We start from the raw sequence: 72,089 nt of genomic DNA on the forward strand, positions 1-72,089 counted from the left end.
GGCTTTGTTAAATGCTTTTTCATTTCTCTTTGCTTCCTGCTCATGTAATTCTTGACCCTTCGTTGTTAAACTACGCTCACGGGAGCTAGACCTGACCTGTGGTGTTTCTGGAGGGTTGTCTGTTTCTTCAGCAGGTGATGACATCTTGTTGGTCTAGTGGATCTGTTTGTACTGTAAGGCCTTAGAGTGTTTTACATCTAGTCTCGAATTTGGATGAGTGGTTGCTTTAACTTATCTTTAAAATGATATATTACCACGCACATCAGACATTTACACTTTGTGGGCACACCCAGGAGAGTAAACAGAAACAATACCAAATGTCATAAACGAGAATACTGCTGATAATCTACAGTCAGACAATTTCACCCTTCAGATATTGTTAGGTTCAGGAATTAAGATCTTGTGAGATGACATTGACCTTAGCCACACTCTTAGACCTTGTACTTGTCAACCATACAGATCTAGCATTTGCAGTATTTTGTATTACACATTCAAAACCCTCCTTAGAATTCTTAAGGATATGGCAATTCTTGATTTCTCTAGATGCCCAATGTCCAATGTGATGAATTAGCTGAGCACATAGTCCTTTTACCACATTGACTTCAATGTAGTGCTCCTGTATGTATCTGTGATTTGTTTTACCCACTTAGTCAGCAAAAGTCTCTCACTGCAGCTGTGGCATCCATTTATTGACGTGCAGAACATCAGATGATTTTGTGTCCACTGGCTGATGAAGACGTCGACGTTGGTGGATGACTCAGCGGCGAGTTTTCACTGTAGCAGCCCTTGGCTTCTTAATAATGGCAGAGAGTCTCGAACGGGTGCAATTGTTTTTTATTCATCTGGTTTCAGCATAAGCACCGTGAAAACTATGAGTAAACACACAAATAGCTGGTTAATAACCCTTTGGCATTACATAAATTTACAGATAAATCTTCACCCACATTTGCAGTGCATAATCATGCATTTGTACATATGTAATCTACATTAAATGCCCTTTTAAAGCTATTTGAAAACAGTAATTTACTCAGATATCACATATGCAACTCTAAACTTACAAGATCCACAACAAAAACAAATTCAATAAAGTCAATGTAGACATTTTACACCTTTTAGACTCTTATATATGGAGTCAAATAATACACACCTCGCTCCGCTCACCAAGGGTGCAAACTTACTGGCTGCTTTCCTGAGTTAGCCGCTAACTTGATGATCTCTGAACTAAAACAGCACACAAAATGTGTGGACATGAGACAAAATACCTTCACAGAAACAATGAGAAAAGGAAATACAACTACTTAATGCTACAGAGTGAACAGCACCAGAGTAAACTTACATTTCACTGAGGTTGAGAAGATAAAATCTGGCATGGGAAATGATGAGTGAAAACTGTTGATTCGCTATACAGGTTCCAGGGCTCACAGACTCAAACCCAGTCACATGAATGACCAGTGTTGCCACAGTTACTTTGAAAAAGTAACTTAGTTACTTTACAGATTACTTGATTTTAAAAGTAACTAAGTTACTTTACAGATTACTTGATTTTAAAAGTAACTAAGTTACTTTACAGATTACTTGATTTTAAAAGTAACTAAGTTAGATTACAAGTTACTTTATTAGTTACATTCATCAGTTGCCGACAACACCTCTGCAGCCTCAACATAGAAATGACAACCGTTTTTGCCAACACTTTATTGGAAAGTGCATTTTTAATAGTAACGTCAACAATGTATCTCCTGAAATTGTATCTCCAAAAAAAATATTTTGACTAATTTTATAAAATCTAAACATGTTAATGAAAAGGTACAAATTACTTTGTGTTCTTATTAAATACATTTATGAAAAACAATTTAAATTTATTTTTTTAATTTATATTTATATATGAATATAAATAATTATATGGGCCTACACAAATAATATAAAATTACAAGATTTATAGTTTATTGTAAACCTGATGTGCAGCTCTGTAAAGGGACAACAATTATATGATCGATACGTGAGAACAATATATTTTTTAATAATCAATTAAGTGCTCAAAACTATGAAAATATATGAAACGCTTCAAAACAGAGCGGCAACAAAGCGCTTATGCGCATCCCGTGTGCAGAATGATGCGCTTAAAGCAACATGGAATCAGAGTGTGCAGTGCAGCGCGAGTGCACATTGAAGAGTTCACGGCATAAAGAGAAGATGAGCGTCGAGCCCACAAATCCTAGTCTACTATGTAGCCTATATCGGTCCAAACATTCACTGATTATTTGTTTCTTCACAGTTTTAAATTCCGGTTATTGTGCGTGTGATGCTAATTAATAGTCCTTGTGTTGTCACCTGGGTAGCTCGAGCACAACATCTTTCAGAAACCGCTAGATAAACTCCAGCAAGATAAATTATTTTATCAACATATCAAGTATTATAACGGGAATATTTCATATGGAGTGAGCTTTACCGAGCAGCTGCTGACTGGAACCGAACGCGACGCGCAGTTTTGCTGAACGGAGAATGATTGACAGCTACAGCGGAGGAAAGACATACATTCAGCTATGGAATGGCTTTAGATGACTTTGTAGGCTGCTAGCAAATAATAATATGTGAATAATGATTGCTGAAGGATAATGTGACAATATATATTTCTGATGATTATTTATGATCACGACATGCCTAATCTGAGCAAGTGACTGCCTGTCTTGAGACGGAGTGGCTGCCTCGTAATTCTCCTCTATGCAGGAAAACCCCTGCTGAGACTCAACAAGAAAGCAAATATATATATTTTTAGTAAGGAAAATGACAAAAATAGTAACGCACAGTGACTTGGATAAGTTACTTTAATCTGATTACTGGTTTGGAAATAGTAACGCGTTAGATTACTTGTTACTGGAAAAAGTGGTCAGATTAGGGTAACGCGTTACTGGCATCACTGTGAATGACCTGACTGTAGCTGTGTCTCATTTCGAAAGGCTGCATCCTCCGGAGGTCGCATTTGAAGGCTGCGTCTGAAGGCTGTCTCATTTCAAAAAAGTAAGTAGGATACTCCGAATGCGACCTTCAAATGCGCCCTTCTTTTCAGGAATTCGGAGTGTGCATGAGATGTATCCTTCGTTGCTGCAGATAACCCACAATTATTTGCGTCGCCATTAACAACCGTCATGTTTTTTAAATTTTATTTGAAAAAATGGCGCCGCCGGCTGATATACATGCAAGCGAAGATGTGGTGTTTAAACTTAAGTAGTTTAAAGCTTGTTTTTGTTTTTAAGCTGTGTATATACCTCAAATAGATAGTTGTGGTAAACAGGATTACAAGTGTTGTGATTTTTTTTTTAAACGTTTAGAACAGTACTTTGCTGTCAAGGCAAAACATTTCATAGTCATTTTCAAGTTATAAATAATTTTCATTCATATAACTGGTGTGAGAGCGCAACTCCACGGTGAACGTGTTGGCATAGCAACGTGATACTTCCTGCCTGTGTGTCCTACGGAGGACGTCTCGTTTAATTCTGATTAAGGACTCTCCGTATACCGCATCCTTCATAGGATGTGTCCTCCAGAGGATGCAGCCTTCAAAATTAAACGAAATGAGACACAGCTGTGAATGAATTACTTCTAGCGGCCCCTAGTGGCCACTTACAATATCAGTGACAGTGGGAAAAGTTTTGTGCTGCCGTGATTTGACATGTCGGAAGCCACAGGAAAAAAAAAAAAAAAAAAAAAAATTTGTTTTGCTTAACCTATTAATGCACCTATTTTGCACTGTTCAAATGTTTTGGGTCAGTACGAATTTGTTTTAAAGAAATTAATAGTTTTATTCAGCAAGAATGCGTTAATTTTGTCAAAAGTGCTTTTCAGGATCGAGTAAGCGTGGCCATCAAGGTCAGGCTGCGATGTCACTTGATTAAACTGGTCCGAATTCTCAAGAATGAGCGATGTACTTTTCGCTTTCAATGTTTTATTAATTTTGTCATTTGTTTAATTTCATTTTAAGAATATTTTTTGAAAACTATACTAAATTACAATTATGTGTTACAATTATACAATTATGTGTTAAAAGTTGTATTGTGAAAATATGATGGTACTATACTTTTTATATATTTAAAGATGATACAATTTTTTGTTAGTTGCAGTATAGGTTTGAAAAGGGAATATATGTGAAAAACACTAAAGTATACTTTTTTTCACCAAGGATCAGTGTGTTGATAGCCTCTATGAATCCTTTATCTTATCATTTTAATGTGTTTTCTGTATGTGAATTTCTATATCGTGTGAAAGGGACTTGTATTTTGGTGTGGCGATATGACGTCATAAGGGTGCGCCGCTCACCTGTATCTGTGATTCTGCTGATGAAAGGTTTGTGTTTTTAATCATTTAAATTGTTTAAATCAATACAATCCGTTCAGACATTTTTTCTTTAAACGTAGCATGGTATTGTATTTGTTCGAGTTAAGTGCATAAGCAAAGAAATGAACAGTTGTTGTGTGTAAACACTCGAGTAACAGAAAAGGTGCGTCTCATTTCACTCCTTATATTGTGAGTAAGTTCATCATAAAAATCGCAAATTGCTGTATGCTCTCTGGCAAGTAATGATAAGAGAAACGGAGCTTTTCGAAACCGATTCAACTGAATCACATGATTCAGAGGGTGCGTTCCAGTCGACCGTAAGTGGACTGCGAAGTGGACTTCAGAGGGTATTCCGCCATCTTAAGTGAGATTCCAATCCAAAGGGAGCGAACATGTTCAGTCCGAAGGGCTCTGCGAACGGCGCAGGGAAGAAGGGAACATCGATACATCACTTCACAGGAAGTAGAGAGTGAAAATCACCCAAATGTCTTTGCGCGTCGCGTGCATCACCTGTCTGAACTAATGATGGTGCAGAGCCGTTGGTTGTTTTTAAACAGCTCTGCGATTAAGGAGTTTACATATGCATTTGAATATTCATAGTTATTATACAAACTAGAGTATTTATGAATGGTTATGGCAATAACTGTTACATTTGTATATTATATTTTATGAAAATATAAACAAATTAAAAGTGTTGAGAAGCACCTGAGGGCTGTCATGTTTTATATTTTACTTTATTTACCTCAGGAATGTTTACTGTGCAGCTGCACTTGGGAAAGAAAGCGCAGGAGATGAGACCGCTACAAAGACCATTAAGAATAGCCTACATACATAGTTAACCAAATCAAAGTATTTTCATATTGAATGACAGGTGCAGCTTCAAATCTGTTCAATAGAGAATGGGAACGTGACGTCAGCAACGCAATGCATTCGTGGTCTTTAGAGAATGAGTAGTAGTGGAGGTAGACTTTAAAACTTGTATTATACAGTTAAAAACACATTTGAATGGTCACCGCTTGCTGTGTTATGAACTGCCATAGCCGCTATTTTACAACCTGCGTGGAAAACATATCTCAAATCACGCGCAATATTTCAGTTTACCAGCTTGGAATAATGACAAAATTTTTCTCCTCTTTTCCACCTCGCCAACGATAACTTCTACTTCAAATTGAGTGAAGTTACGTTTTTTTTATTTCCTCTCTGTGTTTGCCATGATTTCGCAATCGATGAATATTAACTTGTGGGCGTTTCACAGACTATTTATGGTCAACTATGGGCGTGACATGAAGCCACAAAAGCTGCGCTACATTTAGAATTGATTGTGATTTATTAAAGGAAAACTGCGTAGGATGTGCGTGCGCACGGTTTTATAAATCCGAATAGTTCTGTGCGTACGCACGTCCTATGTTTCATCCGTACGCCACTTCTGACGAAAATCCTACGCAAAGTTTTATAAATGAGGCCCCAGGTCATTAAAGTCCATGAACTCTCACTCTGACTGACACTCTTACCAGTGCGCTGACTACTGAACTAGGGAGCTGATTGAGACGCACCCAGAGATTTAGTTTGGATGTGTGTTTCTTTTTGTTCATTATCCTCATCTTAAACATGACAGAGTGTCCAAACACACAGAAAAACTCCTGGTGAAGCGACTGAGATCCATGTGACACACTATTATAAAGATGGCGTTTATTAAAGTGGAGAGTGAAGACGCGTTTATTAAAGAGGAGAGTGAAGACGTGAAGATTGAAGAGACATTCAGAGTCAAACATGAAGATACTGATGAACAAACAGGTTGGTTTCCTTCTCAAAGTCTTTCTTCAGTCATTCTGCCTCATGCTTGTCTTTATCTGTATTGATGCAACTTGTGACCAAATCAATGATGACACTCATTAAATGAGGATAAACTATAAAGAAATGGCTATTTTATTCAACCCAATATCAACTGAATTTTAACCAAATTAAAAACAATGAAAATCATTAATTTCTATTACTAAAGTATGCAACAATATCTAACAAATACAATTATTTAGCAAATCCTGAAATGTGAGTGATCAACTTTGCATTTGTTGTCTAGAATAGATTTGTTTTTGTCAAATCAGGGTTTGTAAACATTACTTTCTTTTCCAGGCATACTGATTAAAACATCTTTACTCCTCAAAATAATAACTTTTAAAAGGAAATAAGACTGAAAACACAGAACTGAACACAGTTGAGAGGACAGTATTTGTATATTATGTTATAGATGAGTGTCAGATTTGAGATGCGTCTGTGATTAACCAGTTCTCCTGGGTCAGACTGTGGGTTATAGTCTGGTTATGTGGTGTTTTCTTAATCCCACTCGTGCTGAATTTCTGACCATTGCTTGTTCCTGCAATGTGGGTCATTCCTGGTAGAGTGAGAGCATCAAAGAGTAGTTCAAGTGGTAATAACATATACAATGAGCAGGCATAACATTATGACTGGTGAAGTGAATAACACTGATTATCTCTTAATCACGGCACCTGTTAGTGGGTGGCATATTAGTCAGCAAGTGACCATTTTGTCCTCAAAGTTGATGTGTTAGAAGCAGGAATAATGGGCATGCGTAAGGATTTGAGCGAGTTTGACAAGGGCCAAATTGTGATGGCTATACAACTGAGTCAGAGCATCTCCAAAACTGTAGCTCAGGACCCCCGAAACAGATCAAGGACGTGTAAGATGTGTACAAGAGAAACAGGTCTATTTAGCTCAAAGGGAATTATTAATTAATTTACAGGGAATTTTGAAAGAGTCACTTATTTTACAGCTAGCCTGAATATTGTCCCCAAGTGGATAGAAATGTTGATCGGTGTAAACCCGAGTTCTGGCTGTCTTTCTCTGCCTTTGAGAAAATGACAGGCCAGACGAGCCAATCCTGAAGTCTCCTGGTTTGACGTCCAAGCAGGAACGGTTTCCTCCCTTTCCTCCGCCCAGAGAATCTGGCCCATGCAAACGCTCGCGAGATCATTGCTTGTGAACGAGTGAATGCTGGCAGTTTCACAGTGTTTGGATGTACAAATGAAAACAGAAGTCTTTTTTCAGTTCCTTCTGATCTGTGATCAGTGATTTCTGATGTGTAGCTAATTATTTATTATTCGTGCACACGCAGCGGCTTCTCTCTCTCCAGACAGAACGGTGTTTTCGTGTTTTCTATCTTGTGAGTCAGACGCGACGAGGACGTAAAAAACACTATCTGTTCTAAAATGTGCATACAGTCGTTTCTGCTCAACATCAGCAGAGTAACATCTTTAGAGATAAACCTCACGCACGCCGAAGCTCGGGCTGCACTGACCGGTCGGCCTTCAACATCACCGACCCCCAGTACTGCATCTGGCCCACAGCGGAGGCACCAAACGCGGCGTGAGATTAAGCAGAAGGAGGGTAAGCGTGAGGGTATCTGGGCTAGGCTAGCCAGCTATCCCCACAATAAACTGGATTACATTCGATTACTGCTGTTGTGTCTTTGTTTGGGCTGTGTACTCAATGCGCATCACTGACGCTTTTCATATGATAGGAACATATCTAAAAAATAATGCTATTATCAACACTTACTCGTAACTCGTTCATCTCGACAGCTGTAATGGTACATTGCATGTGTTACAAAGTTGGTAATAATGATGAAGACGGACTCTGTGTGACTTGGACTTGTGTTTATTCAGAACTCTCAGATACAAACACAATAAACTCGCGCTGACTGACAGCGCTCTCACAACTCAGTAGTTACTATAAATAACTTTGTTAGCAATCGCTGAGCTCCGTCTCTGGTAACGTTACATTAGTGATGTCCGGTTCGCGAACGAATCTTTCTTTTGAACCGGTTCTTTTTAGTGAACCGAATCAGTTCACCAAATCGGACTGAATCATTCTAAACGGTTCGCGTCTCCAGTCAGCGCTGATCCATAATTTACAAAAGTTACTAACTTTCTGACATGAGTGACAGTCCCTCCGACTAGAAATAGACTAATAACCTGAAGTATATGCTGTAACTACAACAGTTCACTGAACTGAGACTGACAGAACTGATGTGAAGTGAACTCGGGTCCATCCGTCTCTCTGGCAGCAGCTCGTGCCTCGTAGACCTCGTTAAACCACGCCTCCTCCGCTCATTTCAAATGCAAAGATGTCAGCCAATCACAACAGTGGGCGTTTTTACTGAAGTCTCACACCAGACACGCCTCTTGAAACAGGGCATTCAGCCACAGGGCAAACATCAGTATTGAAAAAATGCCTTTTATTTCTAAATTATGACATTTTATGATGTAAAAATCATACTAACAATATAAGTACACCTCAGGAAACATTATAAAATAATAGAAAAATGCCATGCCATGGGACCTTTAAATAAACAAGACATCACTAAAAGGCTAACTAGTATATAATTAATATATATAGGCTAATATAACGAATAGGCTAATATAGTGCATGTATTCAGTGAAAGAGTTAATCTCTCTAGTGAGCTAACAGCTGTGGACACTGAATGACTTCTGAGGTAAACGTGATTCTACATAAAATTGTTTACAAGCTGTTTTATTGTCTTTCCGCGGTTGAAACCCGGATGGAGCGATTACACAACATATGATACGTTTCAGTAAGTTGTAATGTATCCTCAACATACCTTAAGATATTAATTTATGTTTATTCTTTAGAAGAGATGATCGCGGTCACTCGCACGCTGCCGCTTGAAGCTGCGTCTATCAGTCACGTCACATTATAGAGCGTTAAAACGGCATTTATCGTTTGAATTTCGTGATAAAATGGACTGAATACTCAATATGTTCGTGTGGGAACTCGGATTGAAGTGTGTTCCGCGCTTTAAACAAGCCGACTGTTAACTGTTAAAGATTGCATTCATAACCATTCGGTACACGCGCGCACCGAACCGAAAGCCCTGTACCGAAACGGTTCAGTACGAATACGTGTAACGTTACACCCCTAAACGTTATTATTGTCACCAGTTAAATAGGCATTAAATAAATGAAAACTGTTTTTTTTTTTTTTTGGTTGAACAAATGCTTTATTATAACAAACTTGAAACCATTTGTTTCGTTTATTAAAATTTCAATAAAACATGTCTAGACATGTGCCGGTAAACGGTAATACGATATACCGCAATAATGAACATGCACAATATTGTTATCGTGGGCACTTCAAAATACCGTGAATAATTATTTATTACGAATTATTCCGATTTTTAGAATGTATTTTAAGAATACTTTACCCGTCAACCGTTTAATATGAACAACGCGTCAAAGAGGAACGCGCACTGATGTAAACAGACCGTTCATGAGCCGAGCACATGGCGGAAGGCGTGAAGACGCACTGAAGTGCACATTCACTTTCAGACAGCAGAGGGCGCTGATGGAACAGCAGAAATACAGCCGTTTCCCCAGTAATCACAATCCGGTGCTCGTCATCACATAACCTAATACTTAAAGACTTAAAGTCATTTTCAAACTTTTTTTTTTTTTTAAGTTTTAAATTACATGCCCTAGATATTGTTTGAATATGTTCTGACTGTTGTTCAATCACACACTTTACAATATGGCTCCATTATTTAACATTAGTTAATTCATTAACAAACTGACAATGAAAAATACTTCTAAAGCATGTATTAATCTTAGTTAAATGTACATTTCAGCATTTAATAACACATTATTAAAATCAAAAGTTGTAACTATTATTTAATGGACCTGAGCTTACACTAACAGTTGCTTTTTTAAACTAACATTATCAAAGAAGAATAACTTCTGTAAAAATGTAGCTATTCGCTCTTTGTTAATGTTAATGCATTAACTGGCGAGACATTATTGTAAAGTGTTACCTATTGTTCTTTATAATTCTTTAGCACTTTAATCTGTTTCAAATATTTGTTTACTTTATACATTTTTGTGTATTGCTTTATTGTATTTAAATGTTTGGTTCTTTTGTTATAATAAAGTTTTTAAACCTGTTATAGTATGACAACACTTTTTTTGCAACTTTTTTTAAATATCGTGATAATACCGTATACCGTGATAAAAGCTTCAGCAATTAATCGCAACATGAAAATTTGATACCGGCACATGCCTAAACATGTCTAATCAACCAAATTCAATAAATGGTTATGAATTAGATTAACAACTTATTTTTATCATTAACTAATTAAAATGTTTAAGAATCCTATGAATTTTTTCTTTTTATGATTTTTATACAAATATATGACCAAAACTGTGGTAATTAAATAAAATGTAACAAACCTTTATCGTTTTATTTTTTGGCAAATGCTGCAAAACAGAGATTTTCAAAAACGTTTATTTTGATGGGTTTTAGTGAAGAGCTGCTTCTGTGAAAACCTGTTTCAGAGTGTATTTGACTGGTTTTTAAAATGTTCATGTGTTCATGTCCAAATATGGTTTGTGAGACGTTAAAACCATGGTTAAAACACCACCACGCGCATTGCGTACTTGAGTAGGCTATGTAGTAGATGAAACGGCGCTGCTCATCACAGAGACAGAACAAGCAGATAATTTATTTATATAGCAGTGTTTTGCTTTAATATCTGCGTTATACTGTAAATTAATTGTCGTGACTGGATTCCGGGATTCCCCCTGCATCACAGAAATCACTCGGCCTTAAGTTAAAAACACACCTTTATCTGCACAGAGGGATTTTATCTGCACAGAGGGATGTTCCCGAACATGTTCTATCCGTTTCCTCATTTGCATCAACATTTTTTGTAACTTTGATAGCCTATCCTATATCCAGCCTTTTTTCTATATCCAAAGTATTCCCATACTAACTGGTTCACGACGGCATTTCGCTTTCAGCTGAATATTCATCTGCATAACTGACATGTCTTGTCCGTCTCCATCTTTTTGTGATTGTTGCGCGTTCTCCCGCACTTCAATTCAATGCATGTGTCGCAACACAATGTCGTTTCCGGATCGCTTTTTCCCCACTTTCGTATTATTTATTTATTTTACTCAGTAACAGATGTGGTTTAAAATGTAGCGAAGTACAATACTTAAAACAAAACATACTTAAGTAAAAGTAAAATTACAGATTTTTAAAACTACTTAAAAAAGTAGAAGTACACAGAAAAACTACTCAATTACAGTAACGCGAGTAAATGTAATTCATTACTTTCCACCTCTGCTTTTAGGTCAAAAGCGTAGGCCTATTTGTCAGCGTTCCACTCCGCCTCGGAGCGTGCGCAAAAAAACTGCCTGCCAACATGCAAGTATGAATTTGAATTTCCTTTCGTGTCACAAATCACATCACACCCATTCTCATTCGCCCTTGCTTCTTTTTCCACTCCAACATTCCAATTATTCGCGCCCACTAAAAGCTGCACATATATATTTGCTTATCCCGATAGGCCTATGTAAACGTTTTAGAAAAAGTTCCATCGATTCACTGATTCGATATTTATATAATCGCTACGAATCTACAATATGTATTGTCATATGATATCACCCATCCCTAACATGCAGTAACGCTAATGCTTCAAACACATTTGACAAGCTACTTCAATCAACCAGTAGAATTGACCATGACATCCTTATTCCAGAAAAGTTGTGCATGAATGTTGGGGGTGGGGGGAGGGGCGTGTCTGGTCTGAACTAGTTGATGCATGAAAACAGCACCCTGATAAAGAGGTTGACTGGCTCAAAGTATTTTGAGTAGTTTGAAAATACAGAAATACTCATCTTAAGTGTATTTAAATACAAATTACATTAGATTTTTTCCAAAGGCTTTAAAATACAAAATAGTATTTTAAATACATGTATCTGAAATACTGCTCATCCCTGGTTATGGGCCAGTGCTCACAAAGCCTAACGTCCCGGGGCTATGTGTTTTCCCAATGGGTTATCTTAAATAGTGAAATAACATTCCTTTCTTGCAAATCTTATCCAATCCTAGCAGTGGGGTTACTTCCAAGTCTTCAGTTCATGACACCTTTAAAACTTTATAGACTAAAATAACTAGCTTTCGGCGGTCAGCAGTATGTCCGTCGACTTGCGCTAAAATTTTTAAACCTTGAAGCATGCGTATTGAGGAATGCAGAAGCACAGAGGATAGGGCAAAACAAAACACTGGTTATGAATTAGAAGTCTAAAACAAGAATTTTTAAAGAGAAATGGTGGAGAATTTTGATATAAGAGAAGAAGGGCTTGCGTTTGTTGCCCAGCACTATCCACAAGAGGCGTCAAAGCTTGAGATGCTCCTGTACATCATGTCAGGGGTTATTTTTTTAGTGCAAGTCGAGCTGCTGACCACTGGAAGCTAGTTATTTTAGTCTATAAAGTTTTAAATATGGATATTTTTCTTACACAAACATACACCCCCGGAGCCGTGTGGAGCAGTTATATGATGGATAGATTAGCTTTCCTGTAGCTCAAACAGTAGAGCATGGCGCTAGCAACGCTAAGGTCATGGGTTCGATTCCCAGGGAAAGCAAGAATTGACAAAATGTAAGATGTGTACCTTGAATGCAATGTAAGTCGCTTTGGATAAAAGCATCTGCCAAATGCATAAATGTAAATTTAAATGTAGATGCACTTTTATGGACTTCAAAAATGACACAACAGTCACTGCAATTATAAAGCTTGGAAGAGCCAGGACATTTTTAATATAACTCCGATTTTATTCGTCTGAGAGAAGAATGTCATATACACCTAGGAGGACTTGAGGGCGAGTAACTCATGGGCTAATTTTTCTTTTGGGTGAACTAACTCTTTAAGTCCATGAACTCTCACTCTGACTGACACTCTTACCAGTGCGCTGACTACTGAACTAGAAAGCTGATTGAGGCGCACCCAGAGATTTAGTTTGGATGTGTTTTTCTTTCTGTTCATTATCCTCATCTTAAAAATGACAGTGTCCAAACACACAGAAAAACTCCTGGTGAAGTGACTGAGATTCATGTGACGCACTATTATAAAGATGGCGTTTATTAAAGAGGAGAGTGAAGACGTGAAGATTGAAGAGACATTCAGAGTCAAACATGGAGATACTGAGGAACAAACAGGTTGGTTTCCTTCTAGGGTTGGGTACCGAAACCCGGTGCCATGTAACCAGACCAAACCAAAACGCAGATTTCGGTGCTTCATTTTGGTGCCATTTAAATTCAAACTGTGCTGTCACTCTTTCGCGGGCGCTGAGCCAGAGAAAAACACGTTCAGCGCTTGTCACATATCACAACTATTTAGTATTTTCAATCACATAATGTTTATTTTAGGTTTCAGTTAACTATATAGTTTACTCTATTCTTCTCCCAGTTCAGCTCATTTTCTTCTTCAGTTCATTTTGTGAGGCGTGGATGAAGTTACGTGATGTAAATCCAACAGATCTGATTCTCTGAATTGCGGCGCAAACTTGCGCATTATAGACTAACATGATGGCTTTAAATGACAAAACACATTCACTTACATATATTTGAAAATCAGAATATCAGATAGTTCATGACATAGTTTAGTTTGTGAATACAATCGTTTTGTGGCTTAAATTTTTTTTTTTTTTAAAGAGCACCTATCATGGCATTTAAAATGTTCCAAATATTGTTTTAGAAGTCCCCAACAACAGTTTTGCATGCATGCAATGACAAAAAAGACTTTAGTTTTCTTATAATATGCATTTATTTTTACCTGTTTTGACAGCGATTCTCAGATGATTCCTTTAGTGATTCACTTTTCAAAACCCCGCCTTTACGTGACGCTAATCTGCGGTGATTGGTCCGATGACCCAGTCAGTTGTGATTGGTATAGTCTGTGCAGATATTTTCGGAAACGGAACGCCCATCAAAGTCTTATAGTGACAGTAATTTGTTAATATGTGTCAGGAGTTATGAATATGAAAACCGCGTCGGAACCGTTTGATTGTAATATGAGCCTCAGCTGATCTCATTCATAAAAAAACTCCTCTATTCTCCTCACGAAGACTCGCGACAAATCAACATCCCTCAGGGCTTTTAGTTCAAAAGTGTGCAGATGAGGAGACATATTGATAGATTCTCATATGTCTGTGTCAAATTTCTAAACAGAGGAGTATTTTTTATTCAATACTTCCTCAAAATGCGCAGATATAGCCTAATCATGAGTGATTGAGTCTCTTATGTGTTGTTTTCAATTCATACTGGCAGCCGGAGGGCGCTCTGTGCACATGTAGTCCATATATGGTACAGACAGACGAAGAAGAACCATGTGCCATAATAGAAGTCCATAATAAAAGCTTCCTGAAATCGCGAAACATGCAAATAGACATTTGAAGACTATTAAACACACAATCACGACGATGTATGGTTTGTCTTCAAGCCACTTAGTCTTCAAATGCTCATTCTTGGGCAGATGAAAAAAGTTTGCTTTTGAGTCGCACTTCAGAACACAGTGTCTCGTCGCCATGATGTTTTCTAGTTTTCACTGGCGTCTTGGAGCGCAATAAGTGGGCGTATCGTATTCAAATAACTTGACAAGTTGACGTCATCTAGTCAGAGAAAAAGCTTCGGTCTTCTAACGATTCTTAAAAATGACTCAGAGTCGACTCTTACTTTTGAAAGAAAATAACTATATATACGGTGCACTGTCATATTTCAAAACTTTGCAGGATGTTTTTGTTCACTTAGATCTATGTTACACACTACATGAGAGGTAAATTTCAAAATTCCATGATAGGTGCTCTTTAAGTAACTGTTCAGGCACCATTTAGGCACTGGTACCATTTTAAAAGTATCAGTTTGGCGATACCCAACCCTAGCCTCATTATCTATTAATATTTATTGGGGGATTCCAAAAGGGTCGATTCTTGGTCCAACTTCATTGTATATGTTGCCCTGAGGTTCATTTTTGAGAAATATGGAGTTAGCTATCATTTTTATTCTGATGACCTGCAATTGTGTGTTTCCATAGAGTATGATGATTTAATCATCAGTCTCCCGTTTAAAAAGTGTTTGACTGAAGTCTAAGGGTCTTAAATAGGAAAAGGATCTACCGCTTGCAGTTGATTTTCATATTCTAGGTATTATCAACTGGCCAGAATTTTGAGATGGCAATAGACGTGAAGGACTATAATGCATTAAGAGCTCGCTCAAGTAGTGGGGAGCTAAACCATTTAGTGCTTTGACTGTCAATCATGGCCTGCCTAGATCCCATCGGATTGGACATTCTGTGTTAAGGGAGTGTTCAGGCAGAATCAGCTGTTTCCGTGCCTCTGCAAGATCCCTAATTTTTTAACTATAGGAAAAGCTGCTGATTAGCTTCTTGCAGACCCCCATTGCACGGTCAATCCTTCATTGCATTGTACAAGATTACAATAAATACTAATTTAGTATCATCAATATGATCATCACAATCGAAGAATCATTTGCTGAGAGGGAGTGAAAAAGCATCAAAGAGTAGTTCAAGTGGTAATAATATATACACTGATTGGGCGTAACATTATGACAGATGAAGTGAGTAACACTGATTATCTCTTCATCACGGCTCCTGTTAGTGGGTGGGATATATTAGACAGCAAGTGAACATTTAGTCCCCAAAGTTTGTGTGTTAGAAACAGGAAAAATGGGCAAGTGTAAGGATTTGAGCGAGTTTGACAAGGGCCAAATTGTGATGGCTAGACAACTGGGTCAGAGCATCTCCAAAACTGCAGCTCAGGACCCCCGAAACGGGTCAGGTACGTGTAAGATGTGTATAAGAGAAACGGGTATATTTAGCTAAAAGGGAATTATAAATGTTTTATAGGGAATTTTGAAAGAGTCACTTATTTTACAGCCGAGCAAATGATCCCATAATTCATTTGAACGGGCTGTAACTATCAACTCTGTAGTGGATATTAATATCCAAACAATAGTGAAAACACTATTTAATAGCAAGAAAGTGAGGAAAGGATGAGTTCTGAGAGATTGAAATGATGAAATCCCAAGTTTCTAGCAATATATTATACTGTAAGACATGACCTGATGTCACAGACACGCCAGGCTCCACTGTCACCCAATCTGTTAGGTTTTCTGTCCCATCGTCTGCCTCATCTCAGTCCTGTGTATTGGCAATTGAATGAATAAGTACTCAGCGCTGAGGGAGAATAAAACGTCTCACTTTTATTTAGAGAAAATCAGAGATTATATAGACATAGCACAAGAGGTGCAGCATGCTTTTAACCAATGAGACAGAGACTACATCATATAGCAGCTCATGGTCTAGGAATGTGATACATATAGCAAACAAGTCTAAATATGGTCAGATACCCAAGCTTCTCCTAGGGATCCTACAGGACCCTATCATGTATTGCAACAGAAAAGCTGGGACCATTTTCCTGACTACCCTTCTATCCTAGTGGAGCCTTCTATGGGAATGATTCCCATACATAAACAAACCATATGTTTAAACACAGAACACAGCTTCAACCAAGGACAGAATGAGACCAGTTTAAAATCTTATCACAATCACAGCGCACTCCTTCCCTAGAGTACTGATCACAAACACCTGCACCTCATCAGCACAGTAATCACCTACACAAAAGACACACTCACGCACTTATGCTGCGTCCCAATTCGCATACTATCCGTACTAAATAGTATTCGAAAAAAGAATTAGTATGTCCCAAATCTTAGTATGTTGAAAAAAGTATTCCATAGATTCCCGGATGGTTTACTATTTCCGGTCAGAATCCGAAGTGCAGATCGATGCGCACTCTAACGGCTGATATTGCCCACAACCCATTGCGAGATGGACGAGGATTCGATTAGAGCTACAAATGCGGATAAAAAGTGTTTAAAAAAACTACAAACATGACGGTTACGCGAGTCTGACGGTTAAGTGGAGAGGATTAGATAAAGTGGTTTGAGGGAGCAATTATCAGTATTTAACCTGACGAAAAGATATTTATTCAATGTTATCCACATTATATTTCACCTGCAGCAGCATTGAGAACTTTTGTAATGATACGTTTGGCCATTAACTTTGCAAACACATGAGAGGAGTCTCTGCATTAAAGACCCACGAAAGGCAGATCAACGAGCGACTACATTTCTCTCCGATACAGTAGGAAATTAAATTGAAAGTGGGGGATTTGAACTGTGACGATGATTGACAGGGCAGTTTAAACGGTGATGGGACGCACGTAACAGAGTCCGTTAAAGATGACGAAGTAGTATGTCCCAAAGCTTGCATACTCTTCTGCTACACACTCAAAAGTATGTACTTTTTCTTCACAAAAAGAGTACATAATTTTAGGACGTAGTATAAGTAGACGAATTGGGATGCAGCCTCAGTCTTTGTCCGGTCTCGTTAGCACCAAGAAGCTTACCTTCATGCTTACCTTAAGGACTGCCAAAACCTACTTACCTGTCTCCTGTGTTTCTCCAAGTCTCCATCGTGTTCCCTCGTCTTGTGTGATCCTCCAGAGTCTCCTTTGTTCCAGTTCTGTCTCCAGCCCGCTGCATCTGCAAATACAAAGACTGTGTCATTCAGTTATCCTCATCAGACTCTTACCAACTCCAAGCTCACTCACCTACACTGCTGTCAACTCCTCTGGTTGTTCAATAAACACCATTTACCTGAATCTCTTGTCCTCCGTCCCTTCTGATATGTAACACCTGAACGAACCGTCAATCATTAATTTAAACCTCCTATGTTTCTTAGGCAGGGTTAAGTTTGATATCAAGGCACCCATTCAGTTACAATCTGGTGGTATTACTTGCGTTTGTAGTTCGTATCTTCTTTGAATGGGGATTCCCTTTTCGGTCTTGGCTGGAGAGGATTTCCCAGGTTCTTTCATTCGCTGGTGGTCTTGTCGTGTCTTTGATCGATGTCTTGGGAAGCCAATCACGTGGTGTGTTGCAGATGGATTGAAAGTCTTGTGGATAAGGTTTGAAGTTAACTGTTGACTGTAGAATTGTTAACCGAAACTTTGCGGCAAAACTTCACTTAAAACACAAGACTCAACGGAAAGAAAAGAGCTTAAGTAAAAGAAAGAAAAGTGAGAGGGGAGTAGCTAGATGGCTTGAATTTAAAGGGTTAGTTGACCCAAAAATGAAAATTCTGTCATTAATTACTTACCCGCATGTCGTTCGACACCCGTAAGACCTACATTCATCTTCGGAAAAGAAATGAAGATATTTTAGTTGAAATCTGATGGCTCTGAAAGGCCTCCATTGACACAATGCACGGTTCACTCTTAAGACCCTTAAAAGGTACTAAAGACGTCGTTACAAAGTCCATCTCACTACAGTGGTTCTAAAAATAACTTTATGAATCGGCGAGAATAGTTTTTGTGCGCAAAAAAACCCTAAATATCGACTTTTATAGTGATGACGATTTCAAAACAAGGCATCATGAAGCTTCGAAGCGTTATGAATCAGTGAGTTATTATAACGTTATTTTAGAACCACTGTAATGAGATGGACTTTGTAATGACGTCTTTAGTACCTTTTAAGGGTCTTGAGAGTGAACCGTGCATTGAGCCAATGGAGGCCTTTCAGAGCCATCAGATTTCAACTAAAATATCTTCATTTCTGTTCCGAAGATGAACGGAGGTCTTACGGGTGTCGAACGACATGAGGGTAAGTAATTAATGACAGAATTTTCATTTTTGGGTGAACTAACCCTTTAAGCTGTTAACCCATTTTTTCTGTTCTTTGTCCGCAGTCTGTTTCTGATTCTGTCGTCTGATTCTTTGTTCATGTTCTGGGGTTTTAAAATCAAATGTGTGCCCATCCTCCTGGATGAGTTTCGACCAATTAGGTATCATCTTTGGTTCAGAGGTGACTGTTTCTCCACCTCTCACCATAAATTACACGTTATCTGTGGTCTCTTAACTTCCCGCTCTAAGCAGAGAGTACAGTTTAGACATGATTTATATTAATAAGAATACGATACATCTTACTCATATTTAAATTAAGCCATCCTTGGAATTATGAACAGAGATTTACACTCATACCAGACAAGGCACACTTTCAATCAGCCATACAATAGTAATACCAATTATATGAATTTTGAGTGATCTATGCAATGGTCTATGCAATGTATTGGTTGTAGATATGATATTTAACTATGCAGTAGAAGGATGTTTTATTAATAGTAGGGCTACTATCCTTTTTTTGAATGATTTGATGCAGTTTATATGTAAACAGTCTCTGTGGGTTTTCTTGTGGATTTCAATTCTGAGTCTGTGTCTTCATTCAAAGGTTGCTGAGAAGAAGATCCGTTTTGGATCTTTTGTCTAAGGCAGGGGTCTCCAAACTCGGTCCTGGAGGGCCGCTGTCCTGCAGAGTTTGGCTCCAACCCAAATAAACACACCTGAACCAGCTAATCAGTGTCTTACAAGGCCCTAGTTAGACACTTATTAGCTGGTTCAGGTGTTTTTAATTGGGGTTGGAGCTAAACTCTGCTGGACAGCGGCCCTCCAGGACCGAGTTTGGAGACCCCTGGTCTAAGGGATCAGAGACGTTAAGCTGTGGCTTGAGCTCTGCCCTCTCCAAACCAATCTGTCATTTACAAACTGCCTAGCATTGACAACGCTCTTCCTTTTGCAAGGCTAATCTCATTTAAGCTTGCAAGGCCATAGAGTACTTAGCTGGGGGTTTCATGGGTTATCTCAGACAGGATGGGGCCCACTTCATTTGTTGATTTGGGGTCTGGAGTGTTGAGTTGGGTTTTTATGTGTGGAATTATGTTTGAACGAATCATCTGGAAGATTAATTTGTGTCTGGTGCGCCCTCAAATCCTACATCGGGCTACCTAGAGGAAGCAGTTACAGAAAGCTATGAAGAGCGTCATCGGATATATGTGTACTGAGGGCATGTGTTTAAAGTGTGTATACATGTGTTAATACATAGGATGTCAAATGTTTGATTATAATCAGGTATTTTATTCTGTTTTCTTTAAAGGTTATCAACCTAATTTGAACTTTTTCTACTGAAATGGCTAACTACTGTTTCAAGTCACTTATCTAACTTCCAACAAAATTCATCTGTTGGAAAGCTGCTCTAATCAATTGTTAAATTTAATGGAATGTATATGAAAGGAAATGAAACACTGCAAACCAACTAAGAACGTAAATTTTTTATTAAAGATTTAAAGTAACTGCCATTTTTGAGTTGATTCTTGTGTCCGTGGTTGAAAGAGCTCATTTGCGAGTTAGAGGCAAAACTGATGTGTGGAATCCAAAATGAACTCCACAGCCAGTGTAAGAGTATTTGGGACGTGTGATAAAGAAAGCAAAGAATTAACAATTATAATTAAATTCTGAGATAACAGGTCACACCATTTTTAGTTGTTTAGTAGGTATAGGATTCAGCATACATGTCTAAATGGTGTTAACTTGTTTTTGTTTCTTTTCACCCTAGACCTGATGGAGCTAAAAGAGGAGAGTCAAGAATTGAATGAAATGGAAGAGAAAGATCAGTATGAGAAATGTCATGATTTCATGGCTGGTAAAGAATCTTTTAGATACTCACAGACTCATGAAACAGAAACTGGAGACCTCCAGATCAGAGTTCACACTGGAGAGAGCCCTTTCACCTGCCAACAGTGTGGAAAGAGTTTCAGACGAAAAGACCGCCTTAAAGTCCACTTGAACATCCACACTGGAGAGAAGCCGTTCAAATGCTCTCAGTGTGAAATGAGTTTCAGACGAAAAGACAACCTTAAAGACCACTTGAACATCCACACTGGAGAGAAGTCGTTCATATGCCCTCAGTGTGGAAAGAGATTTAAACGGAAAAAAAACCTTATTGCCCACTTAAGACTTCACACTGGAGAGAAGCCTCACCCCTGCCAACACTGTGGGAAGAGCTTCGCACTGAAAGCAAGTCTTAAGACTCACATGAGAGTTCACACTGGAGAGAAGCCTCACACCTGCCAACACTGTGGGAAGAGCTTCACGATAAAAGGAAGTCTTAAGATTCACATGAGAGTTCACACTGGAGAGAAGCCGTTCATATGCTCTCAGTGTGGAAAGAGTTTTAAACATAAAACAGAACTCAATTCCCACATAACACATCACACTGGAGAGAAGCCATTCCCCTGCAAACTGTGTGGGAAGAGCTTCAGAAATAAACTACAATTTAATCGTCATATGAGGATTCACACTGGAGAGAAGCCTTTCACCTGCCCTCAGTGTGGAAAGAGCTTCACAATTAGAGGAAGCCTTAATCATCACATGAGGATTCACACTGGAGAGAAGCCTTTCACCTGCCCTCAGTGTGGAAAGAGCTTCAGAATTAACGGAAATCTTAAGCGTCACATAAGGTTTCACACTGGAGAGAAGCCTTACAAGTGTGTTCAGTGTGAGAAGAGTTTCTCATATCACTCAAACCTGAAACGTCATTTGGAAATTCATTCTGAAAAGAAATAGCAGTTTTACTCAGTTTGAGAAGAGGTTTAGAAAAAGGATGAATTTCAACAAGCATCTGCGCATTCAATCTGGAGAAAGACAATTCAATTGGGATCAATGCAATAAAAACATCATACTGATGTAAATGTGAGACTGTTTGTGTACCCTTACAAAAATATTATTCAAGTGTGCTATTAGTATACTTCTATACTTCACTGGCAAAGAAGCATAAACAAGCGATAGAAGTCATGTAATCTAACGCAATCATTAATGCCAAATGTTACTGAATGACTCGTTGAACCCATTAAGAGGAAACGACTGTTAATCTTTGTTGGTGTTGATGGACTCGATGTACTCTGTCATGTCATGTACGTTGATCATCGATCCGGATGTAATATTTGACAAAATCATGATTTATTTCAGCTTTTTGTTCAAAATGTTGCTTTTTTTACCCACATTCACGTGTTGATAAAAAAAATAAAAAGAATGTCTTTTGTTGTTGTTGTTGTTTAAAAGTAGAGGCTCTTTTCTTTCTTTTAATATACTGCATGTTCAGATATTGATACAACAAAATATTCTGGTGACCATTTTTTGTGTGAAAATGATCAAAAATACAGTATAATATAGTGCACTTGCAGTATAAAACTATTAAACTAGTAGTTTACTGAGAATATAGTTCAAAGTGTACTTTCAGAAACAAAAAATGTGCTACAAGTATTTAACTAAACTAATAGTTCGCCTAAGAGTTCACTTGTTGTGTAGTTGCATCAGGAGGGACGAGTGGAAGGAACTGGGAATGTTGTGATGGTCTCAATTTTTACCTTTACTGGCTTTAACATTTTTTCCTCAAATTGACTAGGGGAGACCAGGTATAGTTGTAACACGAGAGTTGTAACACTACCAATTCCACAGATCACTGATAAGATAGGACTCATATGACAGTTTCAGTTTCCTCTGACTTCCTTTATGATGCCACATGGAGGTTTTCCAATCTGTGTTGCTATCTCTCCTGAAGATACAGCAGAAAACCTTATTCTGAGGTAAGAATAAATATAAATAAATAACTAAAATTAAATTAAAATAAGATATTTTGTTTAGTACATACCATTGTAGATAATGTTGTATGGGTTAAATCAGGTCAAAGTGTAGTTTCTCTAGTAAAGAATGGTGTATCAACCTCCTGCTAATTTCAAAGCACCATGCTAATACAGCTAGCTAAACAATGGATAACAGTGGCAGTTTGAAATAACCATCCACTTACATACAACTAAGAACATTTTATGATTTTATTAATTCTATGGAATGTCTATGTGTATGTTAAAGGTGCTCCCCCTTGAGCAACATCTATTTCAGACTCTTAAAGACAGTGCAAATGTATGCCGTTTGTTTCCATATGAGTATAAGTGTTATATGAGTATTCCATAAGTGTAATGTATGCCGTGTTATTTATTTAATCATCGTTTAAATCATTAACTGTTTCAAAATGCATGCTGTTAACAAAATCATTGTTGAAACATTTGCAGTTAGCCTAGGCTACTGTATGAATAAAAACAATACTACAGCACAACACATAAACACAACAGTACAATGTGATTTCAGGTTACAAGTCATACAAATTTGCGCTTTGACATTTGTAATAGATACGCTGAAGTGTCTCGTCCGCCCGCCGAGCTGATGTTCTCCACTATAATGAATATGAACATAACTTTTTAATAAGCATGGGAAATTCATGACTTTAAACGAATAACTATTTACATGCTTAGGATGTTTGTGTTGTGTACAGGGAGACTTCAAATATAAAAACGCTGACTTGTTAGGCAATGTTTTCTCAGTAAAATCATATAATTTCCTATCAATTCAATCGAATGATGAGTTTACTAGGGAATACCAACATGGTGGCGCGACGGCTTCACTTTTTATAATGTCATGGCCAATCCAGTCATTTATATAGATCAGTGGTCTATACACACTCTTCCAGCCTAGGGTGAAGTCATTATACATTAACAACGTTTTAAGACAAATTGTGTCCTTTAAATGAAAACTATGAATGGCAGTGCAGGATTGTTAACAACTCTGCGCTTATGCGCGACCCCTTTTGTTATTAATCATCTGTTAGGCAACTAAAGTTAATATTCTCTTAAAGGAACACTCCACTTTTTTGGGACTTTAGCTTATTCACTGTATCCCCCAGAGTTAGATAAGTCCATACATACCATTCTCATCTCCGTACATCCCATAACTCTGTCTGACGCACCCACCGTTAGCCTAGCTTAGCACAAAGACTGGAGGTATATGGCTCCAGCTAGCCTACTGCTCAATAAGTGACAAAATAACACCAACATTTTCCTATTTACATGTTGTGATGTGTAAAGTCACAGCGTGTACAAATAACAAGGTTACATGATACACAGCCATCTTATAAATGTATACATACTAAGGACTATATTCTCAGAAGGCGAGACTTGATGATGGCTACAGGTGTCTTTGGATCCATATCCAGAGCAAGCAGCTGCAGTAAGTACTTCCTTTATGTTTTTAGATGACTAGCCTACTGTAACAGTGTCATTAGCTAGATCTAATGTAACTTTAGTGACACTATTACATGAATAGGGTGGTCACTACTGTATTGCAGTTGTGCCCGTGCTCCATGTATCCCCTGTAATGTTAGTATTGTGTTGTCACGAACGCGCTCTGACTGTCACAGTAACAAATGAGCGGTGCCAGAGGTAATTCGGCGTCTTGTCTATCAGCTTCCAAAGTTTGTAACTCCTTGTCTGTGTATTCTGGCTCAAAACGATATGGTTCTGGATTTTGGTTTGATACAAAGTAAAAATCCTCTGACAATTCCTCAAAGTCAGCCATGCAACAGTCACGTCATGTTCCTAGTCATGTTGGTTTTGTTGACAGATATAACAGCGGGGCTTCTCCGGTCCTGCGAGCAAATCACTCCACCCTCCACAGAAGTAGAGCAGTGCTGCGCCTTCTGAGAATATAGTCCCCAGTGTGTATACGTTTATAATACGGCTGTGTCTCATGTAACCTTGTTATTTGTTCACGCTATGACTATACACATCACAACATGTAAATAGGAAATGTTGGTGTTATTTTGTCAACAGTAGGCTAGCTGGAGCCATATACCTCCAGTCTTTGTGCTAAGCTAGGCTAACGGTGGGTGCGTCAGACAGAGTTATGGGATGTACGGAGATGAGAATGGTGTGTATGGACTTATCTAACTCTGGGGATACAGTGAATAAGCTAAAGTCCCAAAAAAGTGGAGTGTTCCTTTAATATTAAACGTTAATACATGAACAATGTGCCGTGCCGCTGCACGTCAAAATACACACTTCTTTCAATAGGAAGTGATATGGAAGTAGCGACTAGCGATCTGAATTTCACCCTGGACACCCCTCTGGCTCCGCCGCTGCTGTGTGCAATGTGTTCTGACGGTTCTGACTGTAAAATACATCGGCGATGACCAACAGCCAATGAGAGAGCAAGATACAGGGCAGCGGGAGGTTCAGGGAGGAGTTATGGACTATCTTGGCAATATCAGTATTTTAATAGATATATTTACAATTCAATCAAACAGAAACAAAGCACAAAAATTTGCTTGACCAGCTGTAACAGCAGCACATTGCAAAATTATTTATTTACCTCCTACTTTCTTTGCAGAACACAATCATTGCTCCCTGTGTCTTCCCAACCATTTCCTCCTCCATAATCTTTTTTCCTTTTCTCCTTTTTGCTGCAAATCAGCGCACAGACAATTTGGATAGCAGGTTTCTGCACTGCAGTCTATATTTTTGATAACAATTCCAGTCTCGCGCGAGAACTCCAGTCTGATGCTCGTATGATCTTGCGTTGTTTCCTTCTCACTTCTCACGTGTATTTTGTTGTGAAACGTAGTTTGCGGACGGGACAGCTGTCGGCAATTCTTCCTCTTGTTCAGTCATGCAGTGTGAAATCCCCCATCGCCGATCCATCATGCAGTGTGAACACAGTAGCAACTGAATGCTGGCCCAGATAGTCATGCAGTGTGAAAAGAACAGCTATCTGACGAGGTTGAAAATTGTGCAGTCAGAACTCGGCATTAGTTTTTGTGCATTTTGTCTACCTGTTACAACTTACCCCAGTATGTGTTACAACCTACCCCAGACAAACACTAAATCTGTAGACTCCTGTACAACTTCCCGAGCTGCAAACTGCAAGAGTTGTACATCATCCTCCCACTCCTTTTCAAATTCAAGGCAGTAGGCACAGAGCATCAACTTGAGAGTCTGATGGAACCTGCCCAGTGCACCTTGACTTTCTGGGTGGCAAGCACTTGAGAAGCAGTGGGTGATGTTCAGCTGATTGGCCATCTGCTCAAAATCATGAGACATAAAGTTCGATGATTGACAGGGCAGTTTAAACGGTGACCGGATGCACGTTACTAAGCGGTAGAGTCCGTTAAAGATGACAAAGTAGTATGTCCCAAAGCTTGCATACTCTTCTGCTACACACTCAAAAGCATGTACTTTTTCTTCACAAAAAGAGTACATACTTTTAGGTCGTAGTATAAGTAGGCGAATTGCGACGCAGCAATACAAAATGTGCAGCCCCTAGAAAACCCCTGCCCTAGACATGTGCTCACCACCAAAGCTCTCCAACGGCTTCTGCTGTTCAAGCACAGCGTGAAGCAAACTGTGCGCGCCGCCTTCATATGACGCAGAGGAATCAAAAGCAGTAGGTGGAGGACACGCGGTAGGGCTACTGTCAGCGGATAACTTGGACTCTATGTCAGGATCTATCATAAAGCTACCCTCTAAACCAGGGGTGTCAAACTCATTTTCACTGAGGGCCACTTCAGCATTATGGCTGCCCTCAAAGGGCCGGGTGTAACTGTAAGACTGTAAAAATGATATTACTCCTTAACATATTGTTAAATAACTGTCTCTTTATTTGATTATTATTTAAGTTACAAATATTGTATATGTATTTACATAGATGTAAAAATATGTCATTGCTCTTTGATATTTTACTTTATTAAGACCTTTGTCACATTTGAAAGGGGCATATCTATGGTACAACAAATAAATGTGAAATGTTAAGAACGTGTGACAGATGCGGCATTTACAAAAACAAATGGCTACACAGCCTGGCAGAGGACATAGATTCAACAAATAAGAAATAGTTTGATTACAGTAAATATTTGGCTGCATGAACATACAGCTGTAAACAGTTTGTCTTAGCTATATTGGTCAAGTTTTGGGTTGAAGAGGTGATGCTGCTTGTCCTTGAGCACACCAATGTAAATCCCTCCTCACCCTAAGATACCATTCTCATCCATCCATCATGCTCTGAAAAAACACAAAACAAAAAGTAAGCACAAACAACAAATTCTTATTCTTGGTTGAAGTACACTTTAAAATATTTTTTAATTCTTGGAAAAAAAAATGTAATACTTACATTATCAGATGTCTGACACCGTTTTCCCATGGTCAGTGTGTCAATGTCTGGTTTCAGGTCTTGTGCTGTAGCAAGCCATAATAATGCTGGAACTTTGCTCTCAGGCCACTATCGCTTTGAACTCTATTAACTCCATTTGAAGGTGATGGGGCGCACTGTCGAAATCGGCGGTCAAAGGATTGACAAAGATGGCAAAGGCTGAGTGCTGTGTTATAAAGCCAGAGAAGGGCCAATGAAACTCATTAATTAACCGGCTTACTTTGGTAGCTAACCGAGCGCATGAAAACGCACCGGGAACTGAGGCTGAGATGCTCTGACAAACAGGAATATGGGTAAGATTATCCTGTTCCAGTTGGGACTTCCAAACGTGAAGTTTACGCTGGAAAGCTACGATCATGTCAGACATCTTTGTGATGATTTGTTTGTGTCCCTGCAGCCTCTGATTCAGTTGGACGAGATGCTTAGTTTTATTATATCACACAACATAGCAAAACACCTTGAACTAGTGGTGATTCAGTCCACGTGCTCGAATGAAGTTCACTGTTTTAATGACCATGGTCATTATATCATCCAGTTCCAGAACCTTTCCACACAGAGCTTCTTTTGAATCATTACTTCATAAGCCACCTTTTGGTTACAAAGCCCCTTGAGGAAGAAATCTGTGGCAAGTTGGTCTTGCAGATCCAGGTCCACACCAGGGTAGGCTAAGGAGACTAAATATTGTACCTCTTCTGCAAACTCTGCTGCCGACTCTTTGAACTGGCGGAGTTCTCCCAGCTTCCTTCTATGCTGCAACATGAGGTGATGGTCGTGGATGAATGGCACAACAATGGGCCTCAGGATCTCGTTGCGGTATCTCTGTGCATTCAAAATGTCAGCAATAAAATGCACCTGTGTTCGTTGTCCATAACATACGCCTGCCCATATCATAACCCCACCGCCACCATGACCCACTTGATCTACAACGTTGACATCAGCAAACCGCTCACCCAGACAACGCCATACATGCTGTTTGCCATCTGCCCTGTACAGTGAAAACCGGGATTCATCCGTGAAGAGAACATCTCTCCAAAGTGCCAGGCGCCATCGAATGTGAGCATTTGCCCACTCAAGTCCGTTACGACGACATACGGCAGTCAGGTCGAGACCCCGATGAGGATGTCGAGCATTCACAAGAGCTTCCCTGAGACGGTTTCTGACATTTTGTGCAGAAATTCTTTGGTTATGCAAACCGATTGTTGCAGCAGTTGTCCGGGTGGCTGGCCTCAGACGATCTTGGAGGTGAAGATGCTGGATGTGGAGGTCCTGGGCTGGTGTGGTTACACGTGGTCTGCGGCTTTGAGGGCGGTTAGATGTACTGCCAAATTCTCTGAAATGCCTTTAGAGATGACTTATGGTAGAGAAATGAACATTCAATTAATGGGCAACAGCTCTGGTGGATATTCCTGCAGTCAGCATGCCAATTGCACGCTCCCTCAAAACTTGCGACATCTGTGGCATTGTGCTGTGTGATAAAACTGCACATTTTAGAGTTGCCTTTTATTGTGGCCAGCCTAAGGCACACCTGTGCAATAATCATGCTGTCTAATCAGCATCTTGACATGCCACACCTGTGAGGTGGATGGATTATCTCGGCAAAGGAGAAGTGCTCACTAACACAGATTTGTGAACAATATTAGAGAGAAATAGGCCTTTTGTGCATATAGAAAAAGTCTTAGATCCTTGAGTTCAGCTCATGAAAAATTGGGGCATAAACAAAAGTGTTGCGTTTATAATTTTGTTCAGTGTATATTCTATATTGTTGTTACGTTCCACGCGTGTTTTTGTTGTTGTTTTCTTTCCCTCTCTCTCTGTCTCTCCTATTTGCTGTTTTGCTCTCAGGTTTCCTGTGAAAGGCTATGGCAGCTGTCAATCATCGTCAGGACGGTCCTTCGGTGTCCTATCCGCTGCCGGTCCGCGGGTTTAAAAGCATTCCAGCGTGCCTTGTTTAGGCAGGGCAGCGTGGGCATTAGTCTTTCGTTCAATTTATTCATGAGTGTTAGTCATGTGTTTGTCGGTGATCTGAGTTGGCCGCTCTTTGTTGGAGAAAAGAGATAGGCAAGCAGGCCGCGCGACATACATGGTACCCGCAGTGTTTTTACACACTAGGTAATGGGCCTGCACTATAAATCGTTATAAAATCGCGATCTCGATTCACTATCGATTTTTTAATTACTTCGATAAAAAAAAAAAAAATTGGGCCTTTATTGTGAAAGGACAGCTCTCACAAAGTTCAGGGCTTCACCCTCAGCCAATGACAAAGCGCCTTTTAGTCACGTGTTTCACTCGTCGAGCGAGCGCAGTAGTTCGGAAATAAAAAAATGTATGAAAACCCAGGTCCTAGTGACGAGAATCAGCCAACCACTCAGTCTCAAACTGAACTTGTTCCGAAAAAAGGCTCACATTCGGTGGGGTGGAAGTATTTTGGATTCAAGCAAGAAGACGAGGGTCAGTCGGATGTGATTTGCAAGGCATGCTTTGCCCTTGTTGCAGCACCACAAGATAACACCACAAATCTTTACCAGCACCTCAAATGTCACCACAAAGTGCAATATGATGAAGCCATACAAGGCAAGAGGTCCGAAAGTCGTCCAAAAACGCAGACATCTATTACGGACACCTTGCACAATGACGCCATACCCACATAACTCCCGTAGGAGTAAGGAAATAACAGAAGCCATTGTTTACCATCTAGCAAAATACATGGTTCCAATATACAACGTAGAACGTGACGGATTTCAAAAGAGGATCCATACATTGGACAAACGCTACTCAATACCATCCTGCAACTATTTTTCATATGTTGCACTGCCATCTATGTACAAGAAAGTGAGGACTGTAGTCGAGGCAGAAGTGCAACAAGCGGATTAATTTTCAGCATCGACGGATTTATGGTCCAGCCGAACAACGGAACCGTACATGAGCCTAGCTGTCCACTTCATAGCGACTGATTTCACCATGAAGAGCAAGTGCCTACAGACTGCTTTTTTCCCAGACGACCACAAAGGTGAGATCTTGGCACAGGGACTGAAGGATGCCTTAGCATCTTGGAGTTTGGAAGAGGAGAAAATGGCATGTATAACAACAGACAATGGATCAAACATAGTGAAGGCAATCTCCATCAACAATTGGACCAGGCTCCAATGTTTTGGCCATAGGCTACTTCTGGCAATTGGTGAGTTGGTGTGTTTGTGTGTGTGACCAAGTTAGCCCTTGTACTGTAGTAGGGCATACTACTACTACAAATAAATAAATACATTTATGTGTGTGTGTCCAAGTTAGTCCTTGTACTGTAGGGCATACTACTACTACAAATAACTAAATAAATGTATGTCTGACAGGGTCTGTCTGTGTGTGATCAAGTTTGCCCTTGTACTGTAGTAGGGCATACTACTAGTACAAATAAATAAATAAATAAATAAATAAATAAATGTGTGTGTGTGTGTGTCCAAGTTAGTCCTTGTACTGTAGGGCATGCTACTACTACAAATAACTAAATAAATGTATGTCTGACTGTGTGTGTGTGTGTGTGTGTGTGTGTGTGTGTGTGTGTGTGTGTGTGTGTGTGTGTGTGTGTGTGTGTGTGTGTGACCAAGTTAGCCCTTGTACTGTAGTAGGGCATACTACTACAAATAAATAAATAAATTGTGTGTGTGTGTGTGTGTGTGTGTGTGTGTGTGTGTGTGTGTGTGTGTGTGTGTGTGTGTGTGTGTGTGTGTGTGTGTGTGTGTGTGTGTGTGTGTGTGTGTGTGTGTCCAAGTTAGCCCTTGTACTGTAGGGCATACTGCTACTACAACAAATAAAAATAAAATAAAAAAAGTTTGTGATACTACACAGACTAATAGTTTGTGTTTGTACTTTCTTCTAGAAAATGCCATGAAAGATCCACGGATTGACCGTGTCACAGGCCTTTGCAGAAAGATTGTGAGCACTTTCAGTCACAGCTGGCTACGGAGGAGAAACCTTGCCATGGTCCAGAAAGAGCTCAAACTCCCTGAGCATCAACTGAAAACAGAGTGCCCAACAAGATGGGGATCAAGGCAAGAGATGATTCAGAGGATCCTGGAACAGCTTCCAGCCATTTCACAGATCCTTAATGATCGAAAGGTTTGACACCTAGTGCCCACATGGCAGGACATAGAAGTCCTTGAGGCAATGAACAACACCCTAAGTCCTCTGGCGGAATTCACCGATGCCCTCTCTGGAGAACTATATGTCAGCATATTATCTGTGAAGCCGATTCTCCACCTTTTCAAAACCTCTGTTTTGGCTGTGCAAGAGGATGACACAGAATTCATAAAATCAATCAAGTCAAACATCCTGAAATATCTGCTAGAGAAGTACAGTAATCCCCAAACTCAGGATCTACTCGACATGGCCACAACACTCGATCCTAGGTTCAAGATGAACTACATCAGTGAGGAGAAGAAAGCCACAATTAGAGCGAGACTGACAGACGAGATGACTGGCATAACTCTAGCTATGGTATTGTAATTTCCACATTTCAATACAATTGTCTAGTCCTGAACTGTTATGATATTATATTACTTAATATTGATTGAGATTATTAATTTATTTTAAATCCCCAGCCAAATGCCTCCCCAGCACCCCCCATGAAGAAGGGCCGAAAGACTCTGGGAAGTTTCTTCAAAGGAGCACAAGGCAATGATGACAAGTCCTCTTCTCTAGAGCAAGCAGTGTCCACAGAGCTGGAGGCATATCTTCTGACATGCAACATCGACAGTGAAGATGACCCCTTAATCTGGTGGCGGCAAAATAGCAATGTATATCCTCGGTTGTCTGTGTTGGGGAAGAAATACCTATGCATTCCAGCTACCAGTTCACCTTCTGAGCGGCTGTTCAGTACAGGGGGCAACTTTGTGACATGCCACCATGCATCACTAAAGCCAGAGCATGTTGACAGTCTTGTGTTTCTGGCCAGGAATCTTTAAGTGCCATATTCAGGGTCACATATAGGGTTATGTGAGAGGCCTATGTCCCTAAGAAAACATCATTTAATTTACTTTTTGTAATGGCCAAATTAATATTTATTTTCTTTTGTCATTGACACCTTAGTAGGTTGGCAGATTTGTGTTTTATTTATGCTTATTTATGTTACAATTTTTAGAGCCCAATTGAATGGCCAATTGAATGTTTCATTGAAGCCTTCATTTACAGGTGTGTGGAGTTGGCTCAAGAAACATTAAACTACTAAAAGGCCAGCAATTAAAGACAATGTGCTGCTATATGCAAAATAAATTATAATTGTTTGATACTGCAACTGCACTTCAATGCCAATCGATGCTCCTTTTCTTTAGACACTGAACCCTCAGAATGTTGAATGACGTTTCAATTAGCCGATTTAGAGCCATGTTCAGGCCAAATTCAGCGCAGTGCGTTAAACTTCTATTTTTGGTAACCTACTTGAATGGCCAGTTGAATGTTAATTGTACAAAAGGCAAGCAGTTAAAGAGTGTTTCTTCTTTATTCATTGAAGCCTCTATGTTTACAGGCTTGTGGTGATGTGCAATGTTCTATGTGCCAAAACAAATATTTTTGGTACTGCCAATTTGATTTGTCATGGTTCATGTGTGCAATAAACATTAAACTTCATGAGAAAAAAAAATGTTGCAGAGAATCGTGATATCAATTCTAAGCTAAAAAAATCGTGGTTCATATTTTTCCCAGAATCGTGCAGGCCTACTAGGTAAGGAGTGTGCGCCACCCCTTGTATTTCTGTTTTCTCAGTTAGAGTAGGGACAGGGAATCGTATGCGCTGAAGATTTCGGTTTGATTTTCACATTTTTCTTTTGGTAGGTTAGAGGGAGTGGGGTTAGCTTTAAAAATCATTATTTGGTTTTATTTTGTTCTTTGCTTTGGTGCCACTTTAGTTATTTTCCTCAACAATGCTTTCCTTTTATTTTAACTTTATCACTTCGTAAAATGTTCATTCAGTGAATCTAGTGGTTTTGGCTTATTGTAGCCTATTAATAAAGTATAAGTACTTTTCAATCATGGCCGTTTCTGCTTATTCCAGTTCACCAGCAGTAATGTAATATCTAAATGTTGTGTTTCAGCTCCTAGACCTTTGGAGATCATAAATAATTAATTTTACCTTAGTTGTTCTTGAATTTATACTTCTGCTTAAGTGCATAGCTGTAGAACTCTTTACAGCTGTATCCAACGTTGTTCTTGACCTGAATTTCACACTTGATGAGGTCTAAAGAGCACTGGTTTCGTTGGTCAGTCCATGCCGCCGTCATGAGGAAAAAAAATGCTCTCCACAAATGCATTGGTAACAGGGATACTTAAGAGAAAAAATACAATTGCAGTAAAATTTGGTGTATTTGTGCCTTGGAGCAAGGTTGATCACTTCTTAGCAACATGAGCTGTTGTCTTTACCATTTCCTGTTGGTGTGGCAAAGTAATTTTATTTTATTTATTTATCCATTATTTAACCAGGAGATGCCATTGAGATATTACATCTCTTCTTACAGGGAGACATGGTCAAGACAGCAGCACATCATTTCATACATAAATAACCACAAAAACAGTAATCATACAAAACAATTATTAAAGATAAAATCAAGAAAAGCACTTACAAGAATGTATTTGCAAAATACATTTACAAAAGTACTCAGAGGCTTCATACAGTTCATCTATTTCCCGTTTTTCCTTTATCTGAAGGATTTCCACCACATCACAAAGATGGGAGAGTGTGGACTCTCTTCAGCCCCGAGGCTGCAGCATTCTTGTGGTATTCGTTGTCTGAGAAGTCGTACCATTTTTCAAGGTAGCAGAGTGCAGACTCATAGAAATTGGAGAAAATCATGTTTGATTGCTGCTCTCTTTTGGTCTGTGAACTGTTGGAGAGCACTGGTCTCTACACCAAAAAAGCTGTCCACTTGTCGCTGGGAGTGGACATAGTTTAATTTAGCTCACAGACAGTACGGCCATCTCCCTCCAAAAGCAGAACCACCTCATGGAATATCTTCAGTCCATTATTGAGGAAGGACAGGTAAGTTTGTAACTCAAGAGGATGCCCCTTACTGTCTTGATCCTGTTAGCATCTTCGGACAATGTTCCTCCCCCAGTGACAAAAAAAAGCCTTGATTGCAGACCAGCTGTCATGTAGCCTTGAGACAACAGACCATCAATTCTTCTTTGTGCGTTGATATGAGAAGTGACAAAAAATCTTGTTGCCTGTGGTTTCAATGTCTATTTCCAGTCTCCAGCTTATTTTGCACAGTTGTGCTCAATGTGAGCCATACAGTTTGCCTTTATAATGCCAGAGTTTTCTGCTTTTAGCTTTTGGAAAACAGAATTGTGTTTGCCATAATTTACACTTGCATTATCAGCAGTGTATGCAGAAATCATATCAAGCTGTAGGTCATTCTCTTTTAGCTTGTATTGAAGTAGAGGATTCGTCACTGTCTTCATAAAAATTGGGCAGTTTGCTTTTAATCCCATCTCTGGAGTCCAGTATATCAGTGACAGTGGGAAAAGTTTTGTGCTGCCGTGATTTGACATGTCGGAAGCCACAGGAAAAAAAAAACCACATTTGTTTTGCTTAAACTATTAATGCACCTATTTTGCACCGTTCAAATGTTTTGGGTCAGTAAGAATTTGTTTAAAAAAAATTAATAGTTTTATTCAGCAAGAATGCGTTAATTTTGTCAAAAGTGCTTTTCAGGATCGAGTAAGCGTGGCCATCAAGGTCAGGCTGCGATATCACTTGATTAAACTGGTCCGAATTCCCAAGAATGAGCGATGTGCTTTTCGCTTTCAATGTTTTATTAATTTTGTCATATGTTTAATTTCATTTTAAGAATATTTTTTGAAAACTAGCCTATACTAAATTACAATTATGTGTTACAATTATAGAATTATGTGTTAAAAGTTGTATTGTGAAAATATGATGGTACTATACTTTTTATATATTTAAAGATGATACAATTTTTTGTTAGTTGCAGTATAGGTTTGAAAAGGGAATATATGTGAAATACAATAAAGTATACTTTTTTTCACCAAGGATCAGTGGTGTTGATAGCCTCTATGAATCCTTTATCTTATCATTTTAATGTGTTTTCTGTATGTGAATTTCTATTTCGTGTGAAAGGTACTTGTATTTTGGTGTGGCGACATGACGTCATGAGGCTGCGCCGCTCTCCTGCATCTGTGATTCTGCTGATGAAAGGTTTGTGTTTTTCATCATTGAAAGTGTTTAAATCAATACAATCCGTTCAGACAGTTTTATAGAAGACTTTGACATTTTTCTTTAAACGTAGCATGGTAGTGTATTTGTTCGAGTTAAGTGCATAAGCAAAGTAATGAACAGTTGTTGTGTGTAAACACTCGAGTAACAGAAAAGGTGCGTCTCATTTCACTCCTTATATTGTGAGTCAGTTCATCATAAACCGCTGTTTGCTCTCTGGCAAGTAATGATAGAGAAACGGAGCTTTTCGAAACCGATTCAGATTCAACTGAATCAAATGATTCAGAGTCTGTAACCTGCAGTTCACCAGTGAACAAGAACAACAACACAAACATGTGTAATGACAACTTCTACAAATTAACTGATAATGTTCCATTCAATATAATCATGTCAATCATACATGCCTAAATATGAGTTGTTTGAATAATCTGTGTTCCTTTATTAATTTGTAGTGCTAGTTTTGAGTGTTTTTAGTCTCATCAGGTCATTAAAGTCCATGAACTCTCACTCTGACTGACACTCTTACCAGTGCGTTGACTACTGAACTAGGGAGCTGATTGAGACGCACCCAGAGATTTAGTTTGGATGTGTGTTTCTTTCTGTTCATTATTCTCATCTTAAACATGACAGAGTGTCCAAACACACAGAAAAACTCCTGGTGAAGCGACTGAGATCCATGTGACACACTATTATAAAGATGGCGTTTATTAAAGAGGAGAGTGAAGACGTGAAGATTGAAGAGACATTCAGAGTCAAACATGAAGATACTGAGGAACAAACAGGTTGGTTTCCTTCTCAAAGTCTTTCTTCAGTCATTCTGCCTCATGCTTGTCTTTATCTGTATTGATGCAACTTGTGACCAAATCAATGATGACACTCATTAAATGAGGATAAACTATAAAGAAATGGCTATTTTTTCAAACCCAATATCAACTGAATTTTAACCGAATTATAAACAATGAAAATCATTAATTTCTGTTACTAAAGTATGCAACAATATCTATACATTTATTTTTCAAATCCTGAAATGTGAGTGATCAACTTTGCATTTGTTGTCTAGAATAGATTTGTTTTTGTCATCCTCAAAATCACTTCATCAAATCAGGGTTTGTAAACATTACTTGCTTGTTCCTGCAATGTGGGTCATTCCTGGTATTCAGTGCCTTTTGCATCATTCTTTTTTGGTTATGTTCCCCTAAATGGGGATTATGTTGATTCTGGACTCATTTCAATCGGGAGCATCAACTGTAAGTACTGATGTGCCATTTGTCAACGATCGGAGCATGTTTCATGAAGTTACAAGCGTAAACGCCACTTTAAAGCTATGTTTACTTCGCTTATGTGCGCCTGTCAGGTTAAATGTGTTATAACTCCATGAGGAATAACTTTCGATCCGAGTGACGGATTATGGTTACTTTGGTCTCTTTTTAATCGCGAGACTCTGCTGTAAATAAGGATCGTTTTCAACGATCGGAGCAGGGGCCTGTTTCAGAAAGGAGGTTCAACCAACTCTGAGTTTAAACCTGAACTCTGAGTTGACTTACTCTGAGATGGGAAACTCTGAGTTTTGTGTTTCAGAACAGCTGAATTGAGGTAGTTCAATCAACTCTGAGTAGACTGACCCTGAGTTAAGCTCATGCACTCCAACTATGAAAAGCCACGATCAATGGAGCTCCGAAATTACGATTCACCATGGCAACAGCACCCAACAAAAAGATGTTTGCATACTTCCGGGTCAATACACAAGTTTAATTTTTAATTATTTTAATAAAATTTAATTTTCATGGTATCCAAAAGGCAAACAAAGAATGTAGCAGCAGCTAAAAATGAAAAAAAAAAAACATAATTCAAACAGGAAAAGCTTTAAGCATAAAATGTTCATGGGTGTTGGTTTAATGACTTTACAAACATTTGGGCCCGGTTTCACAGACAGGGCTTAGACTAAGCCAGGATTAGGCCTTAGTTCAATTAGGACATTTAAGTAACTTTTATAAACGTGCCCAAGAAAAAAACATTACTGGTGTGCATCTTGAGACAAAACAATGCCACTGACATATTTTAAGATTTGTCAGTGCATGATTCTTTCAGTTAAAACAGCTCAAACATGCATTTTAGTCTAGGATTAGCTTAAGCATTGTCTGTGAAACCGGGGGTTGACATATTAAATAAATATAATTCAGAGTCCAATGTGCAGCAGCTTTTCCCACATAGACCCTTTTCACTGTGATGACGTGCTTTAATGGTCATCAGTATCGTAAATCCTGAAACGTTTTTTGTATTTTTTTTTTAATGTATGTACATTTATAACACTAATACTTTGTATTATATTACTTTTGCATCAAATTACAAAAATCAAGTTATCGCTGCTGTGAGAGTGTTTCTAATACAGTGTCTATGGGAGTGATGGTAAAAATTAACATCTTTCTCTCTTTTCACTTCCGTTATCAATCTCACTCTAATTTTTCCATCTTTTTGAAAGTTGTGAAATCACTATTATGGAGTTTTTCTTTTGCTATTTGAGCAAATGGAGACACACAAATATATATTTAATGTATTCTCTCAGTCACCGCTATAAGAGTTAACCCAACTATGACGACTTCAGCTTCGGAAACCCAGAAATGTGAAAAGGGTCTGTGCTCTTTCACATAATGAAATGTTCTCTGATCCCACCGGTTACATTTATTAATCAGGGTAATGATATTAACATTTGACTTCTATTCAGGCCAGCAAAACACCAGCACCACTGACAGATGAAGAGGAGATGGAGGAAGAATATTAACACCCAACAGGAAAAAGAATAAAGTATTTGTAGGAAATAAAGATGACTATAAAAATTGTAAATAAATGTATTTAACAGCTGTGGTGGTGGTTATGGCATATATCTCGTTCTCGTACTACCATCTGGCATTCTTCCATCCCATACAGTTATCCGTTTTCAGAAAGTGTGATGATGGGAATATGAGTGTCATCTATGCATCCAACCACTGTAAATCCTAAAGGAAATTCAAATTATTAGGATACTTCTAGAGGATTATCAAGTGAAGGTCAGGATCCTGTATCAAAAGGACATGTCATTTTTGTCTCTTTGACAGTGTCCTCATGATGAAAATATAAGCAATGAATGTTCCTGCAAAGAATGCTTTTCTTACTTTATATTTTTGTCAAGTGGCAATTTAATTTGTTTTAAGTAAACTTCGCTTACTTTAGATTTAGATAAAATGTATAATTTTTTGATATTTATACTTGAAATACGACCAAAATACTCAGTAAGAAAAGCATTTGTGCAGTTTGAATGAATGAATTAAGTATTTAAACACTGCTGGTGTTTTAAAAAGGGGGAGGAGAACGAAAGAAACTCTGGGTTTACCAAAGAAAACCTGCTCCAGACCAGGTTAGGTTCACAGAGTAAGTTACCCTGGTAACTGACTCCGAGTATAAGTTACCTCTCTTTTAGAAAGGGGCTTGACTTACCCTGCTTTCTCGGGTTTGACCTACCTCCCATTCTGAAACAGAAAACCCAGAGTTTCCCTTACTTCAGGGTTAACATACTCAGAGTTTTCACTTAACCTCCTTTCTGAAACGGGCCCCATGTTTCATGAATTTACAAGCGTAAACGCCACTTTAGAGCTACAATAGTTTATTTAGTGTACGACTTGTGACACTCGCGAACGACACTGTACACGAGCGGCCGGTACAACATGAATATTATTGTCATGAACTTTTCATTAACTTTGGTAGGCCGTACAACAAGGGAATTGTTATTGGCTGCTTTTTTCTGCAGAGAGCGGATCTCTGTTGATGTGTCTCATTTTTTATCGGCCATTTGTTGGTAAAGGGTGAGAGACCTGGCGAGCCACATGATTTTTGACCCCCTTCCTAAAATTTATATATTTTTATGTACATGAAAAAAATAAAATAAAATTTAAACCGTTTATTAGTACATTATTAGTACAACATATTGTTTCCAAACTTAAATTGGCTATACTTAATGTTGGATGTATAAACCTGAAGAAGAACATTTTCAATTAAAAAATATTTTTATTTTCACAATTAATGTATGTAATCAGCTCACGCACTGCGTTAAGACAGGGTTGCCAACTCTCACGCATTTGGCGTGATACTCACACATTCAGGCTCTGTCTCACGCTGCCCAACTTAGGCCCAATCCCATTTCTACCCCTTAGCCCTTCTCTTTCCCCTACCCCTTCGTTTAGCGCATTCACGTGAAGGGGTAGGGGTGTCTCGATTCTTTTTTGGCTGGAGTGGTAGGGGCAGGGGCGCCGCTAGCAATTTTGGCCCCTATGAAAGAATATGATGTTGGGCCCCCTACCACACCAACCTAGCTATCCAAAATCTTTCTGCAATTTAATAATACTGACCAATTAAGCACTGCTCGCTCGACCCAGAATGCCCCAATTGGCTGATGAAACACTGATTAAAGTTAAGATACAATTTATACAAAACAAAACTTAATGATCTCCGGGGGCCCCAAAAGTGTGTGGGCCCTTAGAATCATCCTTACCCCCCCCTTAGCGGCGCCCCTGGGTAGGGGTAGGGGTAAGGGCCAGATAGCCCTTCAAACGAAGATTTTTCAGGACCACACTTCGAACGAAGGGGTTTGAGGAGTTTCCCTCCACCGACTACCGTGCTGCATAGAATGTGTGTGTGTTGCCACTCGGGATCAATCACTTGTGTGTCGCCTGGCTGCCGTTTCTCCGTAGCGTGCTAAACGCACTATTTGCGGGATTTGAACACATATAATAATATGTGTTAAAAAATAATATAATAGTTATAAAATATATATCTGGTCATCCTTCATAACGCAGTCGATATTTACAATACATATCGTCTGTAAACTCTCGCGTTACCAAGGCAACGACTGATTTGACGTATAACGTATGAACATTTTCGCAGCACCACAGTGGATCACAAAACCATATCCGTACCGGCCGGCTCGGATCAGCACGGAATGGAACGGTTAATAAACAAAGAGAACAGTTTGGTCCAATGGAAAAGCGGCTTCACTAGTCTTGTATGTTCTGTATCATCTTAGGAAACTCTGCCTCATATGTTTTTGAACTGAAAACGAGCGACATTTTATGAAGTCCAAATACAGCGCAAAACTCTGTTGGGAGTGAGTAATTTGTTAAACGTGCTCGGGCCTGATTTCTGTTAGATATAGCCTACGCACTTCATTGCTGTTCATACTGGTTAAATGTCACAGGATTTTATAATAAAAGAAACGGGGTATGATGAGGTGTAATGGTAAAGTAGTGGTGTCCCATTTCTTAGGGGAATATTTTCACCCCTACGCCTTGGCACTCTGTTTCAAGGGGCAAGGGGAACAGGTAGGTGTAGGGGTAGGGGAAGGCGAAGGGGTATAAAATAGAATTGGGATTGGGCCTTAATCTCACGCCAAACTTAAACTTAAAGTTTTGATGCGAAATTCAAACAATAAATAGCGTTTTGGCGCTAATATGGCAACATGGCCAGAGTGTTGAAAAACGGTGTTGCGACATCCTCTCTCATCTCGTGGGTGAATGGCTTGATACTCAACAGCTCCACTTTACAGGTGTTTGCAGCAGGTTTTGGTAAACACTACAGCATAGTGTGCATTGATTATTACGTCAACCATACAGGATCGTTTTATAATGGAGAGTGATGGAGATGCAACATAGTTTACATTAATGTTAATGTTTTTTTTTGTATTTAGCCCTCAGGTATTCCATACTAATTGGTCACACTCATACTCATTGATGGTCAAATGTGACCATACACCTTAACTATTTTTCAATTGAATAAATGTTCTATATTTTAGTTCAATAATATTTATTGAATATTTAGAGATATTTTGGTACTAAATACTATTTGTGCAATAATTATGGTCCATTAATGACCACTTAAAATATTTTTCTTCTAATATTTTTCTTATTTAAATTACAATTAGTATATAATTAAGGTTAAATTAGAGAATTCTTATTCAAAGAGGCAAATTAGAGTCATTTTGTGGCTTGAAAAATAATAATTTCCATTTGTAATGCCATTACCCACTGGTGCCTTTATGGCTCTTTAATCAATATACATGTATCTAATCTAGTTGCTCAAAAAAGTATTGCAGTTTTGCATTTTAATAAATATTTAGATATGATCAAACACTAGATTTCTTTAAATGTGAAATTTTAAAATGTTAATAACGTACATATCCTTATTTCGTTATATGTACAGCAGGCTATCAATTGATACTGAACTCAATATATCGATATATCGTCGTATACCGTCAAGAGCCTTCCCTGGTTAAGAGCCTTACAACCCCAGTGAGTGAGACAAAGGGGACTATAGTGAGAACAACTCACTAGAAAGATGCAAAGCAAACAAATACAATTCGGGAAAGTATATACGTCAAGAAAGGAGAGAAACATTTAGAAATGAAACCGAATGTTCAGTAGACTTGATCCATTTTTGCTTTGTCTTTTTATTCTCAGAAAATTCCTGGGGACCCCTTAGAACCTTCTGGAGGACCTCTGGGGGTCCCCGGACCCCAGTTTGAAAACCCCTGGCCTAGATCATGTCATCTCAATAGAGCATCTCAGAGATCATGTGGGTATCAAGGGTGTAGCCCTTTAAGTGCTTCTCCTCATATTTGCAGGACGGGACATGCTCAGTTAGGATCGGGACCTGTGCCTCGTCATTTATTAATATTTATTGGGGGATTCCACAAGGGTCGATTCTTGGTCCAACTTCATTGTATATGTTGCCCTGGGGTTCATTTTTAAGAAATATGGAGTTAGCTATCATTTTTATTCTGATGACCTGCTATTGTATGTTTCCATAGAGTCTGATGATTAATCATCAGTCTCCCGTTTGAAAAGTGTTTGACTGAAGTCTAAGGGTCTTAAATAGGAAAAGGATCTACCGCCTGCAGTTGATTTTCATATTCTAGGTATTATCAACTGGCCAGAATTTTGAGATGGCAATAGACGTGAAGGACTATAATGCATTAAGAGCTCGCTCAAGTAGTGGGGAGCTAAACCATTTAGTGCTTTGACTGTCAATCATGGCCTGCCTAGATCCCATCGGATTGGACATTCTGTGTTAAGGGAGTGTTCAGGCAGAATCAGCTGTTTCCGTGCCTCTGCAAGATCCCTCTTTTTTTTCCAACTATAGGAAAAGCTGCTGATTAGCTTCTTGCAGACCCCCATTGCACGGTCAATCCTTCATTGCATTGTACAAGATTACAATAAATACTAATTTAGTATCATCAATATGATCATCACAATCGAAGAATCATTTGCTGAGAGAGGGTGAGAAAGCATCAAAGAGTAGTTCAAGTGGTAATAATATATACACTGATTGGGCGTAACATTATGACAGATGAAGTGAATAACACTGATTATCTCTTCATCACTGCACCTGTTAGTGGGTGGGATATATTAGACAGCAAGTGAACATTTTGTCCTCAAAGTTGTTGTGTTAGAATCAGGAATAATGGGCAAGTGTAAGGATTTGAGCGAGTTTGACAAGGGCTAAATTGTGATGGCTAGACGACTGGGTCAGAGCATCTCCAAAACTGCAGCTCAGGACCCCCGAAACGGGTCAGGTACGTGTAAGATGTGTATAAGGGAAACAGGTCTATTTAGCTCAAAGGGAATTATTAATTAATTTACAAGGAATTTTGATAGAGTCACTTATTTTATGGCCGAGCAAAGGACTCATCCCGTAATTAATTTGAACGGGCTGTAACTATCTAGCCTGGCTCCGCCCTCCTGTGTACTTCCGCTCAATTTTCATTTTCCTTCAGTACTCCGTCTGGGATTGCGGTATATTCTCTGGTTTTCTTCGGTCAAATTTTAACCGCTCCAATCAGCGAACAATGGGAGTGGCTGAGAACGATGACGTTGATGTCGTGCGCTAGTTTAAGATGACATGCGTCATGACCAAACGTTAGCGATTGGCTATGGCAGATCCAGAGTGGCTCTGGGCAGATCCAATAGTTTTAAACTTCAACAGAGTACCCGCCTTCAAGGAAGTTAACGCTTGTCAACGGAGAGTGGCCAGACTCTCTGTACAAATGAAATGTACGAGAGTCTGGTAGGACCAGGCTGTAACTATCAACTCTGCAGCGGAAAGTAATATCCAAACAATCGTGCAAACACTATTTAATAGCCAGGTATCATAGATCAGCAGTTTTAAACGTAACACAAGAACACTTCTCTTTAAATACAAACAAGACTTGATTATTCTAACACATAAAACTAATATCTAACATAAACACACACACACACACATTCACACAAGTTGCAGAAAGAAAGAAAGAAAGAAAGAAAGAAAGAAAGAAAGAAAGAAAGAAAGAAAGAAAGAAAGAAAGAAAGAAAGAAAGAAAGTGAAGAAAAGATGAGTTCTAACAGATTGAAATTATGAAATCCCAAGTTTCTAGCAATATATGCACTTGTAGAAATCCCAAGTTTCTAGCAATATATGCACTTGTAAGACATGACCTGAACGAACCATCAATCATTAATTTAACCCTCTTATCATTTCTTAGGCAGGGTTAAGTTTGATATCAAGGCACCAGTTCGGTATTACTTGCGTAATAGTGCTCAGAAGCGATTTGTTTACAAGCAGAGGAAGACGCGCGTATCTAAGCTGTTGAATTCTACATTGATCGTGCTTTAGGTCTCGGCGTAGTTCTCAAAATAGGGTTAAAGTGTGCATTTCATGGATTCCCGAACCCCGGCGCTACGTCATATTCTCGCGCATGCGTCGTGGAGGCACACACGGAAGACAAGAAGAGGCATCACATCGTAATCGCGTCATCGTTGTCGTCGCATCGTAAAATTATTGTAGAGTCAGTGTGGTGAGATGGACTATGTAACGACGTTTTAAGTGCCTTTTATGGGTCTTGGGAGTGTAAGGCCCAATCCCAATTCTATTTTATACCCCTTCGCCTTCGCCTTCCCCTACCCCTACACCTACCTGTTCCCCTTGCCCCTTGAAACAGAGTGCCAAGGAGTAGGGGTGAAAATATTCCCCTACGAAATGGGACACCAATACCATACCATTACACGTCATCATACCCCGTTTCTTTTATTATAAAATCCTGTGACATTTAACCAGTATGAACAGCAATGAAGTGCGTAGGCTATATCTAACAGAAATCAGGCGCGAGCACGTTTAACAAATTACTCACTCCCAACAGAGTTTTGCGCTGTATTTGGACTTAATAAAATGGCCCTCGTTTTCAGTTCAAAAACATATGAGCCAGAGTTTCCTAAGATGATACAGAATGATACAGAACATACAAGATTAGTGAAGCCGCTTTTCCATTGGACCAAACAGTTCTCTTTGTTTATTAACCGTTCCATTCCGTGCTGATCCGAGCCGGCCGGTACGGATATGGTGTCGATATCCACTGTGGTGCTGCGATAATGTTCATACGTTATACGTCAAGTCATTCGTTGCCTTGGTAACGCGAGAGTTTACAGACGATATGTATTGTAAATATCGACTGTGTTATGAAGGATGACCAGATATATTTTTTTTTTAACTATTATTAATATGTGTTCAAATCACCCAAATAGTGAGTTTAGCAAGCTACGGAGAAACGGCAGCCAGGCGACGCGCAAGTGATCGATCCCGAGTGGCAACACACACACATTCTAGCAGCACGGTAGTCAGTGGAGGGAAACTTCTCATACCCCTTCGTTCGAAGTGTGGTCCTGAAAAATCTTCGTTTGAAGGGCTATCTGGCCCTTCCCCCTACCACTCCAGCCAAAAAAGAATCGAGACACCCCTACCCCTTTCTGCAAAACGAAGGGGTAGGGAAAAGAGAAGGGCTAAGGGGTAAAAATGGGATTGGGCCTAAATGTACTGAATGCCAATGGAGGCCTATCTGAAGCCTTTCTCAGCCATCAGCTTTCAACAAAAATGTGTTCCGAATATGAACGGAGGTCTTACGGGTGTCGAACGACATGAGGGTGAGTAATTAATGACAGAATTTTCATTTTTGGGTGAACTAACCCTTTAAAGATTTAAAGTAACTGCCATTTTTGAGTTGATTCTTGTGTCCGTGTTTTAAAGAGCTCTTTTTCGAGTTAGAGGCAAAACTGATGTGTGGAATCCAAAATTAACTCGACAGCCAGCGTAAGAGTATTTGGGACGTGTGATAAAGAAAGCAAAGAATTAACAATTATCATTAAATTCTGAGATTACAGGTTACTAGAGCCTGCCCGATATTATCGGCCGTAATTAGGCATTTTCCAAACTATCGGCATTTATGGTGGCCGATAAATTATTATTAAAAAAAATAATAAAAACGGACGAAACACCGCTCAAACACATTATGAGTGTTGGCGTTTCATAGTTTGTCCACCAGAGGGCGCTCTACAACTGCTGTCACGAGACATAGATTGCTTGAATAGCAATTAAATGAACATCCCCATCAGTTCTCTTAACTCAAATAACCATGACAAAATTTGTGACTGCCAAGTCCAGTTTTGCTGTTACATGTAAGCCAAGAGAGCTTGTAATTAGATTAGGTTGTTACAGTATAGTTGACTGACTGTCTGTCAGTTTAACTCGGACAATGTGACTGAATAAGATGTATTTCTTTAATAGTTTGACAGCATGAGACGGATTATCTCTCCCCTGCCCGTCAAAGCTAGCTAATGCCATGGCTATCAGTGGAAGACCGCTAACATTAATGCACTTGGAAATCACGACAAACTTATTCTGCCTAAATAAAGTAATGATTACTGTATATTTGTATTTCCAGTCCCTGCATTGTAAATAGTAAGTTAGGCACGTCAGGAGTGAACGAAAGACATTCAGACGCAGCATTAACGAGTCACATAATGGATTTACTGCATCATTAGTAGATTTTAGAAGGCAGACACCAAATGATGATTGAAAATGGTTTGTGGTAGCTTGATGGATAGAGTTAAAAGAGTGCATGTAAAGGGATAAGCAAGTTGACATTGTAATTATAAGGTAGTTCATATTTATACTGTATATAGTTTATATTTTGCTGTTGTTGTTATTTATCAGAACTTATAGAACTTAACTGAATATTTTTTTTCTTGCTCAAAGTTATATTTATGAAGCTTACTACGTCTATTAATACTGGTAACTTTGATTTTTTGTTTTGTTATTGTGTTTTCGTCCAAAGGACTTTAAGTTTCATATCTTAAGTTAGTATTTTTATACATTTTATTTACCAGAACTAAAATATATATATTTTAGTATATATATATATATATATACAACCCCAAATCAGAAAAAGTTGGGACAGTATGAAAAAAAAAAAAGAAGTGATTTCTAAATTTACTTTGACTTGTATTTCATTGCAGACAATATGACAATATTTCATGTTTTGTCTGGTCAACTTCATGTCATTTGTAAATATGAATCCTTTCCTGTCATTCAGACCTGCAACACATTTCAAAAAAAGTTGGGACAGTAAAGCATTAACCACTTTGTAATGTTGCCATTCCTTTTCACAACACTTAAAAGACGTTTAGGGACTGAAGACACCAAGTGATAAAGTGTTTCAGGTGTAATTTTGTCCCATTCTTCCTGCAAACAAGTCTTAAGGTGGACAACAGTACGGGGTCTTCGTTGTCGCATTTTGCGCTTCGAAATGGGCCACACATTCTCTATTGGAGACAGGTCGGGACTGCAGGCAGGCCAGTCAAGTACCCGTACCCTCTTCCTCCGCAGCCAGGACTTTGTAATGTGTGCAGAATGTGGTTTTGCATTGTCTTGTTGAAATATGCATGGACGTCCCTGGAAAAGATGTCTTCTTGAAGGCAGCATATTATGCTCCAAAACCTCTATGTACTTTTCAGCATTAATGGTGCCTTCACAAAAGTGCAAGTTACCTTTGCCAAGGGCACTGACACAACCCCATACCATGACAGACCCTGGCTTTTGCACTTGTTGCTGGAAACAGTCTGGATGATCCTTTTCTTCTTTGGTCCGGAGCACACGGCATCCATTCCTCCCAAAAAATACCTGAAATACTGATTCATCTGACCACAGTACACGTTTCCACTGTGTGATGGTCCATCCCAGATGCCTCCGAGCCCAGAGAAGTCGACGGCGCTTCTGGACACTTTTAACATAGGGCTTCCTTTTGGCACAGTACAGTTTTAACTGGCATTTGTGGATGTAACTAAGTATTGTGGCACTTGACAAAGGTTTGCCAAAGTAGTCCTGAGCCCATGTGGTGATATGGCTTATAGATGAATGACGATTCTTGATGCAGTGCCGCCTGAGGGATCGGAGATCACGGTTGTTCAGCTTAGGCTTGCGCCCTTGTCCTTTACGCACTGAAATTCCTCCAGATTCCTTGAATCTTTTAATTATGTTTTGCAATGTTGAATTTGAAATATCCAAATCTCTTCCTATCTTTCTTTGAGGAACATTGTTTTTAAACATTTCAATAATTTTCTCACGTATTTGTTGGCAAACTGGCGATCCTCGGCCCATCTTTGCTCCTAAAGGATTAGACCTTTCTTGAATGCTGCTTTTGTACCAAATCATAATTACAATCACCTGTTGACATCACCTGTTTCAAATCACATCATTATTTAACCATTTTACTTCATTACTAGCCCTAAAATGCTCCTGTCCCAACTTTTTTTTAAATGTGTTGCAGGTCTGAATGACAGGAAAGGATGCATATTTACAAATGACATGAAGTTGACCAGACAAAACATGAAATATTTTGTGTTCATATTGTCTGCAATGAAATACAAGTCAAAGTAAATTTAGAAATCACTTATCTTTTTTTTTTTATTAGCGTTTTCCATACTGTCCCAACTTTTTCTGATTTGGGGTTGTATATGTGTTCCTCTGTTCTGTTGTGACAATAAAACAAACAAGTTTATTTTTAAACTGCATTATCATATTTTAGTAACTACAAATAACTAATGTAAGGGAAATCTGTTTTTTTTTACGCATTTCTGTTTTTTTATATATATATTTTTTATATCTGATTTTTAAATCACCAAATATTTGTATCTGTATCGGCCTTGAAAATCCTTTATCGGTCGGGCTCTACAGGTCACACCTTTTTTATTTGTTTAGTAGGTATAGGATTCAGCATACATGTCTAAATGGTGTTAACTTGTTTTTGTTTCTTTTCACCCTAGACCTGATGGAGTTGAAAGAGGAGAGTCAAGAACTGAATGAAATGGAAGAGAAAGATCAGTATGAGATATATCATGATTTCATGACTGGTGAAGAATCTTTTAATTACTCACAGACTCATGAAACAGAAACTAGAGACCTCCAGATGAGAGTTCACACTGAAGAGAGCCCTTTCACCTGCCAACAGTGTGGAAAGAGTTTCAGTGGAAAACAACGCCTTAAAGACCACTTGAACATCCACGCTGGAGAGAAGCCGTTCATATGCCCTCAGTGTGGAAAGAGTTTCAGACGAAAAGACAGCCTTAAAAAACACTTGCAAGTCCACGCTGGAGAGAAACCGTTCATATGCCCTCAGTGTGGGAAGAGCTTCACACTGAAAGCAACTCTTAAGACTCACATGAGAGTTCACACTGGAGAGAAGCCCCACACCTGCCAACACTGTGGGAAGAGCTTCACGATAAAAGGAAATCTTAAGATTCACATGAGAGTTCACACTGGAGAGAAACCGTTCATATGCTCTCAGTGTGGAAAGTGTTTCAAACAGAAAAAAGAACTCGATTCCCACAATACAGTCCACACTGGAGAGAAGCCATTCACCTGCAAACTGTGTGGGAACAGCTACAGAACTATAACACACCTTAATAATCATATGAGGATTCACACTGGAGAGAAGCCTTTCACCTGCCCTCAGTGTGGAAAGAGCTTCACAATTAAAGGAAATCTCAAGATTCACATTAGGGTTCACACTGGAGAGAAGCCTTACAAGTGTGTTCAGTGTGAGAAGAGTTTCTCATATCACACAGAGCTGAAACGGCATTTACAAACTCATTCTGGAAAGAAACTGCCGTTTTCCTCAGTTTGACAAGAGGTTTAGAAAAAGGATGAATTTCAACTATCATCTGCGCATTCACTCTGGAGAAAGACCATTCAATTGGGATCAATGCAATAAATACATCACACTCATGTAAATGTGAGACTCACGTTTGTGCTGATTTTTGCGCTAAAAACAAACGTTTGTGCTGGTTTGGTGTTTGAGATATTAATCATAATTTTTTTTGGTTTTGTGACATCACTCTCCACCCCACGTCGTTCAAATCGCTCCATACCGGTGCCATTAATTTGTGCTCTGTTTGTGCTTTTAAAACAAGCACTGTATCTATTTTCCTTTCGCATATATAACAATTATCATTCGGTCACTCTCCACCCCACTTGGTCTAAATCACACAAAACTGGTCGTTAGTTTGTGCTCGATTTGTGCCGTAAAATGAACACTGTATCTATTTCCCCGCTTTAGTAATAACAAATGATGTTTTATTAACAAGGTTCGGGAGGAGCACGTTCAGATAATTGGCACAAGTGGAGAGCCCTCAGCTAATCAACAATAAGAGGTGTATATATATATACATGCTATATATATACACCGGTATTGGCAATAACCGTGATATTCAAAGCACGAAATATCGACATTGTGTTAATTTAATGCAAATTTTTTTCGTTTCTTTAAGTTAATTTAGAAAAAATGTTTGGAGTTTGTTTGTTAAATTAAAGTTTTTGTTTTTTAAAGTAACGACCAAGCGGCCGACAGTGAGTTCGCCACACGTTTGATCAATTTAGCCTCTCAAATCCACAATTGACTTGTCTTGCCTATAATATCACAATGTTAGTTTAAATGTTATCACCACCACAGTAAAAATACATTTTTGACAAGCTGAGGTGGACTGATGCTGTTCGCAGCTCGCAACGGCACTCACAAACGAAACGGGCTATACAATCTAAACTAATAAACCAAATAAAAAACAACAAAAAAACACGCAGGTTGTCTTACCTTACACCTATCCGCAAAATTAATATAAATCCGATTTTCAATTCCTGCGCTATAGGCTATGCAAAAACAGTTCACGTCAACGAAAGCAAAAGATTCGAGCTGCATTATAGCCTATTTGTCATCAGCTCATTTCAAGATCAAAGGCCGCAATATGAGAGAGCGTTATTTTTATGAGCGCTAGTTTTAATGAAGATGATTGTGTTTTTGAGCATCTGAGACATGGACTACTTCCAGTTTCACTGGTGACCGTTTGCATGTTTTTCTTGCATTTTCTTGTGGTGCCCTACGCGCAACACGTGGCCGGAGCGACGGCTCTGGTTTGAGTGATCGGATTTAAATCTGCCTCGAAAGAATTTTGGAAGACATTTTCTCTTGTTCTCTTCACAATATTATAGATATCTGATCAGAGAAAACAAATGAAGTGAGCAGGTGTAAAAGGCCATATAGGCTAGTCTTGCAGCTGCACCGAACGCTCGCTTGCTACTGATGCTGCTGGCGCGGACTCTAAACACCAGTCAGAGCCAGTCAGACGGTCGCGGTAGCATGGGCTCATGTTGTTTCCACCAGTGCAGCACATAGTTTTTTATAGTCTATTTACATAATGTCTATTCTTGCATTTGTATTTGCAATCTAGTCATGGCCGTTAATATTTATTCATCATACTGTTGAACTTGTCAGTATTTTCTCTCTTGTTACTTCATAGGTAGCTTCAAAGAAGCTTTATCAGTAACAGAGTATTACCCTGTGTTTATCAGTATCCAATTATGTTCGTTGGGTAAAAAAGAAAAACTAAATAAACAAAGTAAAAATTATTTTGATAATTTTCTCCCCCAAGGTTTCTATAGATATCGTGATATATCGATATTAGGGCTGCACAATTTGGGGAAAATATCGAATTGCGATTATTCTGGTTAAAATTGCGATTGCAATTTAAAATGCGGTTATTATTATTATTATTATTATTATTATTATTATTATTATTATTATTTCTTTATTTTACAAATGAAAAGTGTGTATATAACGTTTTGTTTTTATATATTAATATTACTAATAATAATTATGATTATTATTATGGCTAAATAAAAATAAGAAATATGACTAAGGATTTTAGGTCTAAGGATTTATTGTAAAAAAAAAATATTATAAAAATCTGTGCTTTTTATCTGTGATATCAATTTCTTAAAGTCTATGTCTTTAATAAGAAATATGAGCCTCTTATGCAGCCACTGTGGGGATTAAAACTCCTGTACATTGAAGAAAAACATATGGATTGTCATATAAATTTATTTAAAAGTATTATTTTTCTTATTTTCTACCCAAAAGTTTCATTCATACTGGAAGCCAGAGGGCGCCCTCGAGCAGAAACTCCACATTTGCCAGAGAAGGAATCGTGTTCAGGAAATCAATAGGTTACTTGCGTAACCCCGGTTCTCTGATAGCATTAAGTTTCGGTGTCTCACTATGGGATACGCCCCTTCCGCGTATTCCTCAGAAGCCCTATTACATAACGCCAGCCCCAATTGGCTGGCAGACGTGACGTTGTGTCTGGGAGTGGCCTCCCCCTCCCTCAGTATAAAAGGGGCAACACAACGTCACAACGACATTCAAAACAAGCACACCTCTTCCTCGCTTCACACAGCAAGGAGGGTGATCTGGTGAGACACCTCACTTAATGCTATCAGAGAACCGGGGTTACGCAAGTAACCTATTGTTCTCTTTCAAGCATACGTTTCGGTGTCTCAATATGGGATATCCTAACTCCCGTATTGCCAGATAGCCTGCCTCGAAGTCTCCTGCCAACCACTATAACTGTATTCAGGGCTGAACGAGTCATGAATCATGACTCACGACTCACATTCCTACGCTCAATACTGCATGTGCTAACGTTTGAGCTGTAACATCCAGTTTGTAGAATCTTGCAAATGTATGCGGCGAGGACCAACTCGCCGCTTCACAAATATCCTGTATCGGGACTCCTTTAAATAGAGCCCACGGCGTTGACATTCTCCTCGTTGAGTGTGCACGTAAACCAGACGGGGGCACAAGACCCTTACTGGAATATGCCAACGAAATAGCCTCCACTATCCAGTGCGATAAACGCTGTTTAGTAATCGGTTTCCCCGTACGTGGTTTCGCCCAAGACACGAACAGCTGGTCATTCTCCCTGAACCCTCTGGTTCTTTCTACGTAAATGCGTAAAGCGCCCACTGGGCACAGTGCATTTGACTTTTGCTCTTCTGATGAAGCAAAAGGCGGTGGGGAGAAAGCTCTCAACTCATGAGGGATGATAGAATTAATTATTTTAGGCATGAATGCAGGATAAGGTTTCAGAATTACTCCTGCATCCCCATGCATGAACTGCATACACGCTGAATGCACCGAAAGTGCATGGATCTCGCTTACGTGCTTCGCTGAAGCCAAAGCTAACAGCAGCGCTGTCTTAAATAACAATATTTTGAAATCAATCTTGTCCAACGGTTCAAATGGGGACATTGAAATAGCATCAAGCACCAATGCCAAATCCCATGAAGGAGAAAGTGGTTTTGAAACTGGCAACGTGCGGCGTGCGCCCTTCATGAATCTGCATACTAAAGGATGCTGCCCAACAATTTTGTTATCAAAACCTATGTGACAGGCAGATATAGCAGCCAGAAACACTTTTATGTTTGAAAACGCTTTCCCTTGGTCTATCATATCCTGCAGAAATTATAGAACGACCGCCACCGAACACTGAAAGGGAATTTCGTGTTTAACCGGGCACCAGCGTTCAAACACGCCCCATTTGCACTCGTAAAGAGACCTAGTAGACGAGGCTCTAGCATTTTATATGGTCCTGATAACACTGTCAGACAGACCAGTTGTGTTCAAATTGAACCACTCACTGGCCAGGCCCATAGTGCCAGGCATTCTGGATGAGGTTGAAATATCTCCCCTTCTGCCTGAGACAGTAGATCTCTGCGCAACGGGAGAGGCCACAGATCGTCGTATAGCATATGTATGATCTCCGCCAGCCAATGTTTCCCTGGCCACCTCGGAGCTATTAGTATCAGCCTCAATCCTTCCGCCCTCACTCTGTAGAGTGTTGGGGATATTAACGCTATCGGTGGGAACGCGTAAATGAGAGTGCGAGGCCATTCGTGCGCCAACGCATCTATCCCCAGGGGCGTGCTCTGGTCCTTCAGTGAGAAGAACAGAGGACACTGAGCATTGTCGTGAGACGCGAACAGATCCACTGTCGCTCTGCCGTATATGCTCCAAATCTGTTCGACCACTTCCTTGTTCAATCTCCACTCCCCGTATAGAGGATTGCCCCTGGACAGCAGATCCGCACCCTGATTCATTACACCCTGTACGTGCGTCGCTCTCAGGGATAGAAGATTGATATTGCCCCATAAGATCAGTTTGCATGCTAACATGTTCAAGGGAAGTGATCTGAGACCCCCCTGTCGATTTATGTAAGCCACAACTGTAGTGTTGTCTGTTCTCACAAGGACATGATGTCCCTTCAGAAAGGGAAGGAAATGCTTCAACGTCAGAAAAACGGCTAGCATTTCCAGATAGTTTATATGAAGATCGGCCAGATGATGACCCCATCTCCCATTCACTATCCTGCCCTCGTGGATGCCCCCCCAACCTGACAACGACGCGTCCGTTGTTATGACTTTCCTGGCTTGAACCACGCCCATGGGTACCCCTTGAACCAGAAAGGTCGGGAGTCTCCATTGACGCAGTGCTAATACCGCCTCTGACGTCACTCTCACTCTCCTTTGGGAGTGCCGTAGTGGATCCAGCCTCAGAGACGCTACCCAGCGTTGAAACTCTCTCATGAACAGTCTGCCTAAGGAAATGACTATCAGGGCTGAGGCCATCAGTCCCAATAGCCTGAGGCATGTGCGGAAAGAGACACTTTTTCCCTTCTGAAATTCGGCCAGGCACCGAGTGAATTTTACCACCCTGTCCTCCGACAGTCGTGCTCTGAATGTCACCAAGTCCAGTGACAGCCCCAGATATGTTATGGACTGCGTGGGAATTAAAACACTCTTTTCTGTGTTTAGTTGTAAACCCAGCTTCTGTATGTGTTCCAGAAGCATAGCTGTGTGTTCTCTCGCATCCTGCTCTGACTGAGCTGTCACCAGCCAGTCGTCTATGTAAGTAGCGAGACGAATACCCTGTTCCCTGAGCGGAGTCAGGGCCGCTTCTGTGCACTTTGCAAATACTCTTGGGCTGAGAGACAGGCCAAACGGGAGAACCAGATACTCGTATGCCACGCCAAGGAAGGCAAATCTCAGGAATTTCCTGTGGTGTGGGTATATCTTTATGTGAAAGTAGGGCTGGGCGTTATATATCGCATGACATTGTTATGCGCATCTCGTCAGTAAAGCCGGTTCCTTGATAAGTAGTAAATCGCCATCACCTGCTTTCAGATGGAGCGGCATTTACTACACAGAGCCGTAGTTCACTGACAAGCTGAGCCATATCGTATTAATTATCGCAGGCGATATGTCCGTGATAATTAATGCGATATGGCTCAGCTTGTCAGTGAACTACGGCTCTGTGTAGTAAATGCTGCTTCATCTGAAAGCAGCTGATGGCGATTTACTACTAATCAAGGAACCAGCTTTACTGACGAGATGCGCATAACAATGTCATGCGATATATCGCCCAGCCCTATGTGAAAGTACACATCTTTCAGGTCGATCGACGTAAACCAATCGACCTGGCGCACTATTTTTAGGAGTGTAGAATGGGTGAGCATTCTGAACTTGTACTTTCTTAAGTATTTGTTCAGTGCACGCAGATCTAATATGGGACGAAGTGCCCGAGTTCCCTTCTTTGGAACGAGAAAGTATCTCGAGTAAAACCCACTGTGGCTTTGCTCGGGTGGGACCACTCTTATCGCCTTCTTGTTCAAAAGAGAGGAAATGTCTTCCTGAAAAACATGCTTTAATTCTCCCCGCACCTGAGAATGAACTATCCCTTTGAATTGCTGGGGAGAAGTGACAAATTGCATTCTGTACCCGTACTGTATCGTTCTCAATACCCAGCGGGACTGTGTGCATTCTCGCCACTTGTTTATTTGCAGTGTTCTGGTGCCCTCGTGTGGCTGAGTCGTGAACGAGTTTGTGATCTGTACTGCGCATGCGTGGGCACTTCGAGTTTGGACAGAGTTTAAGTGTCTCATCACCTCTAATGGGGCGATAACCCCCTGAGGAGATGTAATATTGTGTTCTGTTAGTATGTTTTGCAACATTTTTTGTGGCATTATGTTTTTCAACATGTTTTGGGGGTACAGTGAAAACTTTATTGAGTTTTGAACATGGAAAGTACTTGTGACTAGTGGGTGGGTGTGCACCACTGCACCGTCTCTCGTTCTTTTCACCGCTCTGCTTCCCCTGGCCCAGCTGGGCTCTGTTTTCAACACAGAACATCTGGAAGTGGGAACTCGTTCCTTGTCGAACACTGAACTTTTGAGGGTCGGGAGCCAGCGAACAGGGGGGCTGTGGGCTCCCGTCCCTGAGGAAGGTCCCATCAAACTGCCTTCTTCCTCCTCGCTCCCTGAGAATGGGCATGAGGATGAGGTTGAGGAGCGGGCTGAACCGTCTGAGCTGTTGCAGGCGGATAGTTCTTTCTAGCCCAGGCAGTTCTCTGTTCCGGTGCTCCGCCATGACCCGCTGCATTCACGTTCGGTCTCTGCCGTTTAGGAATACGAAAGCTGGGGAGTGGGCGGGCCGCGGCCTGTGCGAAGGTCTGCGGAGGGGGTGCAGTCTGCGACTTTCTAGGCATGCTGAGTTGAAGAGCCTCATCATCCCTCTTCTTCTCCTCGCATCTCTTTTGCATCAGTGACAGTGCTGAGCCAAAAATGCCCTCTGCGACCACCGGTGCATCCAGGATGGCTTCTTTCTCCCTGTCAGAGAGATTGGCCAAGTTTAGCCATCTTCCTCTCTCCTGAATGACCATCGTGGCCATGGCCTTGCCCGCGGCTTGAACCGCGCATCTCTGAAGACGTAGAGAGAGATCCGTAACGACACAGATCTCTTCCCAATGTGTCTGACCTGGCATGGTCGACGCTTCGTCCTGCAGCTCCGCTTGGTATGCGGTAAGCATAGAGATCGCGTTCAGAGCCCTGACAGAGAGAGCGACTGCTTTGTAAGCGCGCTCCGTCATGCTCGACTGGAATCTGTCCGCTTTGGATGGTAAAGTCGGATTTTTTTAGCCGCCGTACGCTTTGGGTGTAAGTGTGCGGCAACTAATGGCTCCATGGGGGGCATTCGGAGAAGGCCATCCTTCTCCATCCCTTCCACGTCAAGAGCGGATCCTCCCTGCACGGGCATCTTGCTAGTGAATGGTTTGTCCTTCCATGTCACCGCAACCTCCTCCAGGAGCTCTGGAAATACTGTAAGGAGCTGCCCGTTTCGCTCTCGGCAGCCTCTTGCCCTCATAGCGAGACTTTGCAGTCTCTGCTACCACGGTCGGCCACGCAATATTTAGTTTATTTGCAGCGCGTTTGCACACATCTTGCAGATCAACACTGAAAAGCGGAGAGGATGTTTCCCGCCCTCCTCTTCCGTGGATCCCGCCGCGGCGTGGAGTTGTGCCGAGTGCGCTGGCGGAAGGAAGAGGGAGTCCTCGAAGGGAGTCCTTCGACCGATCGAAGTCCTCAGAGAGAAGAAAATTGGATTGTCCCTCTTCCTCGAAATCGAGCGCGTCCTGATCCTCGTCCGGTTACCTGCGGAGTGGCAGCTGGAACAGGGCTAGGTAACATGAGGGGATCTTGGCCTGACAGGCTAGCTTGGCGTGCTAGCCTGCGACGAAGGCTCTTCATGGTGAAACGTGCACAGTGTTCACAGGAGCCGGGGTTCTCGATCGCCAGTTGGGCATGTTTCAGCCCGAGACATGCAGAGCAGACCTGGTGTGTGTCCTTGCATGAAATTTTGTTCCTGCATGAACACAGTCGCACAGAATCTCCCTCACTAACCGGGATAGTTTGCATTGCTGCAGCCATCGTTGTATCGAACAATCCTTGCAATCGGCTGGAATGCAAATGGAAGGAGCCAGACGAAAAACGGCGTGGTGACCAGTAGTTCGTCCAGAAGTTTGTTCTTAAAGTTTGTCAAAAAAAAGGTAGGCTTCTGGTGTGAAGCGAGAAGAGGTTTTTGAATGTCGTTGTGACGTTGTGTGGCCCCTTTTATACTGAGGGAGGGGGAGGCCACTCCCAGACACAACGTCACGTCTGCCAGCCAATTGGGGCTGGTGTAATGTAATAGGGCTTCTGAGGAATACGCGGAAGGGGCGTATCCCATAGTGAGACACCGAAACTTATGCTTGAAAGAGAACCCTAATGTGAAGCGAAGCTAGCGCTAGAAGCTGAATAAAACGAAGATAGAAACACTTTGATTAAACATGACGACAATAAACACTACTGCAGCAAGATATGGTGTATTTGAGTTCTTCAAGCCTTCTCGGGTATTTTCATAATAATAAAGTATGCAGTGCTGATTGACATTCTGTGATAAGAAACCACATTAGCAGCTCGACTGACGATATGAAGTGAGTTAAAACCTGTTATTTAGTTGGACAACAGGTTTATGAACGCTTCGCATTACTAGTTTGTGAAGATGTTTGACATATTTTGCTCAAACTCGCAGTGCTTTCAGACGGAGCAGTGTTCACTGATCACAGAGCCGCTCTTCACTGACACGCAGGGCATTTATTTATTTCATTAAAAATCGCAGCCTTTGCGCTTTCATAATCGCACATAAGCCAAATCGCGATTGAGGTTTGATTTCTATTAATCGTGCAGCCCTAATCGATATTGTGAATTTTTTAGGCCACAATAACCGTGGTGTGAAAAATCTACTATCGTGACAGCCCTAACACACACCGAAGTCCTACCTCCTTTCATTGACAGTCCATCAGCAACCCTCCTCCACACTTTTAGTTCTAACCACTTACATACACGGGGGGCGGTGGGTACTCTGGGTTCAGGACAAATTCCGAGCTCGAAGCCCTTCCCCCGGACAGCATGTCAAATACGCATTTAAAATTACTCTCCATAATATGCAAGTGTGAACTCCTGAAATATAATTCGGGAGCTGTGGCGTCACTCTCCACCCCATGCAGTGCAAATTGCTCCAAACTGGTGCCATTTGTTTGTGCTCGATTTGTGCCGATAAAACCAGCATTGTAACTAATGCTGCGTTCACACCAGATGCGAATGAAGCATTTTGCGCAAATTATTTACATGTTAAGTCGATGCAAAGATGTGAATAGACATTCTGCGTCATCATTTTAAAAAAAAATTATGAATAAACCCAATGTCATCTAGATTGCTCCAAAACTGGTATCGTTTGTTTGTGCTTGATTTGTGCTGTTTTGTGCCGTACAAAGAACCATCATAAATTAGAAATAGATCAGTCTTTTTTGATAAATGGTTTAATAAAAATAAAAAAATTGTTGGTGATCTATTCAACTCTAATGGTTATTTGTTACCTTATGAATGTTTTATGAATATCCATTCTTTAGACATTGCAAAATCTTTGGCGTACCAGTGACGCAAGCAAGCCGCGATCTCCGTCCATCTCTCCATCAACACCTGTCTGGATCATTTGTGCTCGCACAGGGCCGCTGCTGTCATTGTTCTTTTCTTTAGGTACGGGAATGTTTCACGACAGCTGTACTAATACTGAAGTGTGACTGATGCTTTAATTTTGTCCAATAAAAAACAAAAATGTGTAGTGTCTTACGGTAAGTTTTCTGAATACTTTTAACAGCTGACAGACATTTAAAGGCTGTCTGCCCCCTTAAAAAAAACATTTGCTTACCCTAAGCACTGCATAGTGGGAAAACAAAACAGGAAAGGACATCTGGTTGTGAAAAAGGTAAGCATGTGCTCTGAGATAAAATACTAGAAAATTTCTAGAATCGTGTGCAGATCAGTGCAATTTACAGAATCATTTTAACAAATACAAGACATTGATAGACATTTCAAAGATGTGAAACTTATTAATTTTTGGGCAATTAAGTAAATGTGTAATGTCCAAAATGATCCTCTATTGGTCACATTAATATGAGTAGGCCTATGACATTCTTATGCCATGACATACTTTAAGTTATTTGTTAAGATATGTACAGCAATATACATTTCCTGGCAGTAAAAAGCTAGATATAATGCAGAGAAATCCCCAAAATTACAGAAAGCAATATACAAGTGGAATATGTGAACAGACTAAAATTTAACTAATTGACACAAAGAATTGTCATCCATCCTGTACTGGCCAAGTTCAGTAATTGCTAATTTTCTTATATCTTTAGAATGCATTGTCTTTTCAAGCTCTTTTGTAATGAATTGTTTTAGTTAAAAAAAGGATTCTTTGTAAATCTTAATAAGATTTTTTTTCCTGAATTCATTGATATTGTGATCCATATCACTGCAATGAAAGATTAACAGAAAACAATTACTTATTTATTTTTACTGAAATATTAAAATTTAGTCTGTTATTTAAAGCCATCAAATGACAGATAGAATGGATGACAAGATAAATCTAATTGAATGACCTTGGAACAATTGGACTATAGTGCATATAAAGTTGTATAGCCCATGTTTTTTTTTTCAGCCATCATTTACTTTAACTTTTTTTTTTTTTTTAAGATGCCATTTAAGTAAATAGTGACTGATATGAATTACTGTGGTATGAATAAGCATAACCTGTTGGGAATGAGTTAGTGCCTTTGGCCCAACTACTGTACAAATTACATAAAAATGTATTCTTGTTTTGATCAGACGCTTAGGAAACCAGCCTGTGGAAGTGATAACATCATCAAAGTCATCAGTGCTGCAAAAAAAACGATGATTAAAGGCACAAATATAGCAGTTCCAACAGAAAAGGTGTGGGATTTAAGCCAAAAACCAAACAAAGTTTCACCAAAGAACCTTTACACCATTGTCAAAACAAATAGGCACAACCTATGGCAAATCCTCAAGCTAGGCAAAATTGACAAGGATATCCCAGATCAAGGTCCAAATACTGACAGCTCAAAAGAAAGCTCAGCAGATTTCCATTCACCAGAGTCAAAGGCAGACAAAAATCAGCAAAGTCAATGTTACGACATTACATTTGAAATAAGTCTCATCAGAGAGGCCAAGAAATCAGGTCTGAAAAGGTTTCATACAATGACAAATCTCTCAACACATGTAAAAGAGAATACACCATCCTGAAACGTGGTGCATGGACACACGTCATGTCACGTATGAGGAGATTTGGAAAAATATCAAGACTTCATGCACTCTTAGATTCAGGAGAGCAACATTTTTGGACATGCCAGCGGATAATGAACCAGTTGTTCTTAAATGCATAATACGCAATGTTTATGACAGTCTCCATACTGGCAAAGCAAAACGCAAGTTATCAGGGGATCTGAGAACACACGTGTCCAAATAACTCTAGGAAGGCCGAAAACCAGCACATGTATGGCGAGCAGCTGAGGCTTACAAAATGATGGACGTTGGCGACCCAGAGCCTAGCCACCTACCAAATCTGGCAACATTAAAAAAAGCCAAACAAGATGGGTGACAAAGAGCTTGGAGACAAAGACCCAATCATGTCATTGCATCGAATAAAATACAGTGTACCCCACAATGGAAGCATTCAGGACACAGGCCTTGATAGGTTTTTTTGCCATTACTGGACCCCATCTCAGATGCAAGTTATCAAATGAAATCCAAGTACTCTGGCTCATTTGTGAGTTTTGATGCAACAGGTACAGTTGTAAAATGACTGAGAAGACTTTGTGGCAACTCTGGGCAAGTCTTCCTGTATCGAGGAGTTTTGTGTTCACAGGGAGATCATGTTCCAGTAGTGGAAAGGCTATCAGAAAGTGTATGGCTACCATCAATTTTATTACAGTCTGGCTCACTGAATGGCAACGAGCAGGTGCTGCTGTGCCGAAAGAAGCAGTCTGATTTCTCCTTGGCTTTGCTTGGAGCACTGGTTAAGGCCTTCACTCCTTACCCAGACTTGAAAACATACATCAATCAGTGCTTTGGAGTGCTGGCAAGGAAGCCCAAAGACTCAAAGCTACCACCTTGCTTCATCAGAGTAGATGTTGCACACTGCATCAAGCTCATTAGCCGGTGGGAATGCCTAAGAAAAAGAGGAAACAGAGTTAGAGAATTCGATCTACAATCCTTTTACAATCTGATACACTGGAAGATGCAAGGGAGCTCATTCATTCAATTGCAGTTGTTGCCTTCAGTGAATCAGAAGGAAATGATTACAAAGGTTTACCTGTTGTCTCAGAAACATGCAAAACACAACCGAAAAGACGATTTTCAGAGGGGGTGTTGCCATGTGCCACTGAAGATGACCATTTAACAGAGGTGACCGTAATCGAGGAGACACTTCACACTGTAGTGATTGAGGCAAATCAGACACATAGTTGCCTGTTACATTTAACAAATATGTTTTAAATACTTTGTGCTTAGTAACAGACCTTTCCCCAACACAACAGAGAAGGATCCTCGGTTACCCTGGAAGCAAAACTGATAAGACGTTTTACGACCCCAAAGGAATTTGGCCACATGGAAAGTCCACAGGGAAAAGCCACAGAACCTGTAAAACACACGCTTTTGCCTCAAGTTATAGCAAACCGTCTATAAATAAACAAGCACCCTAGGACCTTGTATGTATACACATAACTGTCTTGTAAAGGTGCATTGTATGTCACTTATGAATGTCTTATGAACAACTTAATATTTCAGGTAATGTCAAATATGTCGTGTCTCCTATCAAATTAATGCTCGCTTCACGACTTACACTTTCATGTATGTCACGTTCTCGTTGGAGGCAACATGTGTTTGTTGCATTAATTAGAGTATAAATGGGCACAGACCCTTTTGATTTCATGTTTAAAACAAAGAGCCATAAAAGCTCCAAAGGAACTTCTCGCTTGGAAATCCCAACAATCTCATTGGTCATGTCTACTTCAGGAGGTGGTGACCTCCTGCAGACTTCTTAAGGAACGATGCATTCTTCTCCTGCTACACGGACACGACACACTGTGTCTGTGGGCTCCTACACACCGAGCCAAAGGCCTCATAAGGCCATGGACCAGAAGGTCCAGACTCTGCACGCCATGTTCAATTTTCTCATCCTCCATGGATTCGAAGCAACCACGCAAGCTCATAATTTTTTCTTCATCCAATGCAGAAGAACTTGATCACCACGTCAAAGCCATCGGACGGAACCCACAAACTTTCTCCTGTGATTTCACCTCAGACGGTCTTCTACAGCTCAGGCTAAATGCAAGTAAAGTACGAAACAGAAATCGCTGTGTAGTTAGTAAAACTGTAAACTGTAAAGTTTATTAATGGTGGTTCTTCCCAAAGGTTCTAGACTTTCTGCATTACTCCATCAATCTGTTCTGACCCTTTTCCCTCCAACCACTTCAACCTTACCTCTTATCATGTATATATTGTGTTATGTATGTATTGTGTCCGTATATTTAATGTTAGTTTTAGTCCTGTTCCGTGATTTAGTTATTAAAGTTTGTGCACAATATATGTTGGTCCTGACTCCATGCCTGCAAACATTTTGTCCCTTAAATGATCGATCTTGCTATGTGCTCTAGGCGCTTTGGTAAATTCAAAGAAATAATTATTTTTCTGTGGCCATGAAAATATCCTTTTCTAAGAATTAAATTAATAGTCAATACTGAACGTCCTTAGGACGAACCGATTAAATTATTGTAATGTTAATGTAGCTACATCAAGTTAATCTATTTAACTGTTTCAAATATTCATAATTAATCATAATGAATAATCATAATGAGTTATGAATAATTATTAATATTTCCCCTCAGAGCTAATTCGCTACAACACAGATCTGAAAACATGGGTCACAGAAATCTGTGAAGAAAGTAAGATGATAGCGGCACATCATGGTGACAGAGACGATCTACATTTCCTTCCGGAGATTATCCCAAATATCATAAGAATGGCATGCTATCTACCTCTTTGGACAGCTGTGATGGTTCCACACTTCAAAAGGGTACACAACACTGCAAGCTCTGCAAATGTAGAGGCTGAATTTAAAAACATAAAACATGGTCTCTTCAAACATGAAAGCCTTCCTATCCGAATTGACCGTTTTATTTTACGCCACCTTGAGTTTCTTGAGGGAAACATGAGGCTGTCCTCTGCACCGGTGAAGACAACAGAGCACATTGAGACAAAGAATCAGAAGACAAAAACTGCCCATAATGCGCAGGACACAGGTTAAGCAACAATCAGTGGAGGAAGACCCTGTTGAAAACTGGAAAGGCCTCGGTGTTCCTCCAAAACAGCGACCGTCCTACCTGACCCCTTGCTGTGAGTGGCTGCATGCGGACATAAACCTTAAAAAAGAAAAAAGACAAAAATGAATGTCTTGGAAAAATGGCAACTACCAGGCTAACAAGCCCATTGCGGTTGACAAAATGCTTGTAAGTGTAAATAATAGCTGGGCCTTGACTCCTTTTGCCAGTGCCTTTGCTCTGCATTCTGTGACACTGGATCATTCTGCCATTATCTCAACAAAGAGCACAAAAAAACAAATCTATGATTTAGTGAAGACCATAGTCACAAAAGGAGTTGGAAAAGACGCTTATGCAAAGAGGGCAAAATGCTGTTGGATACATTTCAGTGTGTTCACCTAAAATCAGGTGTGAGGCAGGTCAATGCGGATTGCAATGTTGCTAACATTATCGCATTAACAATGAAACAAGTGCCAAGTGCGACACTTATAGCTGAATGCTCTTCTCCATACTGCAGCCAAATCTGCAGGACCGGGTTGTTGCAGTGATGTGGTCAGTGAATTTTAGCTGATCATCAATCACAACTCCAAGGTTCCTGGCTGTCCTGGACGGAGTTATGGTTGATGATCCTAGCTGAATGGCGAGATTGTGGTGAAGTGCTGGGTTGGCTGAGACCACAAGCAGTTCTGTCTTTGCAAGTTTGAGTTGAAGGTGATGTTCCTTCATCCAGGCAGAAATGTCTGTTAGGCAGGCAGCGATACGAACACCAACCGTGGGATCATCTGGTTGAAATGAGAAGTAGAGTTGAGTGTCGTCGGCATAGCAGTGATAGGAAAAGCCATGTTTCTGAATGACAGATCCCAGTGATGACATGTAGATGGAGAAGAGGAGTGGTCCAAGCACTGAGCCCTGGCGAACTCCAGTAGCTAGATGATGTGACTTAGACACTTCACCTCTCCATGACACCCTGAAGGACCTACCTGAGCGGTAAGACTTGAACCACTGGAGAGCAGTTCCTGAGATGCCCATCTTCATGAGAGTTGACAGGAGGATCTGGTGGTTAACTGTGTCAAAAGCAGCAGACAAATCCAGTAAGATAAGTACTGTGTATTTGGAAGCTGCTCTCGCCTGTCTCAGTGCCTCTGTAACTGAGAGCAGGGCAGTCTCAGTTGAGTAGCCGCTTTTGAAGCCGGATTGGTTGATGTCCAGGAGGTTGTTCTGTTCAATAAACGTAGAGAGCTGGTTAAACACCACTCGCTCAAGTGTCTTTGCAATGAAAGGCAGAAGGGATACCGGTCTGTAGTTTTCTAAAAGTGCTGGGTTCAGAGAGGGTTTCTTAAGCAGTGGGGTTACCCGAGTCTGCTTAAATGCTGTGGGGAAGGTCCCGGTGTGAAGAGAGGTGTTGACAATGTGAGTGAGTGCAGGAGTAACAGAAGAAGAAATGGCCTGAAGGAGGTGGGTGGGGATAGGATCAAGTGGACAGCTAGTGGGGTGATTGGAAAGGATGAGTTTGGAGACATCTGCTTCAGAGAGCAGAGAGAAGGGGAGTGTGTGTGTGATGGTTGTTGGGATGTGCGTGTTGGTTTGTGGTGTGGAGAATTGGCTGCTGATGGAGGAGGTTTTGTTTGTGAAAAATGATGCAAAGTCATCAGCAGTAAGAGTTGATGAAGGAGGGGGGGAGGAGGACAAAGGAGCGAAGAGAATGTTTTGAAAAGTGCACAAGAGTCAGAGCAGTTGTTGATTTTGTTGTGATAGTACGTAGTTTTAGCAGTGGAGACATTAGCAGAGAAAGAAGCAAGAAGAGACTGATACAGGGTTAGGTCAGTAGCGTTTTTAGTTTTGCGCCACTTCCTCTCTGCCGCCCGGAGTCCAGAGCGATGTTCGCAGAGAACATCAGACAGCCAGGGGGCAGAGGGGGTGGTGCGGGCTGGCCTGGATGAAAGGGGACAGAAGTTGTCTAAGCAAGATGTTAGAGTGAAGCAAAGAGTGTCAGTAGCACTGTTAGTGTCTAGTGCTGAGAACTGAGCAGGTGGAGGGAGTGAGGATGAAACCATAGTGGATAGACGGGAGGGGGAGAGCGAGCGTAGATTAAGCCGAAAGGTGATCTGCGGAGGAGTGTGTGTTGTGTCAGGAGTCAGTATGAGGTTAAGAGTGATGAGAAAGTGATCTGAGGTGTGCAGTTGAGTAACTAAAGTGTTGTCTGTGGAGCAATAGCGTGTGTAGATAAGGTCCAGATGGTTACCTGATTTGTGAGTAGCTGTAGTGGAAACTCGCTCAAGGTCAAATGAGGTCAGAAGAGTGGTGAAGTCTGCAGCCTGGGGTTTATCAAGGTGGATGTTGAAGTCACCAAGCAGTACCAGAGGAGTGCCATCCTCAGGGAAGTGAGAGAGGAAAATATCCAATTCCTCCAAGAAGTTACCCAGTTGACCTGGAGGGCGATAAATAACTACAACATGGATTTTAGCAGGATGAGTGATAGTGATTGAGTGTGATTCAAATGAGCGGTTGCCAGATAGAGATGGACTGGGCTCGAATTTCCATTCATTTGAGATGAGCAAACCAGTACCTCCACCCCTCCCAATCGGGCGAGGGGTGTGTGAAAAAGTTAAATTATTTGAGAGAGCCGCAGGAGTGGCAGTGTCTTCTGGTTTGATCCAGGTTTCAGTTAGAGCCATGAGACTGAGATGTGAATGAGTGGAAAAAGATGAAATAAAGTCTGCTTTGTTTACAGCAGACTGGCAGTTCCAGAGACCAATTGGAATGGACATTAATGTAGCAGAGGAAATAGGTACACTACGCAGATTATTAGGATTACTGCGCCTAGAATGTGCTGAGCGTGACTTACGGGTGTATGTGGTAATAGTAGCGATTTGGAAGCACATAGTGAATATGGGTCAGAGAAACAAACAGATAAAAACAAGCAAAACACAAAAGTGGTGAAGGTAGAAGGAAAGCTATACTCAAGTGCCTTGTCGTGTCCTTGCTCGAGTGGAGTCGCGCAGAGTAGAGTCGAATGTCTTTTTCGGTCTTCACACGAGGAGGGCTTCACACGAGGGCTGCCACTTCCGCTGCCGCGGAGTACTACTCAATTTATACACACTCTTCTAAGTGTCGTAATTGAATACAGCTGGCCACTCCCGCCGAAACTTTGTTTACTAATGAGAACAAACGCGAACTTCCCAGACCACGCGAGACTAACAGCACGTCAATGAATACACTAGACAGACAGACACACGTTCTACCAGCAAATGAGCTACAAAAACAAATCAGAAATGATACAGTACTCTCATGGTTGTTGTCTTCCCTGCTGTTTGATAGCTTCTCTCTGACTAACCACAGACAGTGACTCCTAATAAGTACCACGCGCGCTTTGGCCACGCCCGCCGAAACTTTGTTTACTAACGAGAACAAACGCAAACTTCCCAGACCATGCGGGACTATAACAGCACGTCAATGAATACACTAGACAGACAGACACACTATCTACCAGCAAATGAGCTTCAAAAACAAATCAGAAATGATACAGTACTCACACGGTTGTTGTCTTCCCTGCTGTTTGATAGCTTCTCTCGTTGCATTCATTTCAGGACCTACAAGGGCATCTCTTGGACATTACGTGGCCTACTGCAGAAGAAACTCTTTTGCTTGGGAGAAATATGATGTCCTGTGTGACCATGTCACAACAGTCTCATCAAAAACCAAAATACAACCCCATGTCACGTTGTTCGGAAAAGGAGGACTGAAATATTTGATTAATGAATTTCTTGGACTGGTCTCTACAGAAATGAGTTCTTAATCAATAAAAAAATAGTCTATATTGTTTTCTGTTGTTGTTACTCTACTTTATCTCTATTCACTTTATGTCTGTTTTAACAGTTCCATGATTTTTTTTTTTAACAGAAGTTCTACTTTTCTTTATTGTTTATAGTTGTTTAAATTTTTTTTTGTAAATTCTCCACAGAAATTGTTCTGTTATTTTTACATTCATCTTGGCGTTTAAAAGGAAACAGTTGGGAGTTCTATTCTTTAAAGGGTTACTTCAGCGATTTAGCATTAAGCTTTGTATCCGTAGAAACCCGGTAGTAACGTAGACTAACCATGTTCCGTACACTTTTCGCCATTCACCGCACGCCCGCTACCACTCCTCCGTTGTCGAGAGCCAGACAAGCATGTTTGTGTGATCATTCCCTGGGTGAATACCCATTGGACAGTCCACACTTTGATTGATGTGTTTTGGACCAATAGTATTTGAGAAAAGTGGGGAAAAGTACCTCCTCCGCTGGTGTACGGACGATGATATGCGTTAACGGTGTTCCATACAGGCTTACAATGATGTTCCTTACAGAGCGCATAACTTGATTTCAACTGCGAAAATGGACATTTATCTGCTCGTTTGTATCTGCCGCGTGGTTTGAATTTGGAGCTCTGCCTCGTTGACACTAAATCCTCGGTTTTTCTTATATCAACTCTATAAACTAATTTTTTCCCCTTTTATAGCAGGTGATTATAGTATTCTATATCTCAAACAATTGGATTGCTTTGATATCGCTACTTATATCCATATTTCCGAACATCCGCTACTAGCCTTAGCCCGCTAGCATCACCAGTGTGGTCTCGCATATTGCTTGTTTTGTTTACACTGGTAAAAACTCAAGAAATTTCTGTATATTTGTTCTAATGGCGGATGCATCTGATATATGTCTACCTTTGAGTGCAGGTGAGGACACGTTGGAACTGGAGGCCTTGGACATTTACATTTATGCATTTGGCAGACGCTTTTATCCAAAGCGACTTACAGTACCCGTATTACAGGGACAATCCTCCTGGAGCAACATGGAGTAAAGTGCCTTGCTCAAGGACACGACTGCTGGGATTGAACAAGCAACCTTCTGCATATCAGTTCAGTGGTTTAACTCACTAGACCACCATCTCCTGTGGAGAAACAGATCCGAGACCTACTAGAGAGACAGGCCGATCTTGGGGACCGACGATCAGCGCTAGAGACATTGTGGGCTGACGCTCACAAGTCCGTAATAAGTAATGTTATCACCCCGATCTCTTCTACTCTGTGTGTTTCTCTGTTCAGGGCATGAGCACCCAGAATGCGATCATCCAAGGCCTCCTTCACCCCGGCACCGACACACCACGGGCCCTATGTTATTCAGCATCGGAGGGTGCGAGCCAGGCCTCGGGCGAGGACCTCTCCTCCTCTGCTGCCTTCGGTCTTTGAGATCTCCACCCGAAACCATTTCTCCCCTCTTCTTGAGACGGAACGCAACGTTGTGATCATCGGCGACTCCATTGTCCGGCATGTACATGCTACCTCAGCTAAAGTTAAGGTGCGCAGTCACTGTTTTCCTGGTGCTCGTGTTCTTGATGTCACTAAGCAGGTACCGGCGATTCTGAATGGTGACGAGAGAATCGGTGCTGTTGTGCTTCACGCGGGGGTGAACGATACCAGGCTGCGGCAGACAGAGGTTCTGAAGACGGACTTCAGGAGCCTGATCGAGACTGTATGCAGAACATCTCCCGCAGGATCATTGTGTCCGGACCGCTTCCCACGTACAGACGAGGACATGAAAGGTTCAGTAGACTATTTGCTCTAAATTAGTGGTTAATGTCATGGTGTAATGAACAGAATCTGCTCTTTGTAAGTAATTAGAATCTTTTCTGGGAGCGGCCTAGGCTCTTCCGTGCTGATGGCCTGCACCCCAGCAGGATCAGAGTTTTTTCAGACTCATCGTTTTAATCATACACTAGATTTAATTATATCACATGGAATCAATCCTACTGATATAAATATCATACCGCAAAGTAATGTCACTGATCACTACCTTGTAAAGTGCACACTGCGTACTGCTGATATTTTCCATACTGCTCCATGTTATAGACCAGGTAGAACAATTCTCCCAAACACTATAGATAAGTTCACAAATAACCTACCAGATTTATCTCAGCTGCTCAGTGTACCCAAACACACAAATGAACTAGAGAAAATGACTAGCAGTATTAGCACCATTTTCTCTAGTACATTAGAAACGGTTGCACGATCAGATTAAAAAAGGTTAGAGAGAAAAGTACTGCACCGTGGTACAACAGTATTACTCACGCTATCAAGAGAGAAACTCGTAATCTAGAGCGCAAATGGAAACAATCTAATTTAGAGGTCTTTAGAATCGCGTGGAAAGAGAGCACTTCCTGTTATAAAAAGGCTCTAAAACCAGCCAGGGCTGAGCATTACCATAAACTGATAGAAAATAACCAAAACAACCCCAGGTTTTTGTTTAGTACAGTGGCCAGATTAAAAAATAAACTCACATCACCTGAACAAAATATTCCAGTACAGTTTAGTAGTAATGACTTTATGAATTTCTTCACTAAAAAAATCAAAAACATCAGAAATACAATTATAAATGTACAACCTTTGACAGTGTTTTATGATTCGGCCTCAATTCTCACCCCTGAAGAACAACTGCAGTGCTTTGCAGCTATATGACAGGAAGAGCTAAATAAACTTATCATTGCTTCTAAATCAACAACATGTTTATTTTATCCAATACCAACTAAACTACTGAAAGAGTTGTAACCTGTAGCAGAAGAGCCTCTTCTCAATATTATTAACTCATCTTTAACTCTAGGTCATGTCCCAAGACCATTCAAGATGGTAGTTATTAAACCTCTCATTAAGAAACCACAACTAGATCCAAATTAATTAGCAAATTACAGACCCATTTCAAATCTTCAATTTCTGCCTAAAATACTAGAAAAAATTACTTACTGCTTACTTACAAGAAAACGACATCTATGAAAAATTTCAGTCTGGATTCAGACCCCATCATAGCACAGAAATAGGCTCGTTAAAATTACAAATGACTTACTCTTAGCTGCTGACCAAGGCTGTACCTCAATACTAGTTTTTACTTGATCTTAGTGCTGCATTTGACACCATAGATCATAAAATAGTCTTAGATCGTCTACAAAATTACACTGGGACAGGCATTAAAGTGGTTTAGATTGTATCTATCAAAACGCTACCAATTTGTCTATTTAAATGAGATAAAATCTAAGATAACATCTCTAAATTATGGAGTGCCGCAAGGATCTGTGTTAGGCCCTCTGCTATTCTCAATATATATGCTGCCACTTGGTAATATATTAAGAAAACATGGAATTAGTTTCCTGTTATGCCGATGATACTCAGTTGCATATTTCAGCACGACCAGATGAAATCTCTAAATTATCCAAGCTGACAGAGTGTGTTAAAGATATAAAATATTGGATGACCTGTCATTTTCTCCTATTAAATTCAGACAAGACTGAGGTATTACTTATTGGACCAAAAACCTGTACACAGAATCTCTTAGAATATAATCTGCATCTAGAAGGATGTACTGTTACTTCATCTGCTACAGTAAAAGACCTGGGTGTTATATTAGACAGCAACTTGTCTTTTGAAAATCTTATTTCAAATACTACGAAAACAGCCTTCTTCCACCTCAAAAACATTGCTAAGCTGCAGAACATACTATCTGTCTCTGATGCGGAAAAGTTAATTCATGCATTCATGACCTCTAGACTAGATTACTGTAATACATTACTAACTGGCTGTCCTGCATCCTCAATAAACAAGCTACAATTAGTCCAAAATGCAGCTGCTAGAGTTCTGTCACATGCCTGTCCTGTCTTGTGGAGCACATGTGGTGTGTTGTTATTTTGGGCAATGTGCTTGTGTCTTTGTCTGATCCCACCCCCTTGTTATCTGATTAGTGTTTCATTTCTCCCACCTGTTCCCTCCTGATTTATTCCCCTTTATATAGTTCCCTTGTGTTCCCAGTCCTTGTCGGTACGTTGTTGGTCTATGTCTTCCTTCCCTGTGATCCACTCCCTTTTTCCGTGACCAATGGGTTTGTTTGTTTTGAAGTTGTTGTTTTGTTGGTTAAGTTCTGTTTTGTTTTCCCCCTTGTGGGTTTTTGTTTTTGATTATCCCTTCCTGCACATGAGCCCTCACCTTAGTTTTCTTTAGTTTTACCGTAACAAGTTCTTACTAGGTCAAGAAAATATGATCACATAACACCAATTCTAACATCTCTACACTGGTTACCTGTTAAGTTTCGTATCAATTATAAAGTATTGCTACTGACCTATAAGGCCCTAAACGGTTTAGTTCCTGTGTGTTTAACTGATCTTCTATCGCCATATAACCATCACAATCTTTAAGATCACTAAACTCTGGGCTTCTGGTAATACCTAGGATATCTATGTCACTAAAGGAGGAAGAATGTTTTCATTTTTGGCACCTAAACTCTGGAATAGCCTTCCTAATAATGTTCGGGGCTCAGACTCCAGTTTAAATCTAGATCTATTTAACCAGACATTCACATACACATGATTGTCTTTGCTTAATGCTTTGAACAACAGCTACGCTAATTATTTTCCTGTTCTGTTTTATCTCGGGATGCCCATCCC

The 72,089-nt window shown here is 40.2% G+C and overlaps 2 protein-coding genes across 4 annotated transcripts; both read left to right on the plus strand.

Annotated features, from left to right (window-relative positions):
• Positions 1-4,273: 4,273 nt before the first annotated feature.
• Positions 4,274-22,168, plus strand: LOC307129000 (uncharacterized protein). Of its 2 annotated transcripts, none has more exons than XM_079821111.1 (3): positions 4,274-4,338; positions 5,945-6,123; positions 20,669-22,168. In XM_079821111.1, the coding sequence occupies exons 2-3, from the start codon at positions 6,012-6,014 to the stop codon at positions 21,676-21,678; spliced, it is 1,122 nt and encodes a 373-aa protein (XP_079677237.1). In that variant the 5' UTR covers positions 4,274-4,338; positions 5,945-6,011; the 3' UTR covers positions 21,679-22,168. The 2 variants fall into 2 exon arrangements, with proteins under 2 accessions (XP_079677237.1, XP_079677238.1); XM_079821112.1 differs by having other exon boundaries at positions 5,962-6,123.
• Positions 22,169-35,279: 13,111 nt separating this feature from the next.
• On the plus strand, positions 35,280-50,295 carry LOC307129077 (uncharacterized protein). Of its 2 annotated transcripts, XM_079821210.1 has the most exons (4): positions 35,285-35,341; positions 35,990-36,141; positions 41,842-41,956; positions 48,511-50,295. In XM_079821210.1, exons 2-4 carry the CDS (start codon positions 36,118-36,120, stop codon positions 49,368-49,370), a joined length of 999 nt encoding a protein of 332 aa, XP_079677336.1. In that variant the 5' UTR covers positions 35,285-35,341; positions 35,990-36,117; the 3' UTR covers positions 49,371-50,295. The 2 variants fall into 2 exon arrangements, with proteins under 2 accessions (XP_079677337.1, XP_079677336.1); XM_079821211.1 differs by lacking the exon at positions 41,842-41,956 and having other exon boundaries at positions 35,280-35,341.
• The last annotated feature ends 21,794 nt before the right edge of the window (positions 50,296-72,089 follow it).

The sequence above is a fragment of the Gobio gobio genome, assembly GCF_949357685.1.
Source record: "Gobio gobio genome assembly, chromosome: 7".
NCBI classification, from domain to species: domain Eukaryota; kingdom Metazoa; phylum Chordata; class Actinopteri; order Cypriniformes; family Gobionidae; genus Gobio; species Gobio gobio.

Bases quoted from the DNA above. Each gene is read 5' to 3' on its own strand.
- LOC307129000 (XM_079821111.1), top strand. From the start codon at position 6,012: ATGGCGTTTATTAAAGTGGAGAGTGAAGACGCGTTTATTAAAGAGGAG. The intron at 6,124-20,668 runs GTTGGTTTCCTT...TTTTCACCCTAG, and splicing joins AGATACTGATGAACAAACAG to ACCTGATGGAGCTAAAAGAG.
- LOC307129077 (XM_079821210.1), top strand. From the start codon at position 36,118: ATGAAGATACTGAGGAACAAACAG. The intron at 36,142-41,841 runs GTTGGTTTCCTT...TTTTATTCTCAG, and splicing joins AGATACTGAGGAACAAACAG to AAAATTCCTGGGGACCCCTT. The intron at 41,957-48,510 runs GTGGGTATCAAG...TTTTCACCCTAG, and splicing joins TAGAGCATCTCAGAGATCAT to ACCTGATGGAGTTGAAAGAG.